Here is a 72089-nt window from a genome sequence, read left to right as displayed (position 1 = left end):
GTCTCATTTCTGCGACTAAATGTACTATAAAAGTAGATGATTTTAAATTATACGCAGCTAATGGAACGGAAATTGCTACTTATGGAATTAAAACTTTAAATTTAGGACTTAGAAGAGAATTTCAATTTCCGTTTATGGTTGAAATGCGGTTTAGCCCACTGTTTGGCGATTGTTTTTCAATGGGCAATAAACGCGCCAACATGGCTAACCTGATGTTTTGAAGCTGTGTTGTAATTCTGTTGCCACTAGATGTTATCGCCCTGTGTTATATTTAAAGAAATTAAATATTGAAAAATCTGCATAAATGCTTTTCGCATTGTGATAAAACAATGAAACCTAGAGCTCATCAAATTTTGAGTAACATACGTTTCCAAACTAATATGGGCATCTGGAAGCCCAAACTTGGAATTTCGAATTTTTTTTTATTATCTGATTGATATTTTGTAAAACTTGAACAAATTTTTGATTAACAAATTCAAAGATTTCAAAGCGAACAACGGCAACATATTACGTGAAAAAAAAAAAAGAAAAAAAAAGAAAAGAAAAAAACATTTTTACGTGCAAAGCGCAAAACTGTGTATCGGAAATTCGGTGCTACTTTGGTAGATGGTTGCACGGATTTTGGCGACTTTTTGGCGATTTTCCTTTTGGAAAGTTGTAGCGTTGGGGATTTCTTTTTTTTTTTGGCGAGCGATACGACTTATGGTAAACCTATTGCTGGATTTTTTATGGTAACCGATACTTTGTTGTCATTTATTTAAAATATAATGCGTTTTATTATGCATAACTTCCGTGTTTTAAATATTATTTATGGCTTCTAAATATTAAAAATCAATTTAATTTTACATTTTTATTTAAAATAAAATTTTGTTGTTTATAATATTTTATATAATTTTATGTTGTGGATGATGTAATCAATGACGTCACCTTACTTAAATATTAATTGGTTTTATTAATATCTATAAATTTAATCTAATGTTTTAAACATCATTTATGGCTGTTAAATATTAAAATACAATTTAATTTTGCATTTGTTTTAAAAATGATTTTATTATGAATGATTATTTAAATAATTATAATTCTATGCGTGATGTAATCAGCTCCCTGATTGAATATTTGTGCATTACCGCGCCATTTTAAAATTTTATTATTCATCTCTTCGAATTACTCAGATTTCAAAGCGAATGGATGTGTCCGTTTCGAATATGAATGTTGTGATTGGTAATTACCATGAATTATTATTATTGGCAATGCGCAATGCCAAGTTTGTGCAATTCTCTCATTTTTTTAGTGAAAATAGATGGATGTGTACATCGACACCACGTTATTGCAATTCTTTGAAGTTTTTCGAGCGAATACAGATCGTTGTGCACATGAACAAAGCGAGGCTGTATGTTATACCGAGCTGTAATGTAACGTATTTTATATGCAACTAGCAGCTTCGCTGCCAGCCTTCGTCTGGCTTTTAAATGTACCGAAAAAATGGCTGAAGGGAACACCAAACGTTAAATTTAAAAACTGACTAGACTTTTACTCTGCAGAAGAATTTCATAAAAAAAAGTTATTACGTATAACAAAATTACAATGAAATAAGCAATATCCCTTAATACAAATTGTAATTATCCTAATAAATAAATTAACCAACTTCCCTTTTCAAAATCTCAAGAACTCAAATGGTATAAAGAAGGTTAAGAACATTGTTTCCTAAAAAAAAATCACTCAAAATTTTCAATATCTTAAAAACAGTGAAATGAGCAATAAATAACACAAAAGAATACAAAAACAAAAAATTCTGAAAAGCAAAATATAATTAATGATATTTTATCTTATACTTTCAAGAGAAAAAAATTACAATGAAATAAGCTGTATATCCCTTAATACAAATATTAATTATCCTAATAAAAATTAACCAACTTTCCGTTGAACAAGAAAAAAAATCATGCAAAACTTTTCGATATCTTACAAACAGGGAAATAAGCGAAAAATAATATGAAAGTAACTGAAAAAACATAAAATTCCGCGCAAAATTTTACTCTACAGAACAACAAAAAAATCAATAAAAATGTATTTCATATATATATAGATATATATATATATGAGAATGAAATATGCGAATCTTTTAAAAACAGTGACATAAGAAATACGATGAAAAATTGTTGCCAAATCCATATTTCTAAATGAATGAAACTTTTCCTAAAAAAACCACTCAAAACATTTCTATATTTTAAAAACAGTGAAATGAGCAATAAATAACATAAAAGTATACAAAAAACAAAACATTCTGAAAAGCAAAGTATAATTAATGATATTTTATCTTATACTTTAAAGAGGAAAAAAATACACTGAAATAAGCTATATCCCTTAATACAAATATTAAATCAACCAACCTAATAAAAAAATAACCTAATAAAAAAATTAACCAACTTTCCGTTGAAGAAAAAAAATCACGCAAAAGTTTTCAATATCTTACAAACAGTGAAATAAGCAAAAAATAACATGAAAGCAACTCAAAAAACATAAAATTCCCCGCAGAATTTTATTCTACAGCACAACTTTATCAAAAAAATCAATAAAAATGTTTGTGAATCTTTTAAAAACAGTGACATAAGAAATACGATGAAAAATTGTTGCCAAACCCATATTTCTAAAAGAATGAAACTATTCAAAATGATGCTATTTCATCAAAAATCTATCAACAACAATAAGACAGGAAAATTGTTGCCAAAATCACATTTTTAAAGATGTGAGATCTGAGAAGTGTACTCGGAAGCTTCATTTAATTTTTTTTTAGCTACAAATATTATCATTTTTCCAAAATTCTTTTGCCCACCAGCGGCCGAGCGGTAAAGTCGCTGAACACTGGTAGTTCGGTTCGAGGTTGAATCTCGCGAACGGGCTGGCTGCATGAGTGTTTTCGTGGTTTTCCCCATGTGTAACGTGTATACGAGCCAGTTTCCCTTAGAAAGTCCTCCACGAAGGCATCCCTCCCCTTAGACAAATAGCCCTCGTGTGCTTTGCCATAATTAAATACATACACATACACCCAAAATTATTTTTGCAAAAGCAGTCGCAAGGATGAAAGTTTAACGTGTCCAAAAATCAAAGAAAAATAAACTATATTTTTAAAAATAAACTTTTTTAGAAAAAATCCCGCTGAAAAGGTGTTAATCTCCCTTTGTTAAATAAATTCGTATTTGATCGATTTATTGAAACACGAAATTAATTTTAAGTTCGTAAAATAGCTAAGTGCCTACGTTTCATGACGATGTGAAAATGGAGTGTGTAGAGTAAAATATCGCTTTCCTATACCCCATTATGTCTCAAAATGACGCGATTTCGTCACAAAACATAAAATAAAAAAAATTCTAATTCGAATTTTGAAAAAAACGTTTCGAGATGCACTGGCTCTTGTCTAGATGCACCTATGTACCAAATTTCGTAGCCGTGGGTCTATTAGCTTACGCGCAGCGCGAACGAAAGACACACACACACACAGACGGACTCTTTGTTTTATTATATGTAGAGATGTATTAAAATGTTCGACAATATGAATTTAAATTTGTTATCAACTTACTCCCGTAAAAGAAAGAAAGAAAGGGAAAAAAAAAAAAAAGAGGGAAATAGTTTTTGATTCGAACGTATTGGCAACAGAGAGAAACCAGACGAAAACCGTAGAACTAGCATTCTTTTTTTAGAACTTGAGCTCTATTTTTGGTAGTTTTTGAATCGGCTGTAATCGGATATTGTTCTTTAAATACTTATCCTTTTAAACTAAAAATGTAAATAATATTATGGCAATATGACCCCCCCCCAAAAAAAAATCAAAATCATGTGCACGATTTATTTTACGTTGAATCATTCAAGTTAGTATTCAAAAATACTAACTAAAGAAGTTAGTATTTTTCTAGTAGCTATCCGGAATATAATCCAGCATAAAAAAACCATCAAAGTGGTAAGTCTTGAAATTTATTAATAGATTTAACGTAAATTGGAGTATATATTATTTTATTTAAAAGACACTCAATAATTTGCAACATTCTGATATAATTGCCGCAAAAAATTTAATAATATAAATCTTTTTTTATTTGTATAAATTCTAAAATCTTTAAAAATACTGAAGCTGTATGAAATACAAATATGAGAGACTGCGATGTTGTTTACCGTTTTAATAACTGGTACAATTCACTTACTGCATTATTATAACTTAAAATATAAGGAATTTATTATACTTATTTCTATATCTATAGGGAATACCATGGACCTTATAAGAAATAGACTAACCCGAACGGGTATTCTCCCTCGTCTGAGGCGGTGCCGACTGTCACCTTGATCACATACGGAAAAGTAGGGACGACTTGTAGACATTTAACATTCGTTGCCTATTGCAGCGTGTATAATTGTCAAGAAAAAGCTGGTTTTAGCGCCTCATTTAACAAATTAGAATTTCTGCATATTTTTATTTTTGAAATTGAGATTGATTTTTTAAAATTTAGCATATTTATCAAACATAATTAACGTTCCAAATAATTATAAAGCTATTGCATGCTTTCAGGGCTGGATATTTTTTTAGCTTTTCCTAGCTGTAAGGAAATTTGTAACTACTTCTTTTAGAAAATAATATTTTAAATCTGAACTAATAGAAAATTTCAAACAAGCAATTTTCTCTTGCAATTTTTTTTGCTTTTTATTGGTGCAAATAAGTAATAAAATATTTAAAATATAATTTTTGAAATTTTTTTTAAATTCTAAATTGTGCTGCTTTTTTAAAATTATAGATGAGTATTATAGCACAATTTCTATAAAGGAATTTTGTTTCAATTATATTTCATAATACATGATAGTGATAAAAACTTTTGATACCTTAATTTTTATACATTAAATTCTAATATTAAAATTGTATTTAACCGTAATAATTAATTTTGCTTGTATTTTATAGTGATTATTATTTGTAATTTATTTTTAGTTCTGCATAAGATTTTTTTATTCACTGTTAATTTAATTTATTAGCCTAAACCGGCGGTAGCCTAGAAAGGCTGTTAGTTTCGAAGCGGCATTTTGCGCTGTTTTGCTATAAGTGTCCATATCTCCTTGCAAATTGGTGTTACCAAATATTAACGCCCTGTATTATATGTAAAGAAATTAAATATTGAAGAATCTGCATGAATACATGTATGTTTTTTGCACTGTGACAAAAACGACAGTATCTAGAGCCATCAAATTTTGAATAATGAAATCCTCCTCCCGAACATGGGCATCTGGACGGCCGAATTTCAAATTTGTTTTAATCTATTTCATATTTTGTAAAAATTTAACGAATTTTTGATTAACAAACTCAGCAAGTTCAGAGCGAGCACTGTAAGGAAAATAACAGTTTTATCTCCAGCGCGGAAATTCTAAAGATATGCTGTTTTCAAATGTATGTGGTTTACGAGCGAAGAACACGATCTTCAATAAATATAGGTAACAGACAAAACGTTAAAAAAAGGTTTCTTTTGAGCGTAATATAAAATCTGAGTGCTTCTAGATTTTATTTTATCTTTTTTTTTTTTTTTTTTTCTTCATTACATGCAGAAAATTTTATGCTCCGAATTTTATAAACTAGTAAAATAAATTATCCACTTCAATGTTAATAATTTAATGATGATATTAATCAAATAAAGAATCGTTTTGTAACGTTATTATAGTTTTGAAAAACACTGCCTGAAAATTTTCATTAAATTAAAAATTATATCAGATCTTGTTTAATTTAACCTTATTTATTTCAAAGCATCACGTACTATCAATCTTATTTAAATTTTACTTTTTTTACGCAAAGTTAAGTTCATAAATTTTGTGCTTAGAGTTTTTACCGTTTTACCAAAGTAAATATATTTGTACAAGAATTACGCGGGAAAAAAATGCGCGAAATGCAGTAAAAAGTGCTTTAATAAGATATATTAAATCCTATTTGGAAAAAACTGTGGCCTACATAATCTCATCACTATACAACGTATCACATTTAATAATTAAAAAGAATTATGTGATACAAACGCCATAGGTTTCAGTGTTAAAGTAAACCAGATCGTTCCTACTCTTTCTTGCCGACATGACGGTGACGCGCGCCCCGCCCACTGGGTTAGTCTATCTCTTATAAGGTCCATGGAGAATACATTGTGACGTCACAATTTTAGTCTCACCCATTTATGGGCGTAACTTAGCTCCGCCTTAACAACTTTGTTTACGCAACGTATTCTGAGATTTTACTGGCGATTTTCAAAAAATCGCCACTACTGAAAATCTCCAGGCAGTGGGCTAAAAAGCACATTTTCACCTCTGTTTATATTAGCTAAAGTTGATAAAGCTATTATAAGAGCTGATTTTATAAATAAATTTAAACTTTTAGTTGACATTCACAATAAGAAATTAATTGATGGAATAACTAACCTATGTTCGAAGTAATGTAACAAACAACATTGTTTTCTGATCATGCTATTAGTACTCTAGATAAAAATTCTAAATACGTTAATTTGTTACAACAATATCCAGATTTAACAAAACCGAATTTATCAGTATCAACATTAAGCATGGTGTTGAGCATTATATTAAAACTAGAGGACAACCTGTTTATACCAAAGCTAGACAACTGGATCCCAAACGATTACAAATAGCAAAACTGGAATTCCAATATATGTTAGATGTCCAATATATATTATTCGTCCCTCTAAATCACAATGGGCCAGTCCTCTTCATATGGTTCCAAAAAAACGATGGTTCTTTTTCGACCCTGCGGGGATTATTGACGTTTGAATGCACAAACAATACCAGATCGTTATCCTATACCCCGATTAGAAGATTTCAACCACATCTTAAAAAATACTCGAATATTTTCTAAAATTGATTTGCATAAAGCATATTTTCAAATTCCTATTCATGAAAATGATAAGCCAAAAACTGCCATTATAACTGCTTTCGGACTATATGACTTTAACGTCATGAGTTTTGGGTTACGTAACGCCCCTTCTACTTTTCAGAGATTTATTAATGAAGTATTTAGAGAACTAAATTTTGTTTTTCCATATTTGGATGATGTTTTAATTGCGTCAAATAATGAACAGGAACACAAAAAGCATTTAAAATTGGTTTTTGATAGATTACAAAAATATGGAATTGATTCGGCCGGAGGAAATACAACAGAAAGGTATCCCTAAATTATTTGTACAGAAAGATTTAGAATCAACATCCCATGTTTTTCTTCGCATTGACAGAGTTCGGAAGCAACTCGAACCCCCATATGAAGGTCCGTATTTGGTTATCAATCGTACACCCAAATATTTTACTCTCAGGATAAAGAATAAAGAAGTAAATGTATCGATAGACAGATTGAAGCCAGCATATATTCTACCACAACAAACCACTGAACAAGAGAAACCTACAACTCCAAATTGTGTAAAAAATGCACCTACGCCGATTGAAATTCAAACCAAATTAACTGTGGCTCAACCTAAAATCAAATCAGCTTTAAGACAATCTCGAACTGGTAGAATTCTTCAGACACCATTGCGATTCAAAAACTGATATTTTATTTTATACATGAATTTTGTTATTATTTTGGTGGTGGTGTGGTGTACTTAATTATGGCAAAGCACACTAGGGCTATCTGCCTAAGGGGAGGGATGCCTTCGTGGAGGACTTTCTAAGGGAAACTGGCTCGTATACACGTTACACATGGGGAAAACCACGGAAACGCCCATGCAGCCAGGCCGTTCGCGGGATTCGAACCTCGGACCGAACTACCAGTGTTCAGCGACTTTACCGCTCGGCCGCTGGTGGGCTCGCTGTTATTATTTTGATGATGCACTATTACTTCTTCCAATCTTTCTAACGTAACGTTCGTTACTGGAAGGGGAGTAATTGTAACGGCATAAAATGTAAATAATTAGTTTGTAAGTAACTCACAATATTTTAATACTCATAATACTAATAATTATAAATGTTTACTTTGCATATTATTGTATTATCGTTTTTGGCAACAGTTTTTATCTTTAGAATTCGGTGTAGGTGTTGGTGTTGGTGTATTTAATTATGGCAAAGCACACGAGGGCTATCTGCCTAAGGGAAGGGATGCCTTCGTGGAGGACTTTCTAAAGGAAACTGGCTCGTATACACGTTACACATGTGGAAAACCACGAAAACACCCATGCAGCCAGCCCGTTCGCAGGATTCGAACCTCGTACCGAACTACCAGTGTTCAGCGACTTTACCGCGCGGCCGCTGGTGGGCTATTTTTAGAATTCGATGTGTTTATTAAAATATAGAAGATGAGATTTTTGACTACTGAGCTGGTGAATAAAAAATGACATTTGATGTTGATATGGTAATCTTTTTATTTTTTAGTAAGAATTTATTTGCATTGCATTATATTGTGCCAACTGAAGATACATTAAGGGGTACTGTTTTTATTTGTTATAAGTCATGCATGGAAAATTGCCCCTTTAGACTAAAAAATACAGAAAACGCACCCACATTCTGACACGCACCCACATTCAAACTGATATATTGTGCTTATTTTCTCTCTATCTTGACCTATTCTTGCCATAATTTTCTCTGGAATCCTTTTTACTGCTACAATAATTTAATTTAACATTTTAAAAGTCTTTGTGTGCTCCATCTATATCTCTAATAATGGCATACTATTCATCCCAGTGACGAGCATCTACAATCACATTGAATAACTTATTTTATCATTATCTTGAAACGCAAACCTATTAAAATTAATAAGGAAATCTTTTGTCACAGCTTTAATATTTATGCTTGAGATAGAATTTGTGTTTCTTTTAAGTTTTAAATTATTCAGAAGTGTTAAGGTATCGTCAAGGTAAAGCTAGTTTTTAATCTTAGTGTTTAAAAAAATAAACATCTGTGCTGTTTGGAAGCTAACGATACATTTTCTGTAAATATTTTTTTTTTAAATACCAACTTTGTTGCAGCAACGACCCTTGTTTGACTTATAACGCCACTCTTCAGCTCCGAATGACAAGTTTTATCCATTAGGCAATAGGGGATAGTAAAAGCAAGTTTAAATTGGTGTAGATTTTAAGTAAGATGCAAAATCTAGGATTTCGCAGTCTATCATTATTTTCAGAATTTATTTAGATTAATAGGTAAAGCAATTTAGATGAGTATGGAAAAATTATTCTTATGTAAAACAAATATGTAAAGCTTTTTATGTTATGTATGATCATTATGCAAAAATTATCAACTATATCTCATTTATGGTTGATAATTATGGCTAATTATGGGTAATAAACATCACAATTTTCTTTTAAATAACTTATTGAATTAAAGTATTAACTTATAGATCATAATATTTAATATAACAAGTATTAAATTTTATTATTATCTGAATTTTTTATTAAAATTATTACATTTGATTTCATATAATTTTTCAGAAGAATTTTTGAATCTATATTAATTTAAAAACTATGATAAAAACTGAAACGAGGTACGTGAAATTCACGCGGCAAGCAGAGTAAGTTGAGTCACCACGCACGCTCTCCCAGCCATCGAAAAAATATGGCTTCTGAACTCCTTTCTGATAGTTGTCCACTTTACGCACTAACGCGTGACCACATTGGTGTGAATGGGCCTTTAACGTTTAAATGAAAGGTTATTATTTAAATCTATTTCCCAGTTGTACTAAGATGGAGCGATAAATGGCTTGACAGTCTCCATACGGAACCATGCTTGATTAAATAAGTAATTTGTTCTCCTACAAAATGGCTACAGAAAACAACTTTTTTTTTAAAAAATAAGAAGTTTAAAAATAATTAAAATCTGCATAGGGAAGACAGAACACATGGTACTGGACATTTGTAAGAGTGGTTTAGAGTTTAAACATAAATATTAAACTGAATTTAGGCAATGTACTCGAAATTGGTAAAAATGCAGTGAAAGATTTTTTATTATATACTGATTTATCAATATATAATATACTTATATATGGATTAAATAACATTAAAATACCTAGGTATTTATCATCAGTTGTTGTAAAATAAAAACTTACTTTATTAAGTTCTGAAAAGTAAGTATTAAAGATGAATGTAAACATATACTTTAAACATCTTTTTCTCAATACGAATTTTTCGATGTTATTACATTTTCAAAAATGCTGTATGCGTTTCAGTTTGTATTCAAAGGGCATACCATTTATAAATTAGATTGAAAATCCTAATATGCATTTTATAATCCGAATTCATTAGAGTTATAAAAAAAAACAATTAGAATGTGTTGAATAGAGGTTTTTCTGGAATTTATATAAACGGTATTTATTAAAAATTAACTTTCATGGAATTGCAAATTAGTACTCAGTTACAAATACAAAATACATTACGGACAAAGTATTGTCCGTAATGTATTTTTCTTTTATAATAAAGTAATACTGAAAAAAAAAAAAAAAAAAAAAAAAAAAAAAAAAAAAAAAAAGGGCAAACTCAGAGCTCCAAAGTTGCCTAAGTGGAAATATAGAAAAAGAATATTTTAAGACATTCTACATTCTAGTTTCTTGTAACTGTTCATAATATTCATATAAGAGTCTGGTAATTTGGAGTCCGAATAATAGTACCTAATCACTTTCTCATCTGAAATTCTTTTTAATTAATTTCTGTATATGATACATGCTCTCCATTCTTTGCATGATTTATGCCCACATTAGGCCTAATGGAAATTACTGCTACGCGGTTATGTTCAAAATGGTGGAAGCAGAATGTACACTGGACAGCTGGACAGGTTTGTTCCAGACATTCTCCTTCATTATCTTGAATAATATTGTGATTGTATGTGCATGTATGTGTATTATGTGCATGTGCATACAATTAAAAAGAGGAAAGTATAATTTTGGTAGTTGAGAATTCTTTTTTTGCTTGCTTGGTTTTACTTTGTGTTACCAGTTTCTTCCATGTGAAGGAAATTTTGCATATTTATTGATTACAAAATAGAACCGCTTTCAAGCGCAGTTCAAAATCTGTTGATAAATGCGTTCAAAAACGATGGGAGCAAAATCCTGAAAAGAGGTTTTGAGAAACCTCATGCTTTTCTTTACGTTAGGCCGCATGGTCGAATCACTAACGTATCATTTGAAAGTAAATTTCATTATAAATAAACCAGCTTGCAATTAATAACCATGGCACAATTCTTAATGCAGATGCAGATGATTATTTTAGTATATTTAATCTTTATCAGTAATACTGCAATGTGAAAGGGGTACAATGATTTGATATAAAATTCGGGTAATGGAATATTTCCATATTCATCAGAATATGTTGTAAAAGTTTATGTTAGGCATCTGTTTTTACCCATGCGGCAAAACTCGTGTTAATTACTCTAATTTATTACATATACATTTTATAATTTATTGCAAAACTAATTTCTGATTTATTTTATACTTATATATTACGTGTCTGCATAGGATTTAATATTAATTACCATAGAAAATGATAAAAAAAAAACATGAAATGCAAAAATTGCTTACTAAGCAACACAAAATTTTTAGGAGTTTACGTGATTACTGAGACAGAAGTCGCTGGTCCAAAAAAAAATCTTTCAAGCACACCGGCGGAGAGGGATAAATTCACTGAATACAGGTAATTCGGTTCGGGATTCGAATCTCGGCAGACGGGCTGGCTGCATGGGCGTTTTCCCTATGTGTAACGTGGATATAAAAATGTTTCCAATAGAAAGACTTTCCATTCCAGACTTTGCCAAAGACAGATAGCCCTCGTGTGCTTTGCCGTAATTATATAATTCAAAAGAAAACATTCTTTTCATTTTCTTTCATACGTAGCAGAAACACATAGTTACCACATTTTAATGAATTGCCATATTACTGTACTTAAATCAAATCTTGACTTAGAAATGAGAAACGTTATGAATATTTTGATACGAAATTTGTTATTTTCACATCCTGTTCTTGCAATAATAAGAGATACAGTAGCAAAAACGTGCTTATTAGAATTCACAGGTGTTATCAGCTGCTTTATGAGTAACGCTGGTGTCGTCGAACACGTAGAAATGGAGGAAACGGAGAGGCGTCTTTCTTTTTCATTCAGAGTCTGTAAATATCGCATAATAACATTATCAACGTAAGAAATAATATAACGAATTTTAGCTTTTTTTCAGTAGAAACATCTCAGAAATATGCTAGATCGGTCATATTGGTGAACATTTCTTATGCATTCTCTTATCAAATCGCATCCAGAGTATGTTCTATTTATAAACAAGTTAAATCTATTTATAAACGAATTAAAAACAACAAACGAACCAAAAATAAATAGCCCATTTCTTATCTGAATGGTGACAAGTGACTTGTGGGCATGTCCATTAGTAATAATTATCAGGTTTGACGTCAGTGAAAGTGACTGATTCCTTATTTCTATGTTATCTGAAAGATAAGGAATATACAGGGGCGTAGCTAGAGTTTCCAGCGCTCGGGGCAACTGAAGAATTTGGATCCCTTTCTGTGTGCCAAGAATGGAAAGTATTTCATTAAAAACTCCATAGCATCAATTTTGCACTCCTTGGATGCTGCGCCCGGGGACAGGTGTCCCCCTGGACATTCTCCACAGTTATGGATCTGATCTATGTCAGGTTGTCTAATGTTAATGGTTTTTTCCTGTTTTCATAATACAACTGTATTCTTGTACACTCCAGTTGCATTCTTGTCTGTTTACATAGTGTTTTCATAATACAATTGTATTTTTGTACACTCCAGTTGCATTCTTGTCTATTTACATATTATAACTATATTTTTTCTTTTTAATAGTCCCAGTATTGTTACAAATATTATTAAAAATTGTATTGTATTTTAAATGCACTATAAGATATTGCACAATAAGTATTATACTCGTAACCTCAAACTATACATATGGTATTACTATCTTACTGAATTACAAGCTACATATTAAGTATTCTAATCTGGTTATATATCAAAAATATTGTATCGAGCATTGTAATAACTATTGTATCAAACTATTAGCATTGTATCATATTTCATTATAATTACAATATACAATATTTGCACTCTAAGTACTGCATTATATTCTAACTAGTCTATTAACTTAATTTACTTATTATTTTAATTCTTGCATTAATTATTGTATTAAGTTGGTAGTTATGTAATATTATGTTGAGTTATAAACTCTACCCTAAGAATATGTGATGCAACATATTGAAATTATGAACATCGTATCGCTATGTATGCTTTAGTATGGAACTGTAAATTAAATTCTTTGCAATACAGAAACTGGATTATTAGCATAACGTTATAAGTAGTCTTGATTCAACTTGGCGTTAATTATTACATGCAGAATTTTAGACTTTAGATTTTAGATTTAGTTTATTGATTATATTGAATTATATGTCGTGTTTTGCATATTGCACAGAATTATTAATATTGAATTGATCATAAGTATTTTTTATACATTATATTGGTATAACTATATTGTTGCATTCTATCGCATATTGCACAGAATTAATAATATTGAATTGATCATAGATATTTTTATACATTGCATTTGTATATATATACTGTTGCAAAATATGTCTTTTTATCCTCAGTATTGTACTGAAGTGTTGCTTTTGTGTATTGTATACAAAGTATTGCATTTAATTCGCTTTAGTTATTAAGAACATTGCCTTATAGGCATCATACTATTAAGAATATATATATTGCACTTCTTTTTATACCCTGAGATACGTATTGAATTAAATATTGTATTAATTATTTTACTGAACTAGCAATTGTGTTAAAATACTGTATGAAAGTTAAAGTAGTATTTTGGTCTCTTTTTGCTTTAAATATTCCATTAAATTATAAATAGTATCATAGACGTAGCTTATCGATTTTATACTGTATCATATGTCTTGTATTGCATATTGCATAGAATTATTACCAATTACTTGACAATATGTATTTTTCTACATTGCATTTGTCTATATACTGTCACATACCCTATTTATTTACTCTTAGTATTGTATTGTACCTATTGTTGTGTCTTGTATGCTAACCCTGTAAGCATGTTAATTTACCTATTGTATCACATATCTTACGTATTTGCAGTACATTATATTATATCGTATAACCGTATTGTATAATATATATATTAAATTGTGAGCTATGTATGGATGTGTATCATCTTATATGAAATTGCAATGTTGTGAGCATCGTATACATAATAAAATTGCACTATAAGTCCCCTGCAATACAGGAAATGTGTAGTTGGTATCGTAATATAAATAATGTATCATTAATTTTGCATTAACTTTTGTAATTGAATGATATAGCATCCATTATCTTACGTATTAGTTGTAAATCTTATTGTACTGTATAATGTATTATATAATATATACATTAAATTGTGAGCATAGTATAGATATGTATCATCTTGTATAAAATTGAATTATAAGTTCCCTGCAATACAGTACTGTGTAATATATATTAAATTGTGAGCATCGTATAGATATGCGTCGTATAAAATTGCACTAATATAGGAAATATACAGTTGGTATAGTAATATAAATAGTGTTTTATTAACTTTGCATTAACTATTGTATTGAACAATATCGCTTATTGATCTTATATTGAATTATCTATCTTGTCTTGCATCTCGTACAGAATCATTAGTATCGTTTTACCTTGTATTAGTATATATCTGTATATGTGTATGTATGTATATATGTGTGTATGCGTGTATATATAGTTGTATAATGTATCCTCTTTACCTTGCATTGGTATTTATATAGTTGCATAATGTATTTATGTATTGTATCCTTGCTTTGTACACTAACTATTGTATTGAACTTACCATCAGTATTAAGATCATTACATCATCGATATCATACTATCAGCATTATTATCAGCCTAGTATGTAGCAGCAGTAGCAGTTTTGTAATATTTAGCATTGTATCAGTTTGTAGTACTGTTTGTAAGTATTCTAGTAGTAGTTTTGTAGTATTGTAGTATGTAGCAGTAGTAGTTTTGTAATGGTGTTTACTCCTTTGGTTTTCTATTGTTATCGCTATCTGTATGTGTTTTGTTCTAATTATGTCTATGTGATTCTAGTATTTATTCAAAACTGGCATTTGCACCTTTGTAATCTTATGCTTTGTCAAAACTTCAAATGTACCCTTTATTTATCTATCTATTTATTTATTTATTTATTTTTGAGCCCTTGTCTGGCCATGTATTTGTTGAACTTTGACTCAATAAATACTAGGCCCGGGCGGTTGGTGTGAACATGCTTCTGGGGGCTTCTTTGGTCTTTTGGACTGCCACCTGGATGGCCTGGTCGCTGGGTTTCGGTGTATGGTGCGAGGCGCCTGTATGGTCCATCTGGCTCAAGATAGAGGTGGACGTGTTGCATATGCCAATTAACCATTACGGTAAAGGGATGGTGCACACGTCCCCCGTCAACTATCAACTATCAACTTGCCCCACACTAGCTACGCTACTGAGCATACAAAGCCCGTAATCAGTGGCGAGCCTTCGATTTTATTAAGATGAATAGGTGCCAAATGTGGGAGGAGCCCGATCCCCCTAAACGCTCGAAGGGCGATCACAATGACCAGTGGACTCAGCCCACTCCAACCACAAACGAAGGCGACCAACAAAATAAACATAAGTTGTTGGTTTGTAAATTAAAGCGAGAGAGATACAGTAAGGAATTGATTAACATCAATGTCGGAGAAACAGACGCATTTTCGATGCTATGATAGAGTTTTAAGATAATTAATTCTTTTTCTGGAGTTCTCCCATTGACTGTTCCATTTATTATAGTAGTAATACCTGATTAGTGTTATTTTTACTCTTTTTGAACCCTGGGCACAGGGCGTCGTCGACGCATCTCCAAGTGCAGCCTCTTTGGCAAGAGCGTCTGCCTTCTCATCTCCCCCATCACCCACATGGTTTGGTTTGGTTTATTTAATCATGGCAACCACACTAAGGCTATCTGCCTATGGGGAGAGATGCCTTCGTGGAGGACTTTCTAAGAGAGACTGGCTCGTATACACGTTACACATGGGGAAACCAAGAAAGTGCCCAAGCAGTTCGTGGGATTAGACCTCGGACCGAACTACCAGTGTTCAGCGACTTTACCGCTCGGCCACTGGAGGGCCATAACCCACATGAGCCTTTATCCATCCCAGATGAACCGTATAAAATAGTAGAGTTAGTACGAAATAAATTTTTAATTTCATGAAACTGAATGTTTTTATTAACTAATGAATTTAACGCATCAAGACCAGATCTTCTTGGCCAGAATTCTTGGCCCCCTCAGAAATCTTCTTGATGAAACCATTTGAGTGCAGGAAAGAGAGCAGTAAGCTCGGCTTGATAGACAGAGTTAATTTTTTCTAAACCTAATTTCTCGCTATAGATCTCCATGCCAAAGTAAAACAAAAGCCGAGCCCAACCCCTACTGCATCCCAGAGCCATTCGTGAATATCTCGATTTCCCTAAGTTCTTGAGTATAATTACAAAATGGGAGGAGGAGAGCTCAGTGGGATGGTGGAGATGAATATTAAATGTGTCAAAGATTTCACGTGAAACCAAATTATCATTATACAACAGGAAATCCTTAATATTGTTTCTCAAAAGTGGTTTATCGTAATAGAGATTGTAAATAATTGAGAGGGGGAGGCACTTCCGCCAAGATGCACAACATCTTGGAGACGGTCCGAAAACAACGAGTAATGACGAGGAGCCATCCCCTCTGTAGTGAATCCAGTTTATTACGAAGACGAACAAGCTCTCCCGCCCTGGAGCACTACGCAGTTAACAATAGGGATAAAAGCATTAAGGTAAATAAATTTAAAAAGATGAAGGTTGTGATGAATTATGATCGATGAGAATTTATGTCGATGAAAATTTTAAATCCTATCAGTTTTCTTACGGACGAAATTGAAAATGCTCAGAAAAGTTAAGTTTGTCGTCGATAATATCTCCCAAAGTTATAAATATAAAGCAAACAAGTAAATGTAAAAGCAAGAGCGTTTTAGAAATTAATGATAGTGCTTTTAAAAGATTGTAATGTGTAACGTAATGTATACAAGCAGTTGTAAAATGTATGTGTGTATTGCAATAACGGTGTCCTAAATGTAATAGTGTTTTAAATGTTAAGCATGTATTGTCAAGTGTAGTAATACTTTAAGCAAATAATGTCAATGCAGTTGTAATATAAATCACACAATGTATCTCAATGCCTTTGTTTGGCCCTGTAAAACTATTATTTGTTGTTTCAATAAGTACTAGACCCAGGCTGTTGGGTGAGAGTGAACTCCCGGAGGGCGCTTTGGTCCGTGGGACTGTCCTCCAGATGAATCCGGCGCTGGGTTTGGGCGCTCGGTGCGAGGCGTTTGTGTGACACCACGCTCTGGCAAAACTTTAGATACTGATGGACGTAGCGCTATACTAATTAACCTCAATGGTAGAGGCATGGTGCCCACGTCCTCCGTCGTATGTTGCATGTCTTGGCACACAGAAAGGGGCGTAAATTCTTCAGATGTCCCCGGCGCTGGAATCCTAGCTACGGCACTGGTATCTGTTGTAACATAAAATAATAAAAACCTTTCTTGAATACCTATGTCTGTACTTTCTATAAATTAAGGTACCTCATACAAATTCATATCTGCTCTTGATGGCTGGCATCAGGGGTACAATCAAGTAAACTAGAAAAATGCTTTGCTTGTTTGACCTTATTTAAAATAGTTTGCTTTAAACTATTCCCTAATAAGCTAACTGTTTTATTTTAAATTTTATCTCCAAGGTAATGAAGCATACTTTTTTTTTTAATTTAAATTTTATTAATTTATACAGACATGATAGGGTCAGATTTTGTGATCATTTCTATACACTTTAAAAATTGTTATTTCTTTCTAATAATTTGTTACTGGAACCACGGAAGGCTGTTTTGTTTGGCTAAAAACTGCGTGGCATAGATAATTGTTTCAATAACACCGTGCCAATGCTTAGTCTCGTTTTTTAATCAAATTTGAAATTCCGAATTAACAGGTTATTCTTTCGTAATCGTACTAAGAAATCGTATTAACATTTTCGTTGTTTGACAAGATTCGACAAAGGTATATCTAAAACAAATTACGTCCATTTTTTGTCTTTTGGGAAACCGAAACTCGAAACCAGGCTTTGGCATTATCCAGGACCATTTTCTATTAATAATGCTTGAGCTTGGGATGGCAGTAATGGACTTAAGCATAATCCGGAATCATCAGGCACTTTTAAATGCGTATCTACTGTAGAAATTGTAGATCTTAATAGTATTTCTTTTGTTTTTTTCGACCGACTGCAATGAAGTTAAAGGTAATTCCCGCGTGAAAACACTTTCTAATACTTTGGGATTATTAGGTTTCTTTGGTAATTTCAATAGTAGTTAAGACGTTAATGGACAACTACTGCTAGAAGAGTCAGCTTGGGTATTCATTGGGGTTTGGGGAAAACTGAGTAATTTTAAGTTCTGGTTTATTAGGTCTTCGTCTCACTTTCTTTTTGTTCACAACGTTCTGATACTTAGACAGTTTTTTTATGTTTATCTTCCGACATCTGGGAAAAAATGAAAACAGAAAAAGTGCAAGTAAAAACAAAAGTAGAAAATAACTATTATAAGAACTATTCCGTAAAATACATCTTCTTAAAAACACTCGGAAAGTAACTGTTTGAAATATTTTATCTTACTCCTGAAAAAGTGAGTATATCTTAAACTATTGCTTCGGAAATATACGAACTATTAGATCAAGACCAAATAATTCAAGGAAGTGGTGGTACTCTTTTGTTTATTAAAATAAATAAATCAAATTTAATGTACATATGTATTTAAGACGTAATGAAATAACGAAGCATTTTCCTTCGATTTTCCGCATAGCTAAAAATCGGAAAATGGCCAATGTTTGAATTCGAAAGACCTTGTATATTTTTATTTCACCTCAAATCTGAAATAGGTACATTTTAAGTTCAGTGGTTCTCCGTAAATATATCAAGCCTTTCTTCTCGAATGATCATAATTTTTAGCTTAATAATAAGATGGTTCATGTAAAAACGAAATTGGAGTAGTTAATGCTCAGATCGTCGCTTTTCTGAATTAAAAAGCTAACCTAAGTTTAACATAATATGTAACTGCACTTACTTTTTTTTTTCATGTAGAATAACAATAACAACAAGCAATCACCAGAAAAAAAAATTGCAAAAAAGATAAATTTTGCACAAATTACTACGATTTTAACAGTAGACACAAAATAAGGACTAAGCAATTTTTCGAACGCTTCTACGGTGCCCCCTGTACCCTTACATAGGCCTCGGCATCACGTATATTCATTCACATTCTATAATTACAAGATCAGCTCAACTTATGTCAAAAACTGCAAAAAGCATTAACTGATAAAAATCAAAGCGATATAAATAGCATAGATCTTATGCATGAACTGCAGTTTTTACAAACTTTTAAAGGAAATGTATCATCGGCAGTTCAAACTCTACGCTATATCGTTGTCAACAACATCGTAGCGTGCACAGAAGAATTTTGGCTGCATCACTAGATATCATCCCTAGAGGATTCTTTGTGCCCTGTTGTAATTACAGTTTGAACCTTGTCGTAAACTACGCTGCGAACAACAGTTTATTCAGTGTAAACTCATTAAATATGTATATTAATTTGTTTTAATTTTAAGATAATAAATAGTGTTCAGTAATGCATTTGGTATCCAATGCGTTTAGTATATTATTTCGCTTGCTTGCAGTGTTACTTTTATATAACATATTGATGTTGTTTAAATGTTCACTTGTCTGACCTAAGTCAGCCCAAGCCCACGAAATTCCTCGTGGGAAAGAGCGCAATATACGCCTGTCGTTGGCAACAGCTTTGAGCACCTTACAGGTGACAGTGTGGTTTAACTCAGTTCCCCCCCTCCAATTTTGATGGAGAGCACCCTGGAAGGACGGGTCCGAGCGTCTCCCACCTCCCTTTCCCTACCACCAGCCTTTAGAGAGGACTTTCGCCTCTCATATTTGAGTGTTCTTATGCCGCACGGACAGTATACACTTACAAACATCCATGTCTTCTCTTGGCTTCGAACCCGGGGCTTTCGGCCCGGCAGTCAGCAACGCTAACCACTATACCGGTTGGGCGGCTTTTTATAACATAAATATCTGTATAATTCTTCAATAAATATGTTTGAGTGTGGGTTTTAACAAAGCACAAAAGGTTTGCATATTTAGACAAAAGATATAAATGTAATGTTTTTGGTTTTTCATATTATTCTTTTAATAATGGTTCATTTTAAATATTAACCATAAACAATGTCCCTTTAATATCGTCACTACGTAAAGGCGCTCGCTAGATATTTGCACGACGGCGCCGATTAGGCTTGGCGAGGACTGAATGTAAGATATGTTTATCCCAGAAATATAGCTCAAATGATCTTTGCATTAGCGAGATAACTTCTATGCAACGTTGTTTTAAGTTAGTTAAATTGAAACAATTAAATTTAAAAACAATCTGTTATACTACATAGTACAGTAAACAGTTATGAACAGTCTTATAGTATTAAAAACACGCGAACTCAAGTGCTGCAGAAAAATGCTTAGCTTTGCGAGAAAAGAGTTCGAATCCTTGCTTTCATGTTTCCGTGTGCTTGTCGACAACTGTGACAGAAACTGACTACAAATTTACATTTGGCGGCAACACTGTAGTCTGCATTTCGTTTAGATAGCTGCCTTTCGTAACGTCAATCAGCACGCTGAAATGGAAATCAAGAGAATTTTTTTTACTCACGGATTGACACGTCGTGATAGTCGCGAATGAAACCTATGAATTTATTAATTATTGAGCAACTGAAGTTTTAATTTCTCATGATGTGTTCGAAAGGTTGTTAGAGTGCAGTGTAATACCGGAATCAAAATTTCAGTAGTATGTGTTGTTTTATAATTGTAAGTATTATTTATTTTGTAATATTTTTACAGAGTTCTTATTATACAATACCGACATAGATTTATTAGCTAAAGACAAAATCATAGTATTTCAATATTTTTAAACAAGTGTATTTTGAGAGATTTAATGATTTGAAATCAAAAGATCCTGACGTTATAACCCTGACGTTTTTGACGTTATAATGAAACCATTCTCAGTCAAATTGACAGAAAAGAATAATATTATTTTAATATCAATATCTAATATCCTTCAAATTATATAACATTATCAAAATGTAAAGATTAAGTACTTAAATTTGAAATAATGTAAAATATAGTTTTTTAAAAAATATTATTATGTGCTTACGCGTTCGTTATGCATTGAATGCACACAAAACTGATAATAGCTTGATGAAATTTATTTTTCCAAATGTAGCACTTTATAGTTTTGGAACTTTTCGCACATGTGCTCTCGTATAGTTTTTCTCAGTATGACAGAGCATAATCAGTAGTTATCACTTCAAACTACTAAGAACATTGGAACACAAGACAGTACAAAATCAAAGCTCCCACTGTAATCTCTGATGTATTTCTCCAGTTTTATGTATTTTGTTATACATATTTTTTTTTATTTTCATAAAATGACCCTATATATTACTTATTTCATATGTTGTAAAACTTTAATAAATTTTTCATTAACAAGCTCTCAACTCTTTCCAAGCGAGCGGTGGCAATATTGTACAGAGTAAAACATTTTTATCTCCACAACACGAAACTATCGGAAATTCTAAGAATATGCTGGATTTAAATGTTGTGTGATTTTGCAGCTGAAATGAATTTTATATTTTTTAAGGGCGAAGAACATAATATATAATGAATAAAGCGTCAACAAAAAGACAAAACAGCCATCTTAATAAGAAAACTAAACATTGATATGAAAAACTGAGAAAATGCTGAAAAAAATAGAAAAAAATTTTTGACAAGGCTTAACACTGCAATGTGATTCTAAACATATGTTGTTAAGCTGATTTAAAATTCTTTTATGATTCTCTATTAAATTGTATATGGAGTAAGAGCGAAGAAAAAGATGCTTGATAATAAAGTTAGAAAGATTTAAAAAAAAAAAAAAAAGAGTTAGCAGTGGGGTGTGCAGACTGGTAGACTGCGAGCTCGCGAAAGCGTAAAAGAACTTCAACATACAATTTTTGGAGACTGTTAAAATCTGAAACCTTCCAGATTTTTTATATTTTATTTCCTTGTACATTTTTGTAACAAATTTTATGTGGGTTAGTCGTTGAGCATTCGATATTTTTCTAAAGTGGGCAGTAAATTAAAAACGTATCAGAAAGACTGCTGTTCGTGATATAGAGGAGGCTAAAGTATATGTGCGTGTGAGGGAAGGACGGACACAAATTAAAAGCAAGCAAAAAATAAGCCACATTCATATTACTTTCATTTCAATATGATCACTGACTTATATTATCCTGGTGGTATCGCTAAAAGCTACTCGAATCCAGTCTCACTACGATCAGCTTTATATATATAATAAGACAGACATACGTAAGACAAAGTTTTAAATCATTCCTTTTTCTATCCTAAAAATAGCAATGTGGTTATAATAAATCTTTCTTAAGTGCGCTATTTCAAAATTAATTCTTATCGTATGGTTCATATATAAACATTACTGATGTATATACTTACATGACGACAGAAGTGAAATTCATGTCTTTTATTCAATAATATTCAAAACTAAATTTTAACGGCAAATTAAAACTTTTCATTAGCCATTGGAAATACAGCGGCAACCTAGCATCACTGTTCTTAATCTAATGTCGATATCGTAATCTCCCTTCTTCTCATGCTTGCCGGACACACCGTTGAAGTGGCCAAATGGCTAAAGCATGCCGAATACTGCTAGTACGTCCCATATTCGAACCCAGGCGAACGGGATGTCTACATAGTTGGCTTTAGTTGTTTTTTCCATGCGTGACGTGAATGCGAGCCGGTCCTTCATACCTTCCGCCATGAAAGCATGCCTCCTCTTATACAAATAGCCCTTCTGTGCGTTGTCATGTTTAAATAACCAACTCACGCTTGCTTAGTAGCAAAAGATGTCTTCAGATTTTTTTTTTTTTTACCGTTAAAATGTATTGTGAACATACACATGTAATTGTGGAATAGCGAGTACGTCTGTTTCTTCATTTGCGTACTGCTTAATTGAGCGAATTCTGAGAAAAATATAAGGGGTCTGTGATAAATTAAGAGAATCTGTGAACAATGGATATACAAGATCTGTGAGCATCCATCACTTTCCAGCTAATGGAAGAAAACTCACCAGAAAATCATGAGCATTAGCTATATTTACCTCTTACTTTCGTTCTGTTATTACAACTGAGCACAATCGACAGGAATTAACTTTTGTTTTGCTTTTTCGTTCAACAGGATACGAATGCGCTATTTAACTATCAAAGCAGTGCGACGTACGCAAGCCTGCGAATTTTATTCGGACGTGATTTCATGTTCAGCTGTCTCTTCAAATCCTCGTTTACATAGCAAATCCAGCATTCAGAAGAGAAAAAAGAAAGTGTCATGTCATCGCCTGTGATTAAATATATGCTTTAAAGATATAACATGCCAGTTATTCGAAAGTCAACATAGTGCTTACTGAAATTTAAAATGTGCTTTGAACTGTCTTATTCTTTCTCTCCTGTGTTTCAAGAATTAAGAGATATTCATTCATTAATTGATTCATTAACGAATAAAATTCTTTCATTCAAATCTTCGTTTAGTTATTAAATTTGAATTAAATAGCATTTCTTTTTAGTGAAGAAAAAATACGTATGTGCAACGAGGATTTTGAGATTTTATATCATGCGCTTCTGTTCAAAATTTAATTTTTTTAATTTTGATTTGATTATTTTAGTAAATCAAATAAAATCATTAAAAATTTAATAATTCTGATAATTACTTTAAATAGTTTTGATTACTTTAAACGATATTGAATTTATAAATTTTGTGGGAAGATGCGACTGTATTTTCTTGTCCTTAATTTTTTAAAGCTATGGAGAAATTAATTGATTAAAAAATGCAGTTAAAAATATTTTATTAACTTATCCAACAGCAAATTATTAGAAAATTATAATTATTTTGAATTTCATGTATGTAATCTTGAAGTAAATTTTTATGGTATTATAAATTTATTTTTCAGTAGTCATGCCACATAAATTGAGTGACGAATATTAAAATGTTTCAAACACTTCAGTTACAAAAATTTCGGAAACTTATTGTCATAGTTGTTACAGTTTGAATATGCTCTTCGAAATACTGTGATTAATTTAGAAAATTAAGTTAAACTGGTGCATGACTGATAATGAAATAATTTTGGTTTGATAATGAAAATCATAAGTAAAAAGTGTAATTCTGGCTATCATGCATGTGGAAAAAATGTATGATAATTATAATGGTTTACGAAATTCAACAATTATAACATTTTTCAATATGGTTAATGTGAAAATTTTATAAAAATAGTAATATTTGTTTCAATTTATGAATATTATCAGTAAGTTATTTGTCGCAATAGCTGAATTTAAAGAGACTCTCACACACGGAAAATTGCAAGCTATTTTTAATATTACTGAATTTGTCGTTTTTACAATTAATATTTTTTTCTATATAACGAATTACTACAGTCATGAAAGGGCCACTTACCTTATGCAAAGAACAGAAGCCTTGAAAAGGTGTATAATAGTAGTCACACATCAATAAAGAGAACTTGCCCAAATTTTTATCGAAACGTTAGTATTTTAAGAATAGTGGAGCCTTCAGCTGGTATAGGATTACCAATTAATGTGAAAATGTACTTTTAATATGATATTATCTTCTTTTTATATTAAAAAAATTATAAATATGAAGCTTTAATGTTATAAACTTTTGTGATTTGTTATAATGCAACCGAATAAGTATTAAATATGCGAACGCAGGTAATAAATATATGAAAAGGTTTTCTTAAAAAGTCTTCATAATTAGAATCAGCTTTTCAAAAAACAAAGATATTTTCAAAAATTGGATTGAAGATCGAAATTTCTATGGAATTATAAATTTTATTTATTTTCTAAAAATGCTCGAAGATTTTATGCTCTAGCTTTAGAAATATTATTTCCACTGCAGGTTTTCTAGCTCACATTTTCCATGTGGTGATATATTTGTTTGTTGCAGCTTAATGGTCTCTCCTAAGAAATAACTTTTTAAACCAAGTCATCGTTTCTAAAGAGAGCACATGTACGGTAAGGAATATATAAGATAAAATTCTAAATTTAGATCGTGATAACCCTGAAATCTTATTATTTCTTTTTTCTATCCTAAAAAGCGAAATATGCTAATACGCACGTTTCACTTTTATATGCTAATACTAAATCTTTCTGAAGTGCATAATTTCAAAATTTATCCTTATCGTAGGATTCTTATATGATGTTTAATATCGCAGGTATTCATATAGCGTCGAGAGTTTGTAAAAGAAGGAAAGTTAATCCGACAATGTTAAAAATTATTTACACAGAATCTTATAGTTAGTTAACCAATGGAAATTTCGTTATTCTTAATCAGTTACCTGTATGGTAACCTTTCCATTTCTTACGCTCTTACCTTTGTCTTGAATCCTGACGTCTGTAATTTTTCCTTTTCTGTCCCCACTTGTAAGCATGTAAACGTAAATCTGTAATTGTAAAACAGTGGACATATTCTTCTCTTTTCCACTCGGGAGATTATAATGCGTGGTTATCATGTGGTGAAATTAGGTTTTATTTCATAGTCTCTTCTGAAAACATACTTGCGAAAATCCTAGACTAATAAATACTATATATGGGAATTCCGTAACATCTCTACAAACAGCATTTTACGCGTTACAAATAAAATAAATAAATGATGATATTATCAAGTATATACTAATACAGAGCTTTAACATTTACAATGCATAATAATAAAAAATTTAGTTAAGAAATGATAATAATATTCAAAAATATACATTGTATCAAATTAGTATAAATATTAAGTGCAATGATAGTTAAATTTTGTTTAATAGATTATGGCAAAGCACACGAGGTCTCTTTCCTAAGGGAAGAGATGACTTTTTGGAAGATTTTGCAAAAGAAAGGCTTGTATTTATTCAGTCATCCGATAAATAATGCAGTTTTTAATACTACTTTCATTTTTAAGAGTTATAATAAACAAACAATGTCCTTTTTAAATCTAAAATGTACTCTTCTTGATTCTCCGCTAGTTTCTCATCAGCTGCGATGCGATTTTGGTCTACCAGGTTTTGTAGGACGTTCTCGTCGGGCTGTACAGATCTTCCAGATGAGGCTTGTTTCTAGGCTGCAGTTTCCGGCTCGGAATTTCTGGAACTACTCTTGGCATTGGTGAGTTGCTCGATTCTGATTGTCCAGCTTACGTCCTATTGTCTGATCCCCATATACTGCATTAATATTCTTATAATTATTTACCTGAACTCATAAAGTAAAATATGCAAAAAAGCCAGTGAAATCAGACAACATTCTTCAAAATTTAAGAATAATAACAGGAAAATAATAAACATTAAGAATTTAAACAAGGTAAAATTACTACCTGCTTTTATAGCAGATTGATTCAGGTTAGACTGCCCCCTTCCTCTTCGACTTTTAATGCAACTGAAAAAACTGCTATGTTATACATAATAAAAGCAATGAAATCGCCTATGTAATCTGCTCCTTGCTTAAACAACTGAAAAATGGATCGATTTACCAACATACAGTTAACATTCTCACATGAGCCACACTAATAATTAAATGATAATTTATAATAATAATGTATGTAGCACTAATTATTGGCAATTCAATTAACTAAGTTAAATTAATTATACTAATAGGTACAGCAATGCATATTGGTAAATCAAAATTTATTAATAACTTGAAAAATATCGAAATGAAAATGCAATAAAGAAAGTAAAATTAATGAAATATAAAGGCGATTATGCATAGGAACATAAAAGTGAAACTAAATGTTTAAGTGTTAAAGAATAAAAAAAACAATATTAACGACATGATTCATATAGAAAACACAGAACTGAATTCCAGATCTATAGCCATTCATAACAGGAAGACAAATAGAAAAGGAGTCTTCTTTAGTCTTCATGGTTAGCATAAACGAATTCCGATTCCCTGCCAGACTTAGAGCGAATTATCGTTTTGTCTGGATAGAACTACAAAGATTAAAAATGTTTTAAAACAAACCATTTTATTAAATCAGAACTGGAACATAAAATGCACGACTCCTGCTAACGAATCAACTAAGAATTTGGCGATGAAACTTCGAGTAATGTTTAATTTCAATATTTAATATAAGTCGTGGGCCATATATTTGATTCAACACGAATTTGGCTCAAACTTCTCACCGGCGTAACAATTTAAATGTGAGCAACCATAAAGCAAAGCCGAGCAATTTCAGTCTTATCTGAGTTAGCGAAACTTAATAACGTGGCTTCGAGAGGCGGAAGCACGCTCTGTTTTGCAATCCGAAAATGTCACCTTAAATACTTTCGAAATCATTTGCATTTTAGTAGGGATACGGAAAGAGAAGTGACAGTAAAGATCTAAATTATGAAACAATTGGTTATCCAAAATAAGGGTAACCTTACAAATTGGACTGGATTAGCTATGGTAAAAAGTTCTAAGGTTCTGTGAGAGAAGATTTGCTTTCTTGGAAGATTAATAAAATAAAATTAAGACAACAGAGGTACAGAAGATCTTTTTCTTAATGTATTGTAACTTATAGAAACATTTGGTATCTGTGTATTATATGTATATCTTCGCATGAGCGTCAAAGTTAATTTAAGACTAAATTATGAATACCGAACTCGTCTATAATTAATACTGAACTTCAAAATTAAGTATACCATATATAAGTATAGTGCCTAGATCTCAAAGTTTAGCCTCGCGACGTTCTGTACAGGCGTGAAGAGTAATACAATATGAAATTTTACTTCATAAGCTTTCGACCGTATTCCTTTTATTTGTAAAACTTGTGAAGGAGCCGTTGTTGTACAAATACTTTAAACATACATTTTAACAAACCGGAATGCTTTAAAACTGAATCATACGAACGCTATTTATGTTTGAAACAAATACATCTATTATACCCAATAGCAGTCGTATTTGATGATTTAACGTGAAAGTTTAAAGCAGAAAGATGCGAAAAGTTAATTTTCTTATTATAAATATCGTTCTTCATGTTCTTGAACACTTAGAGCTCTTTAAAAGCTCAGCAAATTGCAGTGGAACTAAACACCTTAATTTTTGACGAAAAATGCACTGTAAGGATTAATATTAAAGAACTACTTAACGAAATATTACAAAATATTTAATGCTACCATAACATTTTCAACTGTGAATATCGATGGATATTTTGCCTCATTTGTATATGAGATGATATAAACATATTCAAGAATAAACTAATGAAAGGATGGCATATCGATTATATTAATTATATTATTATCTGAGTATCTAATAATATTTCATTAAAAGTGTTTAAATGCATAAATGTAAACAAAATGATGCAACAAAATAGAGTTATTTATAAGCATAGAAAAAATTGCTAAATCGCAAATTAATTTTTATATAGTGAAAAATTAAATATATGAATTTAGTGGCAAAGTTGTTATGCACTTGCATGGTATTTTTGTCTTTTATTTATTCCATTACGCTTACTGAAATGTTTATGACAGAGAACGTTCTGAAAACTATCGTGTAAAATACGTTTAAACGATTTCTTTCTCTTGACTTAAATCTGTTGTTAGGAATCTCAGATATTTTTATAATAGTCATATTCGCATTTTTATAATATTACTTCGAAAGAGTAGTAGCACTCCCTAGTGCATGCTAGACTGCTGTAAGTAATACTTGGCTTCAGAAGTTTCATATTGTAATCCTGGAGAAGACAGAGTTGATTCCTAATGCTTCCTAGCTGTGAAACTTCTTCAAAGATCCTGACGTGCTAATATAGAGACAACAGCTTGTAAGACCAATTTTCGAGTTAAGACTCCTGACCTGTGCTTACGTATAGTCGTTATCAAGAATATTTGACATATTCGAGTAATTTATTATATGAGCCGTCATTAAAGGACCTAGGAATCTTTCAAGTATCAAAGTATAGTAAAGCCCCTGCTAACCGCCTTTAGCCGAAGTAATAATCTGAGTTTTTAAGTCTATGTTTAACTCAAAATCACAGCTAATTAGAGAGTAATTAAATTAAATTCGAGATTAGTTAGTTTATTTAATATTTGCGGAGGTTCATCTTTCATTGAAATATGTTTATTTAACAAAAATTAGTAAGTTATCATTGCAATGACATGCTACTATAGATTTCAACAGAGGATAATGCAAGTTATTAGGTAATCCCTTTCTCTCAAATTACATACCTCAACGTATACTGAATGTTGAAAAATCCACTTTAAATTTGTTGAATGTTCAAAACTGCAGAATTAGCAGAATTGGATGGAACAACGAAAGGAAAGAATACAGAAATTAAAACAAGAATTTATGACTTAAACAAAACCTTACAAAATAAATATTAGATGGTGATTTCAATTTAATTTTAATATTGGTTTCCAGTGACTATCTCAAAAGTTGACCTGAATGGGTTTTTCAAAAGTACTTAAAAGTAATTAATGCTTCTTCATTATGCATTTTGTAACAATTCAGAAGAAGGCGAACATAAAGACCCTTTCCCTCCGAGAAACTGAAATTCTGGAAATTAGTGGAAGCAATTTGTATTACATAATATTTAGAGTTAATTGCTTTTCTCAGTTGCAAGGCCATGACTTGCGCTAAGAAAGGTGACACAACACACACATATATACATTGTTTTACTTGCGTCTGCAGATCTAATTGAAATGTTATATATGTCAGCTGCAAAGCAACTTTAAGAGTTCGTAAGAATAACTCTGTGCAGATGAAGTATATGAAGGTATATATCTTTCACTGATATATATGAAGGTGAAAAGTATACGAAGGTGTTTTTTTTTAATTATAAAATGCATAAATTCTCTTCATACCTAAAATGAATATGTTATTAAATTTAATCTCTTAAACACAGGCTTTTAAAGAACTTTGCTCAAATTAGAAAATCTCAACAAAACTAGAAGAAACTGTTGGAAATAGAAATATGAAAAAGTTAACAGAAATCTCATCTTAAAGGGAACATAAACATCGTCATGTAATTGAATCAAAAGGCGTAAATTAGACTTTCTTTCTCGTCAATTTGGTAAGTGAATATCTAAAAGGAGACATATAAAAGCAACTTCTACATCCGGTCTAGCGACTAAAGCCTCAGAACACTAGAGTACATTCGAAGTCAAGATTTCCTTTTCAGGGTGCTACTTAGACAAAAACAGAAGCCACAGCGAATTCCCCATACGATTAAATCATGCAGAACGCATACTCAAATTTTAAATCTGATTTAGGAAAGATGTTAAAAAATATTTAAAAAGTTTTTTTTAAATTTCTTTTATATAAGAACGTAAAACAATTAATAAATTAAAATGAAAAAATCATATAGTTTAGAGGGAAAAACGGATTAAATAATATTTGTTATACAATTCGTCTACATTTTTGCATCCCAAATAATTAAAGTGTGGGCCGCTCTTGATAAATTTATAATGCAATGGTTTATACCTTTGAAAATGCAATCAAATTAACAGATTTCGTTATTTAGGCTTCAATGCTTTTGTTATCCGTAATAAAAGTGCAGAGGAATTCTAGCAAGAAAATTATATTGATCACTTTTTCCCACTTAACTGTATTATAAATTGTTAATCTATTTCTAGTTATTTAATTATTTTATGTTTTAAATAAAAGCTTATTTTTTTTAAAAAATTAATATTTTTATTGCCATATCTTTAATCTCAACGACAGGTTATGAATGAAACTAGTGAATCAACGACAGGTTATGAATCAAACTAGTGTCCGCAGTGAGTCTGTGTACAAAATCAGAGTTCGATAGCTTATCAGGGAATAGTTTAAAAATGGATAGCAGAATTCTGATCATAGTGATAAATACCATGAAGGAATTAGGCCAAAACTTACAAACCACGGCTAGTTTAAAAAGAAAATTCTAGAAAATTTCGTACTTAATATTTTCTTGTAATTATTGTTTTGAAAGATGGTGAGGAAGTTTTATAATATTTCAAATTTCGGGTATTTATAACAGATAATTTTTTTATATTAAAATCCCCAAACATAACATTCCAGGAAAATTAACAAAATGAATTCTTAAAATGAAATACTTTCTCGAAGAATGTAGATGACCATCTGAAATGAAAAACAAAAATAAATAAATCTGAAATGATTCAGATTTTAAGTTACGTCCAAAAGAGCGTTTTCCTAACATTTTGTGTGGTACCTTTATTTATTAAATATCATGTTTCTCGCACTTAAACCATAAAATTCAGTTCAACAGCACTATCGCAAAATATTCTTAAAATGGGCATATCTTTAGAATTTCCGATACATAGCGTAGCGCGCTGGAGATAAATTTTTTTTTTCGTACAGTATTGCCATTGCACGCTTTGAAATCGTTTAGTTTGTTAATCAAAAATTCGTTGAAGTGTTACAAAATATGAAATCAATAATAAAACAAATTTCAAATTCAAATTAAGCCTCACACATTCCGATATTCCATAAAGGATTACGTTATTCAAATTTTGATGGCTCTAGGTACCGTTGTTTTATCACAATGTGAGAAACATACGTACATTCATGCAGATTGTTCGTTATTTAATTTCTCTAAATATAATGCAGGGCAATAGTATTTGGTGACAACAATTTGAAAAGTGAAACAATGCTTTTAGTGAATTAACGCAAAATGCCAAAACGAAATTAATAGTCCGTCTGGACAAATTGCTCCTTTAGAATAAAAGAAGCTAACGAGAAAGACTTATGACCACAGTAATACAAGCAAGAGAGCCTTAAAACTACGTCTGCCACCCGTGCCGAAAGAGAAGCGATTCTGTTTCGCACTGTATTATATATTATTTTTTATTCCTTGTACGAAATTAAAAAAAAAAGAACTGTAACTGCGAAAAGTTTCGGGTATCATATTTCAACTGAAATATTCATTTTGACTATTCCCGAAACCCTACGGATGACTTTATTCCATGACGTCTCTACATATGGACATAATAAAGGACTCTGTTTACAAAAGCCGATTGTTAAATGGATTAAAAGGGCATTTTTTCATGTCGTCTGTATGTGCATATCTAAGTATGCATGTATCCCGCGTAACTCAAAAACTAGAAGTGTCGTAGAACGTTGAATTTTTATAGGGGACTGCTAAAATACCTAGTTGTGCACCTCGTATTTTTATTGCAATCCGCAGTCCCAAACGTTTATACATAGATACATCCTCATATCCGGGTTAAAAGTGTTTATCCGACTTTTATTTTCTCAGTGGGTCTTAGTGATATACTTCCAGTTGCAGAAGTGTTTTAAACGACGCAACTGACCGAGATATTGAATTCCAAAATCTGCAATTTTTGATATCATTTTCAGCTTGCCTTGTGAAATTGGTTAATTAAGTTAGAATAATTCGAGGAAAAAATTTTTAATTTAAGTGCAACAAAATTACAAAAATGTTTAAATGACGGAAACTGGCAGTGTCATATTAACAAAAATTAATTTTGGATGATTAATAATAAAATCTACTTTTTAATGCGGTCTCCTGGTTTCTATAGTTATATTTAAGAAATTTTATATTCGTTACGAAAAAATAAATTACAAGAAGTTTGACTTCCGTGCGACAAAAATTGACCGGGATACTTAGTTTCAAAATTTTCAGATTTTCCCGTCGTTTTCAGTTTGTCTTGATGGATGGGTTTATTTAGTTATAATAATTCGACGAAATAAGATCAAATGCAGTGCAGTAGAAAACACGTATAATTTAACAGGCCGTATAAGAAAGTCATATGGTCCCATCAATTTTTTTTAATGTGGAAAATCATGCAAATAATTTTTTTTTTATCTTTCTTGTTTTAAAAGAGGGCGAAAAATTGGTTTTATAATCTATGGGAAGTTAAAAATTTTATCACCGATACAGTTTTAGTTGTTAAAATTTTAAAACTGCAAATGCCAAACAGCGGGAAAAGAAACTGAGCGCTTTTGCCAAAATATTAAGCAACGACGTTAAAGTATTAGTCAAATTTAATTAAATTATTTTTCCGTTTTCTCTGATGGTGTAAACAATAAATTCCGAGATCTTTAGTTTATTCCTTAAACAGAGATATGATCTAAACGTTAAATTTAAAAAACTATAAGTCAAATTTTGAAACGCTTGCTTTACCACGTTGCATTGTCATTTACAATCAGTGTGTTTTCGGACTTTGAACTACTTTTTCGGACAAGTGGGTTAAAAATACTTGACAAACTTTCGATTATAGTGACAAACACCATAAGTGAAAATAGAAGCTCACAATAAAAAAAAAGAGATTATCTTGGTTTTAATTGTTTAAACATTCACAGCTGACATGCCAGTATATTTTCAGATAGAATAAGGCGCGGCGCATAATTATCTGAGAATATTTTCAACTTTGCGAATAGAATAACGCTGCCTATAACCTAAATCTTTTCTTTTTCTATTTTTTTCATGTGTTACATCTAGAAGAAGCTTTCTAGTTAGTAAATCATTCATTTTCCCTACTGATTAAAAACTTAAAAGGTTTGATATATCTCCAGATACTAATTTCTTAGATCTATACTTAATCAATAATTTCAAGTGAACACTAATAAATAAATAGCAAATGCTATCTTTTCAAGATCTAAGTCCTTAAGCCAAAACGAGTACATTTATTTTGTAGCTGCTCCTTAATTTAGAGTTCATTTAGCGTTGAATTTTATCGTTAATAATGTCTTAAAGCAAAAAAAAAAAAAAAAAAAAAATTCCGAATGTTACTTAATATCGCCACAATGTTTAGAACTACTTTTTGATTTTTCTTGATTAAATCGTTGTGAATATTTTAGTAATTAGAAGTCTTCTGTGTTTATCATATAAAAATTAAATTTTGTTTTTACAAATTACACCCATCGACAAAGCTTAAACTCTTCGGCAGGTATTCTAGAACCTGTAATTTTAAATGCACCTGTAGATTAATTAATTTCGATTTTTTAATTTTGAATATACATCTAGGATCTATATCTAGAAATTTATACCGTAAATTCACAACACATAGTCTACAACTATGTGTTGTGAATTTACGGTATAAATTTCTTTTCCTGTTCTGCACTGACGAAATGCCTACTTTCCGTTGTAATAAAATTAATCTTCACTTTTAGTAAGTTGAATATGGAAATGAGAAGAAGATAGAAAATTGAACTAAACCTTTTAATTCAAATAATAAAAATAATTTCGTATTTAATTTACAAGTGCAGTTGAATGTACTGCAAAATATCTGGCAGTATTGCCTTTACATTTTGTAAAATTTGCAAAATTTCCGTTTGGATGTGGGTTTTAACGGCGATACGATAGAAACATATTTAATGTAAAACTTTACAAAATCAGTTTAGATATTTTTCAAACATGCTAATGTCGAATATTGCACTATGTGTTGCGACGTTACTGTCATATACTTGCAAATGTTTCAAATTTTATACAGTTTTAATTTTTGAATATAAAATCAGTTTTGGAAATAAATAAATCTGTTTAGCCTAGAAATTTAATAAATATTTTCTTATATTGAATTATTAGTTCAAAGGAATTTGAGTCCCGAAAGACTATTAGTTTCGTTTTGGCATTTAGCGTCGTACTCCTATAAATGTCGGTTCATTTTTCAAACTGTTGCCACAAAATGTTAGAGTCCTGCACTATATTTAAAGAAATTAAATAATGAAAAATCTGCATAAATGTATGTCTATTTCTCGCATTGTGATAAAACAACGGTACCTAGAGAAATCCAATTTTGGATGACGTAAACCTACTGCGAATATGGGCATCTGAAATCCCAAATTTAAAAATTGGAATTTGTTTTATTACCGATTTCATATTTTGTAAACCTTTAACGAATTTTTGAGTAACAAACTCAACGATTTAAACGGCAACACTCTACGGCAAAACTCTACGGCAACGGTAACACTCTACGGAGGAAAAAATAACCTTTTTATCTCCAGCGCATCGAACTGTGTATCGGAAATTCTAAAGGTATGCTCGTTTTAAAATTATTTTGCAACATTGCTATTGAACTAAATTTTATGGTTTAAGGGCAAAACACATGATATTTAATAAATAAAGGTAACACACAAAACGTTAAAAAAACGCCCCTTGGACGTAATTTAAAATAAGAAACATTTCAGACTTTTTTTTAATTCTTCTAAAATCATATAAAATTTCAGTTATTATTTAGAAACCAACTTTAGAAGTCTTAGGATCATGTATGTTTAACTTTAGGATCATGTATGTATCAACTTTAGAAGTATTAGGAAATGTAACAAATGTTTATAGTGTTTTAATTGCAATTGTGTGAAAACGCGGCAAGATTTCTCTTTTTATTTGCAAAACAAATTTAGGAAATTAACGAATCAGTTTACCCTTTAAACGTAACAAATGTTTTACGATAAGGCAGCATTCAAGTTGAAGGAAAATCTGGGATCAACTCTGATATTCTCTAAAGAGTGTAAGAAAAAAGTTAAACAACCTTAAATTAAAAATCTAAATGCTGAAAGCATTACAAACCTTATTTATTTTACCTGATACTCTCAGGATCGCAGAGTGTCAATAATCTAATTTACGGGCTCTCCGCAATCTCTGTCGAAAATTGGAATTCTCCATAATTCGCTCTGATTGGTCAAAAGCTTTAAACTCCGATTGGTTAAAAAAACTTAAAATTTTTGTCTGTTTTATTTACAGTAGACCGATGACGTTAATGTTTATATTTTTATTACATGACTGCTGTATTTGTCTACGAGGACCCACACCTGTCTTCCAACCGCGAATGTTTTTTTTTTTTTTTTTTTTTTTTTTTTTTTTTTTTCTATTCTTATACCTTTCATTTTTAGTCTTTCTCTATCTTATATTTTCTTATTTTTTCTCATTATAAAAAAACTGGCGAAATTAAAAAGATATCCGAAATGAAGAAATTATCATAGTTAATGATAATTAATATAGCTGCAAGCCCAATTTAGCTGTTTAGGCTTTAAAATCAGTTTTTTTTTTAATTTTGTGGTTTTCCATCTATTTTGTTAAAAAATCAGTTACAGGAAACATGTGAGTATAATAAAATGAAAAAAATCTATTCGTCGTTTTCAAGCACATTTTCATATTGGAATAATTCTAATTTGCAAATAGCAATTCAGCACTGGTTTCGTTTGTATTTGTTGATTATGGCAAAGCACACTACAGCTATCTGCCTAAGAGGAGGAATGGTTTCGTGAAGGATTTTCTAAGAGAAACTTGCTCGCATACACGTTGCACATGGGAAAAATGCCCATGCAGCCAGCTCGTTCGCCTATAAACGAAGCCAGGTCGGAACTGCCAGCGATTTTACTACTCCAGTTCAGTAGCAAACTGCGCGTTCATAAATCTAAGCTGTGTTTGGTTTGTTTGCTTGTGGCAAAGCTCACGAGGATTTCGTGTTAATAAGGAACGATTCCTTCATGGAGGACTTTCTAAGAGAAACTAGCTTGTGTCTACGTCATACAAGGGAAAAACCAAGAACATGCCCATGCAGCCATTCCGCTTCCCGAGGTTACCACCAATATTCAGCGGCTTTACCGTTGCTTTTCCGCAAAAGAGAATAAAATTAGAAACGAAGCACACCAGTGTAAATTAGACATACATATTGAATAAAGCTCCATCAAACTTAACAATTTATAATATACTAGTCATTCTTATAGCTACTTTCTAATTGCTGATGTTATTCGTAATTGTTATTATAATTCAGAGATAGAATAATGTGATGTGTGTTAAGACAAATTTTTCCTTCAGTTTTAAAAACATTAAATGTGCTACTTATTTATACACACATTTACATTTAGAGATTTTGTATGTATGAATTCAGAAAATCAGTTGCCCATGCTGGTATATTTAATAATTAGCCAATGCCTAGGAATGGAAGAGAAAAACACTATATCAGTTCCATAAGTGAAATTAGTTTGTTTATTAAAAAATAATCAGTTTGTTAATTTTATTTAAAACAAGAATATTTTCTTTTAAAATTTCAGCTTTTACTGTCAAAGAATATTTTTTGGATAATCTAATAATAATGACTTCATTCGAAACATAAACATTCTGTACTTTTATTATTCGAAAGTTTATTCTTTTTAAAATTTTAGCACTGTATTGTTACGAATTTTGTACAATGTAACGTGAACGGTTGTATCGTGAAGTGGTAAGTGGATATGTCGCTGAATTAACGAGATATAACCAAGATAGCATTGACTTAGACACTCGCAACGTTGCCGATTCATGAAATCAAGCCCTGGTCACATGGCATAGTAAGATACGGACGAGGATATCATCTCTGATGAGAAGTCGGAGGAAAAGACAAGGAGAGAAGTACCAAGGAAAAAAAGGCCTAAGATATCTGACAGGTAATAAAACATGACAAGAATGGAGAAAAATCCGAAAGGATCCAATGACAATTCTTCAAAATGGCAAATGCAAGACATTCAAAAAACACTACTATAGACCAAAAAGATCAATACTACAAAATAACAACACTAATTCAACCCAAACAACTTATTTACAATACAACATCGGTCAGTACAACATCAACATCAGTCAGTACAGCATCATAAGAAAAGGTCCAAACAACTTAGAAAACAGCACAGATTGAATCTGATAGAATGGAAGTATCAACAGCCACCGATTGAGCGGCAAGGAGAAGAACTAATGGTCTCCATCCATGATAGTGTGTGCTGCCAATGAACGTATATTGCGATCATCGAAGAGAATATCGTAGTTGAAGACTTGAGAATAGTTCAAGATAGCATTGGTTTGGAGAACTAATTTTTGTCGAGAAATTTGGCGAGAAATCGCTAAAATTCTCCAAACGTGGCGACATTTTGGTCCGGTCCATGTATAAGTGTCATTGATGATTTAACTGGATAAATATATTTGATCCCTATATGTAACTGTAACAGTAAGTCTTTTATGTAATTTTAACCGTATATGCTTTCCAGTAATTTCAAGAAATGGAAGGTACTGGAAATTCCTCAGTGGCCGGAGAGAAACTGTATGACCAGACAGAGCGTCAATTCTCAGTTGTTTAGTTCAAAGTTGACATATGAGTACTAAGAGATCTCCGTTCGGGTTTCAGTTAGCTGGCTTTTCATTCCGTTGTGTTTAACGCTCTTGGTAGCTTGATGTGGTAAATATTGATTAAACTTTGTCATACTGGAGAAGAGTTTCACGAGTACTTTTGTGGAAATCCAGAACTGTAAAGTGTTTCTTTTGGGAAAATAAATTTTATCAAGCTATCATCAGTTCTTTGTGCATACATACAATTACGAACCTGTACGCACGTAAAAATGTATTTAGTCAATATGTCCACCTGCTTATTTTCAGACTAAACTGCTTGGCTGCAGTTTTCTCTCCCCCAAATTGCAGTCATCATCTTCAGGACACTGATATGTACGCATTGTTATATTTTCCACAAAGGGTTTCTTATTGAAGTATAAGAATATATCGATCATTTTTTTAACTAGGAAAATAGTAGAATAGTATTTCATTCATTTTCTATCCCTTTTATTAATGTTCATAATGAAACATAATCCAGGATATATTTTGAATCAGAAATTCAGCTTTTTAAAATAACAAAAAACGTATAATAATACTAATAATAGTTTCGAATCATGCTTGAATTCTGAAAGTATTCGTTTACTAAAACATTCCTCACACTTCCAACGCCGCGCATAATTTTGCTTTACCATAATCTACACAATTAAAAGCTTCCTATAAACTACAACTTACAAATGTCACAAATACTAGATTACAACATGTCTTTGCATACTAGCATGTTATGCAAAAGAGACTCAGCAAGGATATCCCGCAGCTAATAAGCACAAAATATTTTGGATAAAATTTAAAAGATAATTAAGTAAATTAACAGCATTATTAAACACTAAATAATAACATTATTATAATTAAAAATAAATTAATAACACAAAAAATCTGCAAGGTTCAGATTTTAAATTATGTCCAAAGAGGCTTTTTCTTTAACGTTTTTTGTGTTACCTTTATTTATTAAATATCATGCTCTTTGCACCTAAATCATAAAATCAGTTCAATAGCAATGTAGATAAATAATTTTAAAATGAGCAGATCTTTAGAATTCCCGATACACAGTTCCGCGCCCGCTGGAGATAAAAAGGTCTTTTTTTCCCACCATAGAGTTTTGCCTTTGCTCGATTTTAAATCATAGAGTTTGTTACTCAGAAATTCGTTAAAGTTTTACAAAATGTGAACTCGATAATAAAACAAATTCCAATTTTCAAATTTGGGATTTCAGATACCCATATTCACAGTAGCTTTACGTCATCCAAAATTGGAGGGCTCTATGTACCGTTGTTTTATCACAGTGCGAGCAATATACATACATTTATGCAGATTTTTCATTATTTAATTTCTTCAAATATAATGCAGGGCTCTAACAGTTGATGGCAATAGTTTGAAAAGGTAAACGGACATTTATAGTGATTCAACGCAAAATCGCAAGACGAAAACAATAGTCCTTCAGGAACAAAGCCCCTTTGAACTAGTAAATTAAAGTCATAAATCAACTGCTATTTATTAACATTTAACTAATCATCTGAAAGAAAACAACATTTTATTTTATATTTATCCACTTGAGGCAATTGCTCAATTCCTCTTTTAATTTATAAGTTAAATTACTTCACACAGTTCAGCAATATTAAGTGCCGTGATTATTGTAGCTTTTAAATTTTTTTACCTTTAGCTGGGATCTTTTAAATTGCTCGCGTATTATTAATCATTGAAAGGCTGTCTGTATTGCGGCGGACAGGTAAAATCGCTGAACACTAGTGGTTCAACATGGATTCAAATCTCGGTGAGCCGCATAGTTTCTTCTTGATTTTCCCCATATGTAAATTGAATGCAACTAACCTTACGAAAATGTCAATAAAACATATATCAAATTTCATGGATGTACTTGAATGTATAGTGTCTGTATGTTATGGGGACACTCAAAATATAGGGCTACCCGAAAGTTGCTGGTAAGGAAAGAAAGGTGGGAGACCCTAGAAGCTGTCCCCCGGGATGCTCTCTTTCAAAACTGGAGTGAAACTGGGCAAAGTCGTACTGTCAGCTATATGTTGCTCAAGACACATGCTATATGTTGCTCAAGACTCATGCTATATGTTGTTCAAGACTCATGCTATATGTTGCTCAAGACTCATGCTAACTACTGATGCTGTCAAATACTCATTGCCACTATAAAATTCGTGGGAAAATTAAGATTAAATCAGAAAAATTTAGCAGTAGCACAACAGAATATTTTGTAATTTTATCCCAGTTTTCTATTAAATAAGTTAGTGATTATCTGTAGAATTAAAAAAAGAATCTAAGTATAATTATGTAAGGATATGTGTAGATGTTCTACAGAGATTTATGCAGAGATTCTATAAACATTTATGCGGTTTCAAAAGACCTCCAAGTGTAGAATTTTATAGAATGTGCATAGAATCAACTAATAGCAAAATTCTCCTGAAAATATCAGATCCAGTTTATAGAAAATTGGAGTATAATTATAATGAAATTCAAACAAGGTTCCTTGCTTTAGTTTGTAATGAAAAAAATTTCTACAAGCTTTTAAATATTTAAAAGCACTACAAAATCAGCAAAATTTTCTTTTGGAATTAAAAGGACGGAATTTTGAATTAAATTTTCATTTTTGAATGGAATTTTATAACCTAATTGAAATGATCTATGACTTGGATGGTCGAGTAAGAGCGTTCGAAATAATTGTGATCTTTTTCTCTTATAAAATTTTCAGTATTGTTTTGATTTCAAAGCCTATTTAAATGAAAATAAATACATTTTAAATAATAAAATCTAATTAAATGTAGCCATTTTTCTTATGAGTGATAAGTATATTATAGTTTAAAGCATTAATTTCAGGAATTAAAATTTTAGAATTATCAACATGAATTTAATCTTTTAATTGATTTTATATTTTAAATTGATTTTATGCTTTTGAAAGTTTTTCTTATTACATAAGCCGTACTGCACAAAATATTTCAGAAAGTTTTTTCTGAATTTAGAAGCTAAAAGTTATTAAACTTGAGGGAAAACAAAAGCAAATAATTCCACTCAAAGACTTTTCAACACTTAATAAAAATGTTTATTCTTACTCTTCTCTATCCCCCATAGCGGATTAGAAACTAAACATTTACTTAGACCACAGTTTACAAATTTTGAATATTTCTATACAGAGCCATTTTATAAGGTTCTTTTAAAATTTCTATACGATTTTGTAAAGCAATATTCCTATAGAATTATGTTCATTTAAAGCTTTATAAAATGTCTTCAGAATTTTGTACAGAAATACTTCTAGAGTATTACCCGTAGTGTGCATAGGAATGTTTATATAGGTACATTAGCCTCAATAAGAATTTTCATAGTTATAGTTTGAATTGAAATTCCTCCATCTCTGTTTAGACAGATATCACTCATCTGCTTTGTTGTAGAGTCATTAGGTTAATTGGAAGCAGAAAAGATGAAAAATATGCAACCGCCTTCGCCGGGAATCGAACTACGAACTTCTGGAATTCTGGCCCAGCGTGCTACCGTTACACCACGAAGGCACGCAAGGGAAGTGGGAGAAATACCTTATATAGTCCCCTTTTAAAGGGCGACTAGGGTTCTAGGGGACCTAGTCGCCAAATCTTGGGTGCGAAGAATCATCATCCACAGCCCTTTTAGTTCGGGCGCCACTTGTAGAGTCAGTTATGAAGAGGTAAACAGTAAGCTATAATTTAGAGACATTTGTTATTTCGAAGCGGAAGATGTGAAAAATGGGCAATCTCCTCGCCGGGACTTGAAACACTGACCTCTCGAATGCGCTTCGAGCGTGCTGATCACTACACCACGAAGGCGTGCTAAGAGGGTCTAAGACTTTTCGCCGTCAAGATATTCTTTTCTTTACATGACTGTATTATATCTTGCCGTATTATACTCACATTAAATTTATTTAGTTTGATAATTCTGTTTACCTTTTGTATACTTAGCTTGCTTGTAATATATATCGTTATTTACAAGAATAAGAAATTACACACAGTTAGTTGGAAAATTATGTCAGTATCAAAGAGAACTGGGGCTAAATTTCTGATATAACAGAAGTTATATTACGGATTAGGCGGGGGCAATATTTACATAATTCGCCAAAAGTTCTTGAAATGTTAATCGGCTAGTTCAGAGTAATCACTCAGAAAAGCAGGAAATTCACATTCTTATAAAAATCTGAATGGAAAACGGAATTACTTTGGAATCTTGTTAGCACATTACTCGCTTAATATGTCATGTGTAACGGTGCATTTCTATAAAACTGTGCACAAAAACATTTTATATATTATTTTATGTAAAATGTTTATTAAATTATTAAACTAAGCAGAGTTATTAATTTAATTCAACTTAATATAATACGGCAAGATATAATACAGTTATGTAAAGAGATATATGTTTTGACGGCGAAACGGCCACGACGAATAGTCCCATTTCCCACTAAGAAGGATATAGAAATACCTTATAACACTTTTTTTATGACGTAAAGGACCAAACTAAGCCTGAAGCATGTTGATGATTATGCTACGAAGAGTCTATTGATTTACCCCTAATATGTTATTATATTTGTGTTTATTAAATATGAGTTTTTTATTATGATTAGAAAGACCAGTTTAACAGATGTTTACTAATTCATGGGAAATGATCAAAACGTTTTTTGAATATAATTTATTTTAATAATTTAAGGCGAGTTTTTGCTAAGTTCAGAAAACTCTAATTGAGGCCTAATCCTGATCGCCATTTACGAGTATTGAAGATTATGCAGGAGGTATTTTCAGCAGAAAGAAAACAATAGCTAAAAGTTTGGAGTTAGCATATTTCGGAAGATAAGGTACATTTAGCCAAAAATTAGAGTTTAGAGACATATGTAGGAGCCAATATGGCCGAAATCTTTGATTTTCGAAAGTTAAAAAGAAAAAATCTGTCCATGTGGCGCTTTTGCACCTGCAGCCTCTGAAGCATTTAGATTGCGCTTCGAATATCTTTTATGGCTGCATAATATTATCTAAAATTAAGGAAGAGACTAAGTTTCAAATTCCTATGAAACAGGTGTATCCTCTCCTCATCACGAATCTTTGATAGATTTGCATTTTGTTTCCCAGTTGATCTAAACTTAGCAGTCCAAAACAAAGTCATAAACTGACGTCAATATAGAAATCCCAATCCGAGTCCAGGAAATCAGTAATAAACTTTACAGCAAAACAGAACGAAACGAGGCCAAGTCTATAGAATATTAAATACAGTATCTGAAATATGTGGCAACCATGTTCTAACGCCAGATATTAGCGCCAAGATCTCAAAATAACATTCATGCAATTAATCCAAAAACTTGAACTTGATTTAATTCGTAACGCATAAAATTATTAAGCGATTAGTTTCAATTTCAGACTTTAAGGTTCCCCCCTTTAAGTCTTTATGCTTGTTAAATTTTATTTACATTGGCTCTATGACGGAATAATGTAATTTCCTGAAACGCGAAATATATGATCAGAATCAGCTGTATATTATCTGATAAAAGTATATTAGACTATGATAAGGAACACATGAAAAATATTCTGCGAAATAAATTTATTTTCAAAATTTAGATTTTGTTTTCTATTATATTAGTTTACTGTATGTCTAATAAACATTTCTGAATGTGATATACGATTTTTGAAATTACTTCCCTATTTTAAAATAGTAAAAATTATTAGTAGTTACATCTATGTTTAATACATTAGGCAGGTAGAAACAACATTCTCTCTCTGATGTGCTATCATTCTCTGCGTTCTGATTTGAACGGTTCATGAACGCGGTAGATATTTACAAAAATACCGCATGTCAGCGATGTTTCCGAAAACTTTGTCAAAATGTAATGTTTAAATTAAAGCACTTTTCGAAATAATTAACGTTCTCTAAGATTCCTGGGGGTATTAAAGCAACAAGAATAAATGTAATATTCGTAACAGCTGAACAAGAAGATCTTATACTTAGACCTTCAAATCGAGTCCTGAAAATTTACAAATAATATGCTCATTCTGGCTGCTTTAACACCTCCAACAATTATTACTCGACGTTTTATTTTAACTCAGGTTTTGTGAGATGTCGTATGTATTAGGAAGCTGAAGAGCGAGTACGAGTATGAGCATTTTCGTCTCATGCTGTTGTAATCATTTAACTTATATTTTAGCCTTTTGTGAAAATGTGGGCTTTTTTGACAAAGAACGTATTGGAATACAAGTACGACATATTTTCAATACAGTTAAAACGAAGCGTTTATTTTACTTTTCAGTTTTTTTTATTGCCTACACCTAACTATTTGCTTTTTACGTTATTACGCTCCTAATATCTAATGTGCTTGTATTTATCTAGAGAGCGAGAAATTGTTCTCAGCTATCCAAACGAATAGTACTGAAATATCATGCCATTTGGCTCAATATTTAAAGCAATAAATTGTTCGTTGTGTTTATAAAAATCTGATCTGGACACCACATGACTTCCTTGCACAGCCTGTTAAATAATACACATTTTTTGCTTCATTTTATTTAAGCCTATTTCCTCCAATTTAATTAGAGATATATTTCTCAATTACTTAATTCAGTTCTCACTTCGTGGCAAGGCAAAAACGCATAAAACTTTAAAACATCTTCATTAAAATTGTAAGATACAGAAAAAAAAAATAAAATAAAATACCAAACACAGTTAAAAAAGCAATTTTTACAATTAAAATTAAAAGGTCTACTTAAAAACAACAATGCACCAGCAGACCAAACGACAGAATTTTAAACATAGCACAGAACTGAAAATTTACTTTTACATTACTAAAGTGTTACGTTACTTTCTGCGCTAATAAAACGTTTTTACTGTTTTACTGTAAACGCTTTGGAGCACCTGGAATATCGAAAGTTGCGTTCTATTGAGTCCCACACATATTTTATCGGTTTTAAATCTGAAAAATATAGAAGCCGCTGTATCCACTGGATACCTTCCTCTTATGATATTCGATCACTAATACAGCGCGAAAGATACAACAGTCCACTAGGAAGACATTATTACATTTCTAAGGAAATTGACCATTAGTAACAAAATCCTCATCTCTGTATATTTCAGCATTCATAGTTTCACTAGTAAAACCCGTGCGGCCATTCAAAATGATACTTACCCACTGCAGTCTACCATCTTTGTACCGATGTTCTTTAGGCTTTTTTTCAGTTCTTTAAGGATTTTTTTTTTTTTTTTTTTTTTTTTTTTGTGTGTGTGTGTTCCCACTCCCCACTCCTGATCACATCAAGTCTGGAGTCATTCTTCAAGGAAAAAGAAGACTTCTAAGTGAAGACAATTCTGCTTTATTTCATGATATACTCCAATCATGATAATCTCTGCACCATTGCAACCGGACGCCTTTTACAATCCGAATTAGTTGGACATTAATAACGGATTTTCTTGTATAGAGCATTTTTGTACAGCCTGTCACTCACTTTATATCTGGATAGTTGAGCTCCTCTATCTCTCGTGTAATCTGGACTGATTTCAGATGCCCGTTTTCTATTTAGACAGGAATTGTTTATCTTAGAACAGCGCACTTAGCAACGTGGCTTTGACTAGGCAAGGCAGACCGTGTCTAAACCACCTCAAACACTCACTTAAACATACGCGAGCTAACTTGCATTCTAGTGAGAAAACGGAAAGAAAGAGTATCAGTAAAGATCCTTAACATAAAATAACAACAAATTAAATAAACTCTAGAAAGTCTTAAAAAAGCGGAGTAACAGATGAGCTCCTACAATACGTGATAAAGATAGTTTCTAGAAATTGTATTCCAAGATTACAAATTTATCAAAATCGAAACGCAATGAGGTTGCGTAGCTGAAAGCTATAGTAGAAAATAAGGAAGTTTATCGTCATTTACACGCGGATATATATATTTTTCTGTATGTGTCAGAGAAAAATGTAATAAAAGAAAGAGAATATTTTATCATTATTTTTCTTAAGTATTGTCCCACTTGGAAAGTTTGCGTAATTTGTTTTATTTTGCGTAAGTTATTTAGTGTTAGAATTATTTGACATAAATATCAGCCTAAAAAATTTAATCTTCTGCTGTCAGTTCCTTAGAATTTCAAAAAGCTCTAGAGACATTAGTTATTTCGAGGCCGGAGAGATGAAAAATGAGCAACGCCTTCGCCAGGAATCGAACCACGGACCTCTGGAATACGCACCCAGTGTGCAGACACCACAAAACGAAGGCTGGAGAAATACCTTATATACTCCCATTTTTAAAGAGCGACTGGGGTTTTAGAGGACCCAGTCGCCAAATGCTGGGTGGGGAGAATCATCGTTCACCACCATTTTAGTTCAGGCGCCATTTTAAAGACATTAGGTTATTTGGAAGCCGGAAAGATGAAAAAGGAGCAATGCCCTCGCCGGGAATCCGATCACGGACCTCTGGAATACGCGTCCAGCGCGCAGACCACTACACTGCTAAGGCATGCTAAGAAGGCGGAAGAAATACTTTATAGAGTAACCATCAGAAATTTCTTGTAGTTACTTTAGATTTTAGACAAAAATTAAACTGGAAATTTTTTCTTTGTGTCATTAGTATTACTGTTTGGGTATGATTTGATAAATATTTATTAAGTAAAATTTAAAATTTAGATTTGTTAAAAGAACCTGTATCATTTCTGGGGGGGGGGAATTCGGCCCGTTAGCTGCTTTCAGATCGTGAAATCGGCCTGCGTGCAGGGATAAATATAATGAAAATGGCCTAACTTACGGGATAAATATAATGAAAATGAAAATGAAGCATTAACAGTGATATTAAACTTTACACCTAACAAAGGGAAATGAGTTTTTGATGAAAATGAAATTAATTTGACTGTTTAATTTAATTATATTAATTTGAATATATTATTAATATAATTATATTAATAGTATTAATTTGACTGTTCGCACAGACCTTAACATAACAACATTATACGTTGCCTGTGACAAAATCTGTAGCGAAATTCATACGAAATATAAAAATTATTAAGAAATTAACAATCTATTTCCCGTGTAATGAAGTATTAAACAATGAACTCAGATAATATAATAACAAGGAAATAAAATTAGCAAATGAGATCTGTTATATCATTAAAAGAAGTAAATAAACTACATCATTTCTTCTTAGTACTAAAGTATCATTACGATTCTATTAAACTATATTTGCAAGCAATGCAACAGGATAAAGATTCGTATCTGTTTTAAAATGGGTTAAAAATTATTTAAAGGTACTATTGTTTTTTTTTTTTTTTTTTTTTTTTTTTTTAATTAAAATCCAAAAATTCTTAACCAGCACTTAAATATTTGAATTAAAAATATTTAAGTGCTGGTTAAGGGTTTTAATTATACGTATTTTTATATATTTTTGTTATATACTAGAACCTACTTTTATTACGTTATTATTATTGTACTATTTTCTGTATTTTATATTTTTAATAAAATTGTAACTTTATTTATGACTTGCTGCGGTAACAAAACGTTTTCACTGAAAATAACTCCTTGGAGCAACTGGAAGATAGAAAGTGGCGAGTGATATCAAAGGAACCCAAAATTAAACTTTGCCTAAGGCCTTTCAGAAATTTAATCTAACAGTGTAAGGGGCTGCACAATTTTTTTATAATTAAAAAATATGATTTTTTTTGGTATAAAAAGCTATCTAGTATAATCAATAAATTCCTGTATAAGATTTGCTTGCTGCACTAGTAAAGTCATTACATTTATGGAAGCAGAAAAAATGAAAAATGAGCAGGGCTCTCGACGGGATTTGAACTCCCGAATTCCTGACGGACGTGATTTTAATTAAACCAAGAAGATACGCATTAAGAAAAAATACTTTATAATATTATTACTTGACTAATTACTTAGGCTAATACAAAAGACGTGAGACTTTAGGAGGCCGTTCTGAAAGGAAATTTATCTTCATATTAAATACATAGAGGAATCTCAGTTCAGATTTTATCTGCGACGCAAAGCACATTCTAATTTTAATTTCTCAAAGACTTAATAAATTAAATTTAATGTAATAAAATTCCCATTTGCTAAAACGATAGGTGCTAGGAGCAATTTTTTTATTTATATATCAAAATTAAAAAATTTCTTAATAAAAATTAAAATATCTTATCACAAAATTTGTCATTATTCGCTTTCCGAAATTATATACCCTTCCTTCTGCTGCTCACAGAATTGATTTTATCATACATTTATCGAAAATGATAGAGGAGCTTAAAAATCAAGTCAGAAGTAGTATAAAGTGTTATAAGAAATTGTTCCTAAAATTGTCATCTTACGATAATGAGGATACATATTTGAATTTAAAGAATATAAAAAATGTTAATATTTCACCAAAAAACTGAAAATTTCAGAACATATGTGACGAATTCAATCATTTCACTGTTTTGTTTAATTCTAAGTATGACAGTAGAACGTAATTGCAAAGCAAATAACTCTAAAACTGTAAAAGAAGTTTAAAATCAGCATTTCTTAGACGGAAAGAATTCTTTATTTCTAAATTTATTGGAAATATTGATTCTTAAAATTATAATAAATTTCTGTCGAAACGTGGCGCAAAAACCCTAAGTGATTAAACTCAGAAATTAAATTCATCTAATATAGTTCTTGCAACTAAATTCAACAAAAATTAATATTTAGCGATAAGGGTTTTAAAATGGCTAACCTGAGTTTTCTACCCACACACTACGTCAGATGAATTCTCAGACGCACGGAAAGCAGCTGCTTCTTGGTATTCAAGCCCCGCCTGCGACACCTAGAAAGCTCTAGAGAAACAGGTGGTGACGAGATTGTTGAATTAGCTGCTTTTGAAACACGACAGCTGTGATCAAGTCACGATTTTCTCGGTATAAAAGATGCTGCCGCACAACTGGAAACCATACATTCGAGAACGACCCAAAGCTATCATAAGCCATGGGGTGGCTAACTCGAATAGCTTTTGTGCTCTTCTTCACTTGCATGCAGGTTTATCCTGCCTTAGGAGCTTCAGCTGACATATGGGGGAACCCTAGCACGGCAGAAGGTTTACTACAGGCGTTTACGCAACAACTCCAAGGATCTGGGGCATTTTCGTATGACCAAATGGATGATATATCATCCATCAGCGATACCATTATGGACGCCATCGAGAGAAGTGCTCGCTCGAATAAAAGCTCCAAATCCAAGCTACAAGCTCTGAATATGGCTTTCGCCTCTTCAGTAGCAGAAATAGCTGCGTCTGGAGAGGGAGGACAATCCCTCTCGGTCAAAACTGGAGCAATTATTGATGCATTGGCAAGCGCATTTTTGCAGACCACGGGCACAGTAGATCAAGTATTCTTAAACGAAATGAACGAATTGATAAGTATGTTTACTCAAGCGAGTGTAAACGAAGTCTCCGGAACAGGAGGTGGTTATGGTGCAAGCGCATCCTCCGCAGCTGCTTCTGCCGCTGGTTTTACTGGAGCACCACAAAGTTATAGTGGTAGTTACAGACCTATTTCTAGTGCTGGTAGTTACAGACCTATTTCTAGTGCTGGTAGTTACAGACCTAGTTCTAGTGCTGCTGCCTCTGCTTCTGCTGAATCAGGTTCTGGGGCAGGAAGACAGCGGGAAGATTCTGGTGCTGCTGCCGCCGCTGCTGCTGCAGGAGGTATGTTTCACATCTCTCTCTCTCTCATCCATAACAGAAGTACCCTCCAAAATAAATTATTAAATTATTTAATTTGTAATTAAAGGTGTTTGCTTTCAAGCATGTAGAAAACGTCATATCCCTCACGATGTATTTGAATGTTAGGTATTTCTGAAGGGCAAAATATATGGTACATGATTTTGTTTGAAGATTTTGCTTTGATGAGCCTGTTTTATTCTAATATGCTTGAATCATTAATTATTTTATGATTTAATTAATAGTTATCTTGATCTAACAATTTGGCAATAATGTTGCATTTCGGCAGTATCTAGTTTCTAAATTGAGTAATATCTAAATTAAGTAGATATCTAAATTAAGTAGATTGTGTTTAAATCATTCTTCAATTCTGAGTGCCTTTAAATCATTCCTGAATTCTGTATTGTTCAACAATACATTTTTAGATTCACAATCATCCAGCTTCTTAACATTTCATTTTCTGAAGAGTCTTTTTTCCTAAAATTATTTCACCTGAATTTTTATCATTTAAAGAAGGAATCTCTCTTTATGAGTGTAAAAATTATTTTTCTAGAAAATGCTTCTGTGAGTTTTATTAAGTGGAAAGACAAAATTTGAGTTTGAAGATTTTGAAGACTATAGGTATTTTTGCAAATGAAATATTTTTAAATTAAAATCAAGCTTGAATTGAGTTTGCGATGAATCATATGTTTTGCAAAAGAAAATTATGAATGTTTCGCGTTTGAAAATAATGGAGGGCTATTATCAAATAAAACTGTCGGGTCTTGTTAACAAAATATTGCATGCGAATATTATTAGGGATTTTTAGGTCATTTATAGAGATGAACATGACCACTCTTCTATGAGATCAGACCAGAGCCATTCACTCTTTGAACTGAATTGGTTCTTTTTTATGATTCACTGCTCATCCTCGATGAAAAGACCTGGATGTTGGATTGAATCGAGAACGGTTAGGAAGGATGGAGCGAAGAGCGGAAGTAATCGAACGAACAGTGGGATCGAGAACTGTTAGCGAGAATGGAGGGAAGAGATTAAAGAAATGAACGAGCACTGGGATCGAAAGAATCGGCTCATTCTCAGGATGATTTACGATAGATATAAGATAATTTTCTTTGAACTGTATTTTTGAGTTTGCTTAAAACATTCTTTCTACATAGACCTAAAAAAATTTAGAATAAAAAAATGAAAATTTGAGAAATGATAAAAATTTAAACTCACATTTAATATGGGATAATAAACATTTTTTTCTTCACTAAAATGAGAATCGGGCATTCTTGGCACGCTTCCTACAAAAGTTGTCAGTGGACGAGCTCTAAAAGAACTACATGGTTTTCCCTTTTTACGTTTTGGGGCAGCGAGGACTTGACAAGAGAATAGAAAAGAGTGAAATGCCCACTGCCCAGGTCAGAGCCATTGTGTATGAAACTATTCAGAGAATGAATGCCGTTAATTTCTGGACTCATGTTTACACCGATGGATCAATGATTCAGTGAGGTACTGGAGCTGGTGAAGGAATCTATTTTAACCATTTGCATTCTATAAGGAAGTGTTAAGAGGTAATACCAGTTTTCATGCTTAAATTGAAGCTATATTTATTGCTCTGAATCAGATGAGAACTCGGAGGAGTAATTTCGCTCAGGCTGTTATTTTGTCCGACAGCAAAGCTGCTTTGCAGGCTATCTCCAACAACAAATTTTGCACTTCTAAACGAATTGACGAATGTAGGAAGTTTCTCAACACTCTGACTGATTAAATTGTCTTGCAGTTAATTCTTGCTCATCGTGGCACTGAGGGAAATGAAAGGGGCGATTTCCTGGCAAAGAAAGGAACTACTATTCTACAAACCATTAATAACCATATGGCTTTTAATTCTGTAAAACTCCTAATTATATTAGAATTGAAGAAGAGGTTTACCTCCTACCTATTAAATGAATCTAAGGGAAAGGTCTGGGAGTGTATCACCTGCTCAAGCCAGTTATTCCAGATTTTCTTTATCGATTCTTTTAGTCAGTGCGTGAACGAATAGTACATGTTCATGTCCGGATCCTGTACTGCATGACTGAGGGAATTATTTAAGCTACTTTTCAGAATGTAATCAAATCGTCTTCAATTCATTTGAATTTTCATTTCATTCGCATTCATCTATCATACTAACTGAGACATCTGTTCCTTCCTCGAGATTTTTTAACTTTCTTGTCACTGCAAAGCAAATTATCTTACGTAGCAAAGAACAAAATACATTTTATCTTTATACTTTTACTTATAAGTATACATTGAGAATTACTCTTATATCTACCATTGTTATAGGCAGTTCGATAAACATTAACCTGTGTTTTTCCTTTCTCAAATATAGGCTGTATGTGGTTTTTTATATAGCATTTTGTTAATCTGCATTTCTTTTTTAATTCTTAAACGGACATTTTCTGAATTGACATGCCGATTTTGATTTACTGAATTAAATTTTAGGTCTCAAATTACTCTCAAATGAATATTTTCTTTAAACAGCTCAAGCAAAATTTTTATGAATTAATATTCGAATCTCCTTCCGTAAACTGAATTGAATTTTGTCCATATTTGAAAATATCTCTTTTATAATTTAATTTTCTTCCTTCTTTCATAGTTAATATCTTATCGAGATTCATTCGAATTAATTCTGTCTTCATTTCTTATTTGTTAAATATATATATATATATATATATTTATATTTCAACTAAAATATTTTAATTATAATTTTAAAATTCTGCATGTCATGCTAAAGGTATTTTTTTGTCATATTTCACAAAATGAGAAATTCTTTAATCCACATTGAATTATTTACATTCAGAAATAAAAAGAGAATAATAACATTAGCAAATTTGAGAGATATTATAAAATTTTTATGAAATTTATTTATTTTTATTTGAGAATGGAAATTTCATAATAATATCTAAAAATTTCTCTTAGCAAAAATACATTGTTATTTTATGAACATGGTAAAAGATTGTTGGAAAATCGATAATCAAAACATAACAGAAAGGTTATCTTGCGAAAATCTCCGTACACTTATACGTAAATACAAATTTCTGTGATAGAAATTTGCACATATAGCATTTCTGTTAGATAGTATTTTTTAGGATATTTTGTAGCATGTATGATAGCTTTCAAACGCCTGATCTTTGATATAAATGTCATATATGTCCAACCAGCTTAGATTCTGAAAATTTTATTATCTTCCTGGTACATTAATGTAGTCTACATTTCCGTGAATTTTAAATATCTTCCTATTCTGCTTCCTTTCGGATAACTTATAATATATTAAGTTTGCGGTTAGATTTCTTTTTCTAATTATATCAATTCTAGCCTTCTCTCTCATTAATTTTAACAGTTTCTTAAAAATTAATTGGTGAAGTATTTGATAAGAACTTTATTTTCCATATAGTTCGAAATAAGGAGGTATATTTTAAAACTTCGATCTCAAAATTTCCTATTCCTTTTAAATATTATTTTACTATTAAATTCTTCCAAGATTAACACTTTTAATTGTGGTAGATGCAGCTGTGTAATAAGCCATTTGTACATAACATATTAATTGATACCACTGTAGAGATTCTTTGTAACTTACCACACGATATTTCTTAAATATCTTGTACGTTAAGTAATCGGAAAGGTTATTTAACGTCAACCCCATACTTTCTATTTAACGTTCAAATCCGCGAAGTAAATTAAGTTAACTTTTACGAGAATCAGAATGTCACGCACGAAAAACAAACTTTTATTAGGTATCCCAAAATGATGTGATTTTTTGGCCGAATAAATCAAAGTTCATAATACTGTTCTGGAACACTTGTCCGTTTCCCAACTTAACTGTCACGAAAAATTTCGAAACGATTGTTCGTCGAATTATGAATAAGATTTAGTATGTTTATTAACGTTGAGTGACACTTAAATAAAAAGTTCGTGTCTTTTAAAGGGTATGGAGGCAGAGGATACGGTCGTGGCTACGAAGGTGAAGCCGGTGCTTCTGCTGCTGCATCTGCCGGTGGAGCAGGACGTGGTGCAGGCGGTGAAGGAAGAGACGCTGGAGCTGCTGCTGCCGCTATGGCTGCTGCTGCTGCTGCAGCCACTGCTGGACAAGGTGCTTACGGAGGCAGAGGTGGAGAGGGTGCTGGCGGTGCCTCTGCTGCTTCTGCTGCTGCAGGAGGAGGTGGACCTGGAAGACAAGGCGAAGGAGCTGATGCCGCTGCCGCCGCCGCTGCCGCAGCAGCGGCTGCCGCTGGAAGTATGCAGTTCCGCCCTATTTCATTCAAAAACATAATGAATTTTAAACATAATCCTACTTTGAGTTCTATATTATTACAAGCGCTTTACGCAAAACGCTAATTACTCTACTAATTGCTTTACCCTACAGTAATTCCTACCTAGTCGGAAAACCTTTCTAAATGGCACCATCTTTTTGTTAGCTTTATTTTCAACCGATTTCGATTCATGAAATCATGTCTTGGATTCTCAGTGGTTACTCGGAACCACAATACTGTTTAAAATACAATCTAACTCTATTGATATGTGTATGCAATAGACGCCGAAAAACTTTCTTTCGCATTTCATTTTTAAAAATATTTCTGAATATGTTTTAAAGTAATTTTTATTGTCGAAATTCTTAATATTTAGCTATCGTTCCTGCTCGAGTGCAAGTCTGCCTCAGTAAATCGGTAAATAAATTCGACTTCTAAATAGTCCGTTTTTTATAGACGTGCTTAGCTTGTACGAATTGTATGCTCAATATTACTTGATATTAACAGTATATTTAACGCAACTGACGAATTTAGTGCAAATAATTTATACCTCTGCAGCGAGACTCAAATCAGTTAAACCGTAATATCTATCAGGATATGCAGCTCAATCTATTTTGTGAATTTGCCAGATGTTTCAAACTACGTAGAGAAACAACATATAATTACCCTTAATTTCACTAGGTGATTAAGAATTTCATAATATGCACCATTGTTTCTTTTATTTTAGTGTCCGAAACGCATTTAACTAGAGTAATTTGCGGAAGAAACGCCGCGGCGTTTACGTGTTTAAAACTTAAATTTTCAGCGTGTGCAGCGTTTCTACCCATGCGGCGTTTAGGTGCACTTAAAATAAAATATTTCCTATGATTGTAATTGTACATAGATTGGATGGCCTTGTCATTGTGCAAAGATAGGTGCTGTTCCCACACAAAAGACCACTCAATTGCTTTTTTTCGAACGTTATTTTGTTTACGTTCTTTCCCTTGAACGGATCTACATGTATTATTCACCCTAAACGAGATCTCAGAACAATAACATTCTTCCCCCTTTCAAATCAATATTCTCATCAGTTCGAATAGTCTCTCTCGTCTGCCATTCGATGAATCTTCCAGGACCCATCCTCTCCCCACGCCTGCCTTTTCTGCAATTTTTTTCAAAGGCGGACACGACTCCACCTGCCTCGCAATAACGAACTCTGACGTATTTCCCCTTCAGCCATGAATGGATTTTTCTTGGCATTCTGCCAAATACAAATGCCATCAGTTAGGGTACAAGTACTTGTTGGATAGTTTTTAATTAGGGAGCGGAAAATTTTTGAAAATGTCTCTAAACGGCACAGAAGATATACATTGCTTACTTTTAATTTATTTTTGAGTTATGGTTTCATTTCATGCATTTTTCTTAACTGGTATGTCATATATCAGGACTTAGGTTGAGTTTTTGAATCTATAAGGCCCACGACGATGTCACGCACAATTTAATCTATTGCGGCGTTTACGCTGATGCCGCGTTTCTGCGTAATTCTAATTGTTTTCCAGACATTTTTCTCGAGCGCGGAGTTTACGCTGATGCGGCCTTTCTTCTGGAAATTACGGTAATTTTATTGTCGAAATTTTTAATATTTAGCTATCGTTCCTGCTCGAGTGCAAGTCTGCTTCAGTAAATCGGTAAATAATTTCGACTTCTAAATAGTCCATTTTTTATAGACGTCCTTAGCTTGTACGAATTTTCTGCTCAATGTTACTTGATATTAACAGTATATTTAACGCAACTGACGAATTTAGTGCAAATAATTTATACCTCTGCAGCGAGACTCAAATCAGTTAAACCGTAATATCTATCAGGATATGCAGCTCAAACTCTTTTGTGAATTTGCCAGATGTTTCAAACTACGTAGAGAAACAACATATAATTACCGTTAATTTCACTAGGTGATTAAGAATTTCATAATATGCACCATTGTTTCTTTTATTTTAATGTCCGAAACGCATTTAACTAAACTTGAAGTACTTTGTCCCTTTTAAACAGATTACAACAAGCCTGAGGAAGAACACGTAACTGGACATCTGTGCGAATAATTAGTTCCGGATTTTAAAGTTTGCTCTCTGACTTAACACCATGAACTTGACACAGATAGATCTTTTATATAAATGTCATATATATCCAACCAGCTTAAATTCTGAAATTTTATTATCTTCTTGGTATATTAATTAAATCTACATTTCCGTGAATTTTAAATATCTTCCCATTCGATTTCCTTTCGGGTAAACTATAATATGTTAAGTTTGCGGTTAGACCTCTTTTTCTGATTATTTCAATTCTAGACTGCTGTCTCATTAATTTTAACAGTTTTTTAAAAACTAATTAGTGAAGTATTTGATAAGAACTTAATTTCCGTATAGATCGAATTAAGGAGGTATATTTTAAAACTTCGATCTCAAAACTTCCTATTTCTTTTAAATATTACATTACTATTAATTTCTTCCATAATTAACACTTTTAATTGTGGTAGATGCAGCTGTCCAATAAGACATTTGTACATAACATATTAATTTATACCAGTGAAAAGATTCTTTGTAACTTACCACACGATATTTCTTAAAAAGTTTGTACGTTATGTAACTGGAAAAGTTATTTAACGTCAATCCCATACTTTCTATTTAACGTTCGAATGCGCAAAGTAAATTAAGTTAACATTTACGAGAATGTCACGCACGAAAAACAAACTTTTATTATTTATCCCAACATCATGTGATTTATGGCCGAAAAACTCAAAGTTGAAAATATTGTTTTGAACGATTGTCCGTTTCCTAACTTAACTGAACGGAAAAATTTCGAAACGATTGTTCATCAAATTATGATAAGATTTAGTATGTTTACTAACGTTGATTGAACATTAAATAAAATGTTCGTGTTTTTAAAGTGTATGGAGGCAGAGGATACGGTCGTGGCTACGAAGGTGAAGGCGGTGCTTCTGCTGCTGCATCTGCCGGTGGACCAGGACGTGGTGCAGGCGGTGAAGGAAGAGACGCTGGATCTGCTGCTGCCGCTATGGCTGCTGCTGCTGCAGCCGCTGCTGGACGAGGTGGTTACGGAGGCAGAGGTGGAGAGGGTGTTGGCGGTGCCGCTGCTGCTTCTGCTGCTGCAGGAGGACGTGGACCTGAAAGACAAGGCGAAGGAGCTGATGCCGCTGCCGCCGCCGCTGCCGCAGCAGCGGCTGCCGCTGGAAGTATGCAGTTCCGTCCTATTGTCCTATTTCATTCAAAAACATAATGAATTTTAAACATAATCCTACTTTGAGTTCTATATTATTACAAGCGCTTTACGCAAAACCCTGATTACTCTATTAATTGCTTTATCCTACAGTAATTCCTATCTAGCCGGAAAAGCTTTCTAAACGGCATAATCTTTCTGTTACCTTTATTTTCAACCGATTGCGATTCATGAAATCATGTCTTGGATTCTCAGTGGTCACTCGGAACCGCAACACTGTCCAAAATACATTCTAACTCTATTGATATGTGTATGCAATAGACGCCGAAAAACGTTCTTTCACATTTCATTTTTAAAAATATTTCTGAATAAGTTTTAAAGTAATTTTTATTGTCGAAATTTTTAATATTTAGCTATCGTTCCTGCTCGAGTGCAAGTCTGCCTCTGTAAATCCGTAAATAATTTCGACTTCTAAATAGTCCGTTTCTTATAGACGTGCTTAGCTTGTACGAATTGTCTGCTCAATAGTACTTGATATTAACAGTATATTTAACGCAACTGACGAATTTAGTGCAAATAATTTATACCTCTGCAGCGAGACCCAAATCAGTTAAACCGTAATATCTATCAGGATATGCAGCTCAATCTATTTTGTGAATTTGCCAGATGTTTCAAACTACGTAGAGAAACAACATATAATTACCCTTAATTTCACTAGGTGATTAAGAATTTCATAATATGCACCATTGTTTCTTTTATTTTAATGTCCGAAACGCATTTAACTAGAATTGAAATACTTTGATCCCTTTTAAACAGATTACAACAAGCCTGAGGAAGAACACGTAATTGGACATCTGTGCGAATAATTAGTTCCGGATTTTAATGCTTGCTCTCTGACTTAACACCATGAACTTGACACAGATAGATCTTTGATAGAAATGTCATATATGTCCAACCAGCTTAAATTCTGAAATTTTATTATCTTCCTGGTATATTAATTAAATCTACATTTCCGTGAATTTTAAATATCTTCCCATTCAATTTCCTTTCGGGTAAACTATAATATCTTAAGTTTGCGGTTAGACCTCTTTTTCTGATTATTTCAATTCTAGACTGCTGTCTCATTAATTTTAACAGTTTTTTAAAAACTAATTAGTAAAGTATTTGATAAGAACTTAATTTCCGTATAGATCGAATTAAGGAGGTATATTTTAAAACTTCGATCTCAAAACTTCCTATTTCTTTTAAATATTACATTACTATTAATTTCTTCCAAGATTAACACTTTTAATTGTGGTAGATGCAGCTGTCTAATAAGACATTTGTACATAACATATTAATTGATACCAGTGAAAAGATACTTTGTAACTTACCACACGATATTTCTTAAATATTTTGTCCGTTATGTAACTGGAAAAGTTTTTTAACGTCAATCCCATACTTTCTATTTAACGTTCGAATGCGCAAAGTAAATTAAGTTAACATTTACGAGAATGTCACGCACGAAAAACAAACTTTTATTATTTATCCCAACATCATGTGATTTTATGGCCGAAAAACTCAAAGTTGAAAATATTGTTTTGAACAATTGTCCGTTTCCTAACTTAACTGTGTGGAAAAATTTCGAAACGATTGTTCATCAAATTATAAATAAGATTTAGTATGTTTACTAACGTTGATTGACCCCTAAATAAAATGTTCGTGTCTTTTAAAGTGTATGGAGGCAGAGGATACGGTCGTGGCTACGAAGGTGAAGGCGGTGCTTCTGCTGCTGCATCTGCCGGTGGAGCAGGACGTGGTGCAGGCGGTGAAGGAAGAGACGCTGGAGCTGCTGCTGCCGCTATGGCTGCTGCTGCTGCAGCCGGTGCTGGACGAGGTGGTTACGGAGGCAGAGGTGGAGAGGGTGCTGGCGGTGCCGCTTCTGCTTCTGCTGCTGCAGGAGGACGTGGACCTGGAAGACAAGGCGAAGGAGCTGATGCCGCTGCCGCAGCCGCTGCTGCAGCTGCGGCTGCCGCTGGAAGTATGCAGTTCCGTCTATTGTCCTATTTCATTCAAAAACATAATGAATTTTAAACATAATCCTACTTTGAGTTCTATATTATTACAAGCGATTTACGCAAAATCCTGATTACTCTAATTATTGCTTTATCCTACAGTAATTCCTATCTAGCCGGAAAAGTTTTCTACACGGCATAATCTTTTTGTTACCTTTATTTTCAACCGATTGCGATTCATGAAATCATGTCTTGGATTCTCAGTGGTCACTCGGAACCGCAACACTGTCCAAAATACATTCTAACTCTATTGATATGTGTATGCAATAGACACCGAAAAACGTTCTTTCACATTTCATTTTTAAAAATATTTCTGAATAAGTTTGTAATTTTTATTGTCGAAATTTTTAATATTTAGCTATCGTTCCTGCTCGAGTGCAAGTCTGCCTCTGTAAATCCGTAAATAATTTCGACTTCTAAATAGTCCGTTTCTTATAGACGTGCTTAGCTTGTACGAATTGCCTCTCAATATTACTTGATATTAACAGTATATTTAACGCAACTGACGAATTTAGTGCAAATAATTTATACCTCTGCAGCGAGACCCAAATCAGTTAAACCGCAATATCTATCAGGATATGCAGCTCAATCTATTTTGTGAATTTGCCAGATGTTTCAAACCACGTAGAGAAACAACATATAATTGCCCTTAATTTCACTAGGTGATTAAGAATTTCATAATATGCACCATTGTTTCTTTTATTTTAATGTCCGAAACGCATTTAACTAGAATTGAAATACTTTGATCCCTTTTAAACAGATTACAACAAGCCTGAGGAAGAACACGTAATTGGACATCTGTGCGAATAATTAGTTCCGGATTTTAATGCTTGCTCTCTGACTTAACACCATGAACTTGACACAGATAGATCTTTGATATAAATGTCATATATGTCCAACCACCTTAAATTCTGAAATTTTATTATCTTCCTGGTATATTAATTAAATCTACATTTCCGTGAATTTTAAATATCTTCCCATTCAATTTCCTTTCGGGTAAACTATAATATCTTAAGTTTGCGGTTAGACCTCTTTTTCTGATTATTTCAATTCTAGACTGCTCTCTCATTAATTTTAACAGTTTTTTAAAAACTAATTAGTGAAGTATTTGATAAGAACTTAATTTCCGTATAGATCGAATTAAGGAGGTATATTTTATAACTTCGATCTCAAAACTTCCTATTTCTTTTAAATATTACATTACTATTAATTTCTTCCAAGATTAACACTTTTAATTGTGGTAGATGCAGCTGTCTAATAAGACATTTGTACATAACATATTAATTGATACCAGTGAAAAGATTCTTTGTAACTTACAACACGATATTTCTTAAATATTTTGTACGTTATGTAACTGGAAAAGTTATTTAACGTCAATCCCATACTTTCTATTTAACGTTCGAATGAGCAAAGTAAATTAAGTTAACATTTACGAGAAGGTCACGCACGAAAAACAAACTTTTATTATTTATCCCAACATCATGTGATTTTATGGCCGAAAAACTCAAAGTTGAAAATATTGTTTTGAACAATTGTCCGTTTCCTAACTTAACTGTGTGGAAAAATTTCGAAACGATTGTTCATCAAATTATGAATAAGATTTAGTATGTTTACTAACGTTGATTGACCCTTAAATAAAATGTTCGTGTCTTTTAAAGTGTATGGAGGCAGAGGATACGGTCGTGGCTATGAAGGTGAAGCCGGTGCTTCTGCTGCTGCATTTGCCGGTGGAGCAGGACGTGGTGCAGGCGGTGAAGGAAGAGACGCTGGAGCTGCTGCTGCCGCTATGGCTGCTGCTGCTGCAGCCGGTGCTGGACGAGGTGGTTACGGAGGCAGAGGTGGAGAGGGTGCTGGCGGTACCGCTGCTGCTTCTGCTGCTGCAGGAGGACGTGGACCTGGAAGACAAGGCGAAGGAGCTGATGCCGATGCCGCTTCCGCCGCCGCTGCCGCGGCTGCCGCTGGAAGTATGCAGTTCCGTCCTATTGTCCTATTTCATTCAAAAATATAATGAATTTTAAACATAATCCTACTTTGAGTTCTATATTATTACAAGTGCTTTACGCAAAACCCTGATTACTCTAATTATTGCTTTATCCTAGAGTAATTCCTATCTAGCCGGAAAAGCTTTCTAAACGGCATAATCTTTTTGTTACCTTTATTTTCAACCGATTGCGATTCATGAAATCATGTCTTGGATTCTCAGTGGTCACTCGGAACCGCAACACTGTCCAAAATACATTCTAACTCTATTGATATGTGTATGCAATAGACTCCGAAAAACGTTCTTTCACATTTCATTTTTAAAAATATTTCTGAATAAGTTTTAAAGTAATTTTTATTGTCGAAATTTTTAATATTTAGCTATCGTTCCTGCTCGATTGCAAGTCTGCCTCTGTAAATCCGTAAATAATTTCGACTTCTAAATAGTCAGTTTTTTATAGACGTGCTTAGCTTGTACGAATTGTCTGCGCAATATTACTTGATATTAACAGTATATTTAACGCAACTGACGAATTTAGTGCAAATAATTTATACCTCTGCAGGGAGACCCAAATCAGTTAAACCGTAATATCTATCAGGATATGCAGCTCAATCTATTTTGTGAATTTGCCAGATGTTTCAAACTACGTAGAGAAATAACATATAATTACCCTTAATTTCATTAGGTGATTAAGAATTTCATAATATGCACCATTGTTTCTTTTATTTTAATGTCCGAAACGCATTTAACTAGAATTGAAATACTTTGTTCCCTTTTAAACAGATTACAACAAGGCTGAGGAAGAACACGTAATTGGATATCTGTGCGAAAAATTAGTTCCGGATTTTAATGCTTGCTCTCTGACTTAACACCATGAACTTGACACAGATAGATCTTTGATATAAATGTCATATATGTCCAACCACCTTAAATTCTGAAATTTTATTATCTTCCTGGTATATTAATTAAATCTACATTTCCGTGAATTTTAAATATCTTCCCATTCAATTTCCTTTCGGGTAAACTATAATATCTTAAGTTTGCGGTTAGACCTCTTTTCCTGATTATTTCAATTCTAGACTGCTGTCTCATTAATTTTAACAGTTTTTTAAAAACTAATTAGTGAAGTATTTGATAAGAACTTAATTTCCGTATAGATCGAATTAAGGAGGTATATTCTAAAACTTCGATCTCAAAACTTCCTATTTCTTTTAAATATTACATTACTATTAATTTCTTCCAAGATTAACACTTTTAATTGTGGTAGATGCAGCTGTCTAATAAGACATTTGTACATAACATATTAATTGATACCAGTGAAAAGATTCTTTGTAAATTACCACACGATATTTCTTAAATATTTTGTACGTTATGTAACTGGAAAATTTATTTAACGTCAAGCCCATACTTTCTATTTAACGTTCGAAAGCGCAAAGTAAATTAAGTTAACATTTACGAGAATGTCACGCACGAAAAACAAACTTTTATTATTTATCCCAACATCATGTGATTTTATGGCCTAAAAATTCAAAGTTGAAAATATTGTTTTGAACAATTGTCCGTTTCCTAACTTAACTGTGTGGAAAAATTTCGAAACGATTGTTCATCAAATTATGAATAATATTTAGTATGTTTACTAACGTTGATTGACCCTTAAATAAAATGTTCGTGTCTTTTAAAGTGTATGGAGGCAGAGGATACGGTCGTGGCTACGAAGGTGAAGGCGGTGCTTCTGCTGCTGCATCTGCCGGTGGAGCAGGACGTGGTGCAGGCGGTGAAGGAAGAGACGCTGGATCTGCTGCTGCCGCTATGGCTGCTGCTGCTGCAGCCGCTGCTGGACGAGGTGGTTACGGAGGCAGAGGTGGAGAGGGTGCTGGCGGTGCCGCTGCTGCTTCTGCTGCTGCAGGAGGACGTGGACCTGGAAGACAAGGCGAAGGAGCTGATGCCGCTGCCGCCGCCGCTGCCGCAGCCGCGGCTGCCGCTGGAAGTAGGCAGTTCCGTCCTATTGTCCTATTTCATTCAAAAACATAATGAATTTTAAACATAATCCTACTTTGAGTTCTATATTATTACAAGCGCTTTACGCAAAACCCTGATTACGCTATTAATTGCTTTATCCTACACTAATTCCTATCTAGCCGGAAAAGCTTTCTAAACGGCATCATCTTTTTGTTACCTTTAATTTCAACCGATTGCGATTCATGAAATCTTTTCTTGGATTCTCAGTGGTCACTCGGAACCGCAACACTGTCCAAAATACATTCTAACTCTATTGATATGTGTATGCAATAGACGCCGAAAAATGTTCTTTCACATTTCATTTTTAAAAATATTTCTGAATAAGTTTTAAAGTAATTTTTATTGTCGAAATTTTTAATATTTAGCTATCGTTCCTGTTCGAGTGCAGGTCTTCCTCTGTAAATCCGTAAATAATTTCGACTTCTAAATAGTCCGTTTGTGATAGACGTGCTTAGCTTGTACGAATTGTCTGCTCAATATTACTTGATATTAACAGTATATTTAACGCAACTGACGAATTTAGTGCGAATAATTTATACCTCTGCAGCGAGACCCAAATCAGTTAAACCGTAATATCTATCAGGATATGCAGCTCAATCTATTTTGTGAATTTGCCAGATGTTTCAATCTACGTAGAGAAACCACATATAATTACCCTTAATTTCACTAGGTGATTAAGAATTTCATAATATGCACCATTGTTTCTTTTATTTTAATGTCCGAAACGCATTTAACTAGAATTGAAATACTTTGATCCCTTTTAAACAGATTACAACAAGCCTGAGGAAGAACACGTAATTGGACATCTGTGCGAATAATTAGTTCCGGATTTTAATGCTTGCTCTCTGACTTAACACCATGAACTTGACACAGATAGATCTTTGATATAAATGTCATATATGTCCAACCACCTTAAATTCTGGAATTTTATTATCTTCCTGGTATATTAATTAAATCTACATTTCCGTGAATTTTAAATATCTTCCCATTCAATTTCCTTTCGGGTAAACTATAATATCTTAAGTTTGCGGTTAGACCTCTTTTTCTGATTATTTCAATTCTAGACTGCTGTCTCATTAATTTTAACAGTTTTTTAAAAACTAATTAGTGAAGTATTTGATAAGAACTTAATTTCCGTATAGATCGAATTAAGGAGGTATATACGAGTATTTAAACTTCGATCTCAAAACTTCCTATTACTTTTAAATATTACATTACTATTAATTTCTTCCAAGATTAACACTTTTAATTGTGGTAGATGCAGCTGTCTAATAAGACATTTGTACATAACATATTAATTGATACCAGTGAAAAGATTCTTTGTAACATACCACACGATATTTCTTAAATATTTTGTACGTTATGTAACTGGAAAAGTTATTTAACGTCAATCCCATACTTTCTATTTAACGTTCGAATGCGCAAAGTAAATAAAGTTAACATTTACGAGAATGTCACGCACGAAAAACAAACTTTTATTATTTATCCCAACGTCATGTGATTTTATGCCCGAAAAACTCAAAGTTGAAAATATTGTTTTGAACAATTGTCCGTTTCCTAACTTAACTGTGTGGAAAAATTTCGAAACGATTGTTCATCAAATTATGAATAAGATTTTATATGTTTACTAACGTTGATTGACCCTTAAATAAAATGTTCGTGTCTTTTAAAGTGTATGGAGGCAGAGGATACATTCGTGGCTACGAAGGTGAAGGCGGTGCTTCTGCTGCTGCATCTGCCGGTGGAGCAGGACGTGGTGCAGGCGGTGAAGGAAGAGACGCTGGATCTGCTGCTGCCGCTATGGCTGCTGCTGCTGCAGTAGCTGCTGGACGAGGTGGTTACGGAGGCAGAGGTGGAGAGGGTGCTGGCGGTGCCGCTGCTGCTTCTGCTGCTGCAGGAGGACGTGGACCTGGAAGACAAGGCGAAGGAGCTGATGCCGCTGCCGCCGCCGCTGCTGCAGCAGCGGCTGCCGCTGGAAGTATGCAGTTCCGTCTATTGTCCTATTTCATTCAAAAACATAATGAATTTTAAACATAATCCTACTTTGAGTTCTATATTATTACAAGCGATTTACGCAAAATCCTGATTACTCTAATTATTGCTTTATCCTACAGTAATTCCTATCTAGCCGGAAAAGTTTTCTAAACGGCATAATCTTTTTGTTACCTTTATTTTCAACCGATTGCGATTCATGAAATCATGTCTTGGATTCTCAGTGGTCACTCGGAACCGCAACACTGTCCAAAATACATTCTAACTCTATTGATATGTGTATGCAATAGACACCGAAAAACGTTCTTTCACATTTCATTTTTAAAAATATTTCTGAATAAGTTTGTAATTTTTATTGTCGAAATTTTTAATATTTAGCTATCGTTCCTGCTCGAGTGCAAGTCTGCCTCTGTAAATCCGTAAATAATTTCGACTTCTAAATAGTCCGTTTCTTATAGACGTGCTTAGCTTGTACGAATTGCCTCTCAATATTACTTGATATTAACAGTATATTTAACGCAACTGACGAATTTAGTGCAAATAATTTATACCTCTGCAGCGAGACCCAAATCAGTTAAACCGCAATATCTATCAGGATATGCAGCTCAATCTATTTTGTGAATTTGCCAGATGTTTCAAACCACGTAGAGAAACAACATATAATTGCCCTTAATTTCACTAGGTGATTAAGAATTTCATAATATGCACCATTGTTTCTTTTATTTTAATGTCCGAAACGCATTTAACTAGAATTGAAATACTTTGATCCCTTTTAAACAGATTACAACAAGCCTGAGGAAGAACACGTAATTGGACATCTGTGCGAATAATTAGTTCCGGATTTTAATGCTTGCTCTCTGACTTAACACCATGAACTTGACACAGATAGATCTTTGATATAAATGTCATATATGTCCAACTAGCTTAAATTCTGAAATTTTATTATCTTCCTGGTATATTAATTAAATCTACATTTCTGTGAATTTTAAATATCTTCCCATTCAATTTACTTTCGGGTAAACTATAATATCTTAAGTTTGCGGTTAGACCTCTTTTTCTGATTATTTCAATTCTAGACTGCTCTCTCATTAATTTTAACAGTTTTTTAAAAACTAATTAGTCAAGTATTTGATAAGAACTTAATTTCCGTATAGATCGAATTAAGGAGGTATATTTATAAACTTCGATCTCAAAACTTCCTATTTCTTTTAAATATTACATTACTATTAATTTCTTCCAAGATTAACACTTTTAATTGTGGTAGATGCAACTGTCTAATAAGACATTTGTACATAACATATTAATTGATACCACTGAAGAGATTACTTCTAACTTATCACACGATATTTCTTAAATATTTTGTACGTTAGGTAACCGGAAAAGTTATTTAACGTCAATCCCATACTTTCTATTTAACGTTCAAATGCGCAAAGTAAATTAATTTACATTTACGAGAATGTCACGCACGAAAAACAAACTTTTAATTTTTATCCCAACATCATGTCATTTTATGGCCGAAAAACTCAAAGTTGAAAATATTGTTTTGAACAGTTGTCCGTTTCCTAACTTAACTGTGTGGAAAAATTTCGAAACGATTGTTCATCAAATTATGAATAATATTTAGTATGTTTACTAACGTTGATTGACCCTTAAATAAAATGTTCGTGTCTTTTAAAGTGTATGGAGGCAGAGGATACATTCGTGGCTACGAAGGTGAAGGCGGTGCTTCTGCTGCTGCATCTGCCGGTGGAGCAGGACGTGGTGCAGGCGGTGAAGGAAGAGACGCTGGAGCTGCTGCTGCCGCTATGGCTGCTGCTGCTGCAGCCGCTGCTGGACGAGGTGGTTACGGAGGCAGAGGTGGAGAGGGTGCTGGCGGTGCCGCTGCTGCTTCTGCTGCTGCAGGAGGACGTGGACCTGGAAGACAAGGCGAAGGAGCTGATGCCGCTGCCGCCGCCGCAGCTGCGGCTGCCGCTGGAAGTATGCAGTTCCGTCCTATTGTCCTATTTCATTCAAAAACATAATGAATTTTAAACATAATCCTACTTTGAGTTCTATATTATTACAAGCGCTTTACGCAAAACCCTGATTACGCTATTAATTGCTTTATCCTACAGTAATTCCTATCTAGCCGGAAAAGCTTTCTAAACGGCATCATCTTTTTGTTACCTTTAATTTCAACCGATTGCGATTCATGAAATCTTTTCTTGGATTCTCAGTGGTCACTCGGAACCGCAACACTGTCCAAAATACATTCTAACTCTATTGATATGTGTATGCAATAGACGCCGAAAAATGTTCTTTCACATTTCATTTTTAAAAATATTTCTGAATAAGTTTTAAAGTAATTTTTATTGTCGAAATTTTTAATATTTAGCTATCGTTCCTGCTCGAGTGCAAGTCTGCCTCTGTAAATCCGTAAATAATTTCGACTTCTAAATAGTCCGTTTTTTATAGACGTGCTTAGCTTGTACGAATTGTCTGCTCAATATTACTTGATATTAACAGTATATTTAACGCAACTGACGAATTAAGTGCAAATAATTTATACCTCTGCAGCGAGACCCAAATCAGTTAAACCGTAATATCTATCAGGATATGCAGCTCAGTCTATTTTGTGAATTTACCAGATATCTCAAACTACGTAGAGAAATAGCATATAATTACCCTTAATTTCACTAGGTGATTAAGAATTTCATAATATGCACCATTGTTTCTTTTATTTTAACGTCCAAAACGCATTTAACTAGAGTTGAAATACTTTGATCCTTTTTAAACAGATTACAATAAGCCTGAGGAAGAACACGTAATTGGACATCTGTGCGAATAATTAGTTCCGGATTTTGAAGCTTGCTCTCTGACTTAACACCATGAACTTGACACAGATAGATCTTTTATATAAATGTCATATATATCCAACCAGCTTAAATTCTGAAATTTTATTATCTTCCTGGTATATTAATTAAATCTACATTTCTGTGAATTTTAAATATCTTCCCATTCGATTTCCTTTCGGGTAAACTATAATATGTTAAGTTTGTGGTTAGATCTCTTTTTCTGATTATTTCAATTCTAGTTTTCTTTCTCATTAATTTTAACAGTTTCTTAAAAACTAATTAGTCAAGTATTTGATAAGAACTTAATTTCCGTATAGATCGAATTAAGGAGGTATATTTTAAAACTTCGATCTCAAAACTTCCTATTTCTTTTAAATATTACATTACTATTAATTTCTTCCAAGATTAACACTTTTAATTGTGGTAGATGCAACTGTCTAACAAGACATTTGTACATAACATATTAATTGATACCAGTGAAAAGATTCTTTGTAACTTACCACACGATATTTCTTAAATATTTTGTACGTTATGTAACTGGAAAAGTTATTTAACGTCAATCCCATACTTTCTATTTAACGTTCGAATGCGCAAAGTAAATTAAGTTAACATTTACGAGAATGTCACGCACGAAAAACAAACTTTTATTATTTATCCCAACATCATGTGATTTTATAGCCGAAAAATTCAAAGTTGAAAATATTGTTTTGAACAATTGTCCGTTTCCTAACTTAACTGTGTGGAAAAATTTCGAAACGATTGTTCATCAAATTATGAATAATATTTAGTACGTTTACTAACGTTGATTGACCCTTAAATAAAATGTTCGTGTCTTTTAAAGTGTATGGAGGCAGAGGATACGGTCGTGGCTACGAAGGTGAAGGCGGTGCTTCTGCTGCTGCATCTGCCGGTGGAGCAGGACGTGGTGCAGGCGGTGAAGGAAGAGACGCTGGAGCTGCTGCTGCCGCTATGGCTGCTGCTGCTGCAGCCGCTGCTGGACGAGGTGGTTACGGAGGCAGAGGTGGAGAGGGTGCTGGCGGTGCCGCTGCTGCTTCTGCTGCTGCAGGAGGACGTGGACCTGGAAGACAAGGCGAAGGAGCTGATGCCGCTGCCGCCGCCGCTGCCGCAGCCGCGGCTGCCGCTGGAAGTATGCAGTTCCGTCCTATTTCATTCAAAAACATAATGTATTTTAAACATAATCCTACTTTGAGTTCTATATTATTACAAGCGCTTTACGCAAAACAATGATTAACTCTATTAATTGCTTTATCCTACAGTAATTCCTATCTAGCCGGAAAAGCTTTCTAAACGGCATCCTCTTTTTGTTAGCTTTATTTTCAACCGATTGCGATTCATGAAATCTTTTCTTGGATTCTCAGTGGTCACTCGGAACCGCAACACTGTCCAAAATACATTCTAACTCTATTCATATGTGTATGCAATAGACGCCGAAAAACATTCTTTCCCATTTCATTTTTAAAAATATTTCTGAATAAGTTTTAAAGTAATTTTTATTGTCGAAATTTTTAATATTTAGCTATCATTCCTGCTCGAGTGCAAGTCTGCCTCAGTAAATCGGTAAATAATTTTGACTTCTGAATAGTCCGTTTTTTTAGACGTGCCTAGCTTGTACGAATTGTCTGCTCAATATTACTTGATATTAACAGTATATTTAACGCAACTGACGAATTTAGTGCAAATAATTTATACCTCTGCAGCGAGACTCAAATCAGTTAAACCGTAATATCTATTAGGATATGCAGCTCAATCTATTTTGTGAATTTGCCAGATGTTTCAAACTACGTAGAGAAACCACAAATAATTACCCTTAATTTCACTAGGTGATTAAGAATTTCATAATATGCACCATTGTTTCTTTTATTCTAATGTTCGACACGCATTTAACTAGAGTTGAAATACTTTGATCCCTTTTAAACAGATTACAACAAGCCTGAGGAAGACCACGTAATTGGACATCTGTGCGAATAATTAGTTCCGGATTTTAAAGCTTGCTCTCTGACTTAACACCATGAACTTGACACAGATAGATATTTGATATATATGTCATATATATCCAACCAGCTTAAATTCTGAAATTTTATTATCTTCCTGGTATATTAATTAAATCTACATTTCCGTGAATTTTAAATATCTTCCCATTCGATTTCCTTTCGGGTAAACTATAATATGTTAAGTTTGCGGTTAGATCTCTTTTTTCTGATTATTTCAATTGTAGACTTCTGTCTCATTAATTTTAACAGTTTTTTAAAAACTAATTAGTGAAGTATTTGATAAGAACTGAATTTCCGTATAGATTGAATTAAGGAGGTATATTTTAAAACTTCGATATCAAAATTTCCTATTTCTTTTAAATATTACCTTACTATTCATGTCTTCCAAGATTAACACATTTAATTGTGGTAGATGCAGCTGTCTAATAAGACATTTGTACATAACATATTAATTGATACCACTAAAGAGATTCTTTGTAACTTACCACAGGATATTTCTTAAATATTTTGTACCTTATGTAACCGGAAAAGTTATTTAACGTCAATCGCATACTTTCTATTTAACGTTCAAATGCGCAAAGTGAATTAAGTTAACATTTACTAGAATGTCACGCACGAAAAACAAAATTTTATTATTTATCCCAACATCATGTGATTTTATGGCCTAAAAATTCAAAGTTGAAAATATTTTTTTGAACAATTGTCCGTTTCCTAACTTAACTGTGTGGAAAAATTTCGAAACGATTGTTCATCAAATTATGAATAATATTTAGTATGTTTACTAACGTTGATTGACCCTTAAATAAAATGTTCGTGTCTTTTAAAGTGTATGGAGGCAGAGGATACGGTCGTGGCTACGAAGGTGAAGGCGGTGCTTCTGCTGCTGCATCTGCCGGTGGAGCAGGACGTGGTGCAGGCGGTGAAGGAAGAGACGCTGGAGCTGCTGCTGCCGCTATGGCTGCTGCTGCTGCAGCCGCTGCTGGACGAGGTGGTTACGGAGGCAGAGGTGGAGAGGGTGCTGGCGGTGCCGGTGCTGCTTCTGCTGCTGCAGGAGGACGTGGACCTGGAAGACAAGGCGAAGGAGCTGATGCCGCTGCCGCCGCCGCTGCCGCAGCCGCGGCTGCCGCTGGAAGTATGCAGTTCCGTCCTATTGTCCTATTTCATTCAAAAACATAATGAATTTTAAACATAATCCTAATTTGAGTTCTATATTATTACAAGCGCTTTACGCAAAACCCTGATTACGCTATTAATTGCTTTATCCTACAGTAATTCCTATCTAGCCGGAAAAGCTTTCTAAAGGGCATCATCTTTTTGTTACCTTTAATTTCAACCGATTGCGATTCATGAAATCTTTTCTTGGATTCTCAGTGGTCACTCGGAACCGCAACACTGTCCAAAATACATTCTAACTCTATTGATATGTGTATGCAATAGACGCCGAAAAATGTTCTTTCACATTTCATTTTTAAAAATATTTCTGAATAAGTTTTAAAGTAATTTTTATTGTCGAAATTTTTAATATTTAGCTATCGTTCCTGCTCGAGTGCAAGTCTGCCTCTGTAAATCCGTAAATAATTTCGACTTCTAAATAGTCCGTTTTTTATAGACGTGCTTAGCTTGTACGAATTGTCTGCTCAATATTACTTGATATTAACAGTATATTTAACGCAACTGACCAATTAAGTGCAAATAATTTATACCTCTGCAGCGAGACCCAAATCAGTTAAACCGTAATATCTATCAGGATATGCAGCTCAGTCTATTTTGTGAATTTACCAGATATCT

General features: G+C 32.7%; 1 protein-coding gene and 1 long non-coding RNA gene across 6 annotated transcripts; one reads left to right on the top strand and one right to left on the bottom strand.

Moving 5' to 3' along the window:
* Positions 1 to 26112: 26112 nt before the first annotated feature.
* Positions 26113 to 35865, bottom strand: LOC146996023 (uncharacterized). The gene is made up of 2 exons (XR_004759369.2): positions 35690 to 35865; positions 26113 to 26414 (listed from the first exon to the last, which is right to left on the bottom strand). It is a non-coding gene; the product is annotated as an uncharacterized LOC146996023 (long non-coding RNA).
* A 13281-nt stretch (positions 35866 to 49146) lies between these two features.
* Positions 49147 to 69552, top strand: LOC146996022 (uncharacterized). Of its 5 annotated transcripts, XM_085822713.1 has the most exons (9): positions 49147 to 49910; positions 53875 to 54183; positions 57120 to 57425; positions 59124 to 59429; positions 61122 to 61427; positions 63126 to 63431; positions 65136 to 65441; positions 67133 to 67432; positions 69131 to 69552. In XM_085822713.1, the coding sequence occupies exons 1-9, from the start codon at positions 49193 to 49195 to the stop codon at positions 69535 to 69537; spliced, it is 3264 nt and encodes a 1087-aa protein (XP_085678839.1). In that variant the 5' UTR covers positions 49147 to 49192; the 3' UTR covers positions 69538 to 69552. The 5 variants fall into 5 exon arrangements, with proteins under 5 accessions (XP_085678839.1, XP_085678841.1, XP_085678840.1 ...); XM_085822715.1 differs by lacking the exon at positions 53875 to 54183; XM_085822714.1 differs by lacking the exon at positions 61122 to 61427.
* Positions 69553 to 72089: the final 2537 nt, after the last annotated feature.

The sequence above is a fragment of the Stegodyphus dumicola genome, chromosome 8 (assembly GCF_044657685.1).
Source record: "Stegodyphus dumicola isolate Sdum_Otavi_A_Nest chromosome 8, ASM4465768v1".
Lineage (NCBI taxonomy): Eukaryota > Metazoa > Arthropoda > Arachnida > Araneae > Eresidae > Stegodyphus > Stegodyphus dumicola.
This window is presented reverse-complemented; position numbering and strand designations above follow the sequence as displayed.

Coding starts and splice junctions, on each gene's coding strand:
- LOC146996022 (XM_085822713.1), top strand. CDS start 49,193: ATGGGGTGGCTAACTCGAATAGCTTTTGTGCTCTTCTTCACTTGCATG. Junction 59,430..61,121: donor AGCTGCGGCTGCCGCTGGAA/GTATGCAGTTCC, acceptor TGTCTTTTAAAG/TGTATGGAGGCAGAGGATAC. Junction 65,442..67,132: donor AGCAGCGGCTGCCGCTGGAA/GTATGCAGTTCC, acceptor TGTCTTTTAAAG/TGTATGGAGGCAGAGGATAC.